The sequence below is a fragment of the Lissotriton helveticus genome, chromosome 3_1 (assembly GCF_964261635.1).
Source record: "Lissotriton helveticus chromosome 3_1, aLisHel1.1, whole genome shotgun sequence".
Taxonomy (NCBI): Eukaryota; Metazoa; Chordata; class Amphibia; order Caudata; family Salamandridae; genus Lissotriton; species Lissotriton helveticus.
Window position 1 is genome coordinate 901,478,518 of NC_136061.1, and position 72,089 is coordinate 901,550,606.

Below are 72,089 nucleotides of genomic sequence, written 5' to 3' on the forward strand. Positions count from 1 at the left end.
CCTGGGACCACTGCCTGCCCTTAAAAAATAATTGTGCATGCATTCCCAAAGCGGAAGGGGTCCCATGGGGTGGTAAACTGCAAGTGTTTTGCTACTGCGATTGCGGTCGCAAAACATTCATACATTGGTTTTGGAGTCACTATTAGGAAGGGATGCCCTTGAAACACCCCTTCCTAATAGCGAGTTGCGAACCCTATTTTGTGAGGCGCTGATGGATTAGCAACTCGCAAAATAGGGGTGGTACATGGGCAACAGGTTTTTTGCGGTAGCAAACAAGCCTAAAACCCCCTTGCAACCGCACACCAGACCCATATGATCAGTTATAGATCTAGTCTCCTATCTGTACTAGAACTCAGATACCTATTTCTAAAAGGATAGAGCAACTAATACAACTAGTCACCCAGTGACAGAGACACCTAAATATTCACTTAACACATACAGTTCTTATGTATCCAGCACTAACGGAGGCAGTTGCACACAGTTAAATATTCCAATAGTCACAAGGACAGCCAGCAAGCTATCCATGCAGCTCTTTAAAACAGTTTAAGAGTCTTATAGACTAAGAGACCCAAACATAGAGCAACATATATACGTACATATTCAATAACACACCTACGTAGGCACCGAGACATTCAATTACGTATGTACTACTGTCAATAACAAGTCATGCATCCATACAAGTAGGCCTCTAAACATGTTTCAGGTCTGCTACTGTAGAGTGTGTGGATGCAGTTTCCCTGCTAGGCCAAGTACATATTCAAAACATGTTGCTAAGCCTAAACCTCTCCTTCTACCAGATATAAGTCACTGCTGTAATAGGCTGTAGACAGGTCATAGGGCAGGGAGCTATCAGCTTAACAAATAAGACATGGTGTTTCAAGTCTGATTGAGTTACATGCATACTTGCAGACCCATATGTCCAGTTACAGATCCACTCTCCTACCCAGACTACAACTCACATACCTATGTGAAAAAGGATAGAGGCACTAATACACCCAGTGACAGAGGCACTTAAACATTCAATCACACACACACACAGCTCCTTGCTAGCCCGAGTTGACATTCAAAACATATTGCTAAGTCTTAAACTCCTCTTCTACGACATGTATGTCACCCCTAAGATAGGCTGTAGTTATGCCATAAGGTACGTAGGTATGTGCATAGAAGTTAACACATGTAGTTTGAGATGGACAACAGCTGTTATGTTTAACACCTGTGAAATAGAATAAAATGCTGATATAATGAATTATGTGGCATATAGTTAGTTACTGTAATATAATGTAGAATGTATACTACATTTTATTTCAGATATCTACTTGTCTTCAAAGAGAAGAATTTACAATGACAAGAAAGGATCAGAAGAAGAAACAACTAAAGAAACAATACACTTGCAAAAAAACAGAACAAAAAAAGAACATGACACACAGAATGTAGTCAAGAAAAAATCATCTGCTGGTAAGAGAACTAAGGAATTTTTTAAAACAGTATGAAGGAAAATGGAGAATGTGTAAAATGATGTGAACAGAAAGAAAATGTTACCAACCACTCAGAAATGAAAAACAGTGAATTATGTTCAAAGTGGAAAAGGTGGTAAAAAAAACAAGTCATCTGACAGCAAGGCAGAAACACTAAGAAAACAAAAGAAGAAGAATGTTTAGAAATAGTGTAATACAGAATTTGGTAACAAATATAAAGCAGTATAAGAGAAGATAAGCAGCTTACAAGCAAAAGCAACACTTAGAAACTATAGCAGATAAGCATTTGCTTTGAAGCAAAAACTATCTATCTTAAAATTAAATAGAATGAAAACACTGGATAAAAAAACAGTGTTGTGTATGAAGGGAAAAATTCAGGAAAAAACGACATGAATAAAAAAAAATTGTAAAATATTTAGAGGTGAATACATCTCGTACTAAACCTTTCTGTAACGAAAAAGCTAATTCCAAGAAAACGCATTAGTGCATGCAGCTGAAACAACTGGTCGATGTTATGAGATGAAGGATAGTACTCCCATTCCAAAAAGAGAAGATGGTTCCTAGGAATGTTGAGGAAATGATAACTGAAGAAGTACAAGGAAGACGCACACAGGCCCTTGTAAACAAATGGAACTGTAACAGTATTTTGCAGTGTTCGGCAGGGATCAATTGATATATTGAGAACTTTCCTACGAAAGTGAAACAGAAAAGTGTGGCTTTGCAAGGATTAGATCGATGCAAAGTAAGAAACTGTAGTAATTTACAAAGACATTCAGTAGCATGTCTTTCAAAGAAAGAGTGCCAAAGCACTTTCATCACTTAAGAATGCTAGCTGTTCACTACTCTAAAATTAAACATTTAGTTAGGAGGCTTTACTATGTCAAACCTCCTGCCCTGTGTTTAGGAGAAATGAATAGAGCTCTTCTGCATGGTACAGTAGCAGAGGTAGAAAAGTTTGTGAAGATGTTCAGTTTTGTTTCTTTGGTATGAACAGGAGTCTACGGAGAATGAGGAGTTGGTATGAGCAAGTGCATAGGAACAGGGCACAGGTATTAGTGTTGATAACTTTACGGAGGAGATTAGGAAGTTCAACACAGTCTCTTCTGAGAAACCAAATTGTGTTTGTATTTGTTGTCGAGGCACTCACTACATCAGATAAACTCGTAATGTAGTTGTATTCTCAAAAACTGAACAGAGATAAATGATAAGAATTTGCTGTACATTTATTTGTAGAGGAACACTTTTACTTGTCTACACTGGAAATGATATGTAAGTACTGCTACAATAAATTAGAGGAAAATAAGATGCCAGCAAGAGCACTACATACCAAATTAGAATTACTATATATTTCACAAGAACTACAAGATTTAAATGTTTAAGAATCAGTCAATATTTTAAAAATACATTCTCATACAATGTGTACACTCATTTCATGCTATAGGTCATACGGAGCATAAGACAGGAATGTTGCCACCAACTGACCTTCCGAAAGACCTTAAAGGAGGAGTAGTACACTTACCTTTAGGTTTTAAACAGAATAATGAAACTATTGGTGTGCACAGAGAGGATCAGGAACCAGTTGTCATTCTTGTAAAGGGTATGCCTACGAATAATTAAAAAAAATGGCAAGTTAGTGGACATTGGTAGAGTAAAAAAAGTGACAACATACCTAGTACAAAATAATGTTTATTATAAAAATGTTGATGCTGTTCAAGATGTGGCATATGTAGAGGATGAAACATTACAGTCAAGTGGACAAATTGAAAAAGTGGATCTATCCAGATAAGAAGGTATTTATGAACACTGCAGCATCCAATCCCTGCATTCTAAAGAAATTATTGATAATGCCATTGATGTCTTTCAAATCAAGCTAGCAAAAGGAGCTTCCATGAGTCTGTGGGAGATAGCTTTAGAAGCTTGCTGTTCTCCACAACTGTTTCCAGCTGGAGAAGGTGACCACTGTGATGACTACCTGTACAGATACCAGCAGCTGAATTCCAGTCAAACAGATTATACCCAGAGTATCCAACATTTTGGCAGTGTATTCCCTACATTTGTTTTACTTCTGTTTGAGAGTGCCTTGTCTGGACTTTCATATGGTATTAACCACATACTAAAATTCTTCAAAATCTCTCTGCAAAGGAATTTATTGACAAAGTTCACGGAAAGGATGAAAACCTAGAATACAGCCTAATTAATTTGATAGCATGCAATTCAGATTTATAATGACTATTTTTCTAAACTGGTGTGAACTCGTTTTGTAGATTTTTCACTGTGTTACTGTGTGTGTATGTACAAATGATTTGCACATTGCCTCTGAGATAAGCCTGACTGCTCATGCCAAACTACCAAGGGGATGCGCATGGGTTGTCTTAGCTGTATGATCCCCTTATCCTGACTAGAGTGAGGGTCCCTACTTGGACAGGGTGGATACCGAATGCTAACTAAAAATCCCATTTCTAACACGGGTAGGTGGGTCATCAATGTTTTAGACGTCATACGGCCTATCAGGAGTGATGGCTTCAAAAAGTTCTCCAAAATTCAAGAGTCCCCTTCTCGTCTACTAAGGATTAAGTATAACATGCAGATATTACGTGTTCTAATTAAAGACTAAAACTGAATGAGCACAATTGAATCACAGCAACCTTCAATTGAAACCAAAAGTACCTTTCATACTCTGAAATTGCCACCTTTTGTTTCTTGAATCAAAGTTCTATGTACTATTTCTGGGGGAAAAAAGTAATGTATTTTATTTCGTATACATTGATCATCAGCGTTTTTTACCTCATTCGGCTTACTAGGGGTGATATTTTCCAAAGGATCGCCAAAATTCAAGTGCGGTTTACGTTTATTAGTAGTTGTGCACCAGGTATAATAATAAAGTAAAATGTTTTAAGGTATTTTTTTACATTAGAGTAGTAAGTGTAGGATAAACAACTATTTAACAAATTGCAGTGAGTGCAATACATAGTTTTACTTACAGTGATGTACTGTGCGTTTTTTTCATTTTTTTTTACGATCCATACCAATTATTTTTACTCACTGTTCAAGGATGAAGGTTCATATAGTACATTGTTTATGGTGTAAAAGTATGAAAGCTGAGAACAGTACAAAGGAAAAAATGATTTTTTTTAATATTGTGATTTACTGTTACAGCATGAACACTGTATACTGTTCTGTTTCTGCAGTTTTATGAATCAAATACTAACTGATATTTGTATTCTTTTTCTTTCACATCAGGTTTTTACATTGATATGTGTTTAGATGTATCAAGATACATCTAGTGCTACAGACATATTTCTTTGACATCGTCATGCAGTGGGTCTTATTGTATAAAGAGAAGTTGATATCCCTTCCTCCTAATTTCTTTTACCAGGTAGGGATGCTAGAAAACTCCTGTGCAATTGATTGCCACTTTTGTGAGCTCTGACAACTGATCGTAACTAACCCATACAGGTACTCACTAACCCTGGGCAATGAACTACGCTCCGCTCTCGGAGTTTGCGGGGATTTGCTAACTACGCATTCCATGTAAAACACGTAGTCAGGAAAAAAAATACGCTCAACCACATACGCTCAACCACATAGCGGAGTCAGCTTCTAAACTGCACCCACAAATGCTTTGATAAAGCAACTTTAAATGTTAAAAAGCATGTAACCAATTCACAAAAGTGAACTTTGAAATTGAAAAATATCAGGCAATAAGAAAGGTGATGATTTTGGGGTCCCTCCTAACCTTGGGGGAGGACCAAGCAGATGCCTTTAACACAAAGAGCATATCATGCTGAACGATTCAGTGGTGGTCCCATCCTCTTAAGACCACCCCAAGCACAGTTATTATGGCAAAAATACAATCCCAACCAAAGGCCCTGCAAAGCATTATGGGTGAGAATAGCAGTGGGCAGTGAATATTATAGTATCAAATATCAAAATAATTCTCCAAAGAGCTGCAGTTCAACTCGTCGTTACTAGGTGTCCCTCACGAGTCAAATACAAAAGCATTGAATCAAGCTGCAGTTCCACTAGTCATTACTAGATGTTCCTCACAAGTCAAATACAAAAGCATTGAAACCCTTTAATAAAGCTGCAGTTCAGCTCTTTGAAGAATTTATAGTATTAGCTCTCAGATCAGGGTTTCAATGCTTTTGCAATTGACTCGTGAGGGACCTCTAGTAACGACTAGTGGAACTGCAGCTTGATGTAATAATTTCAATGCTTTTGCATTTGACTCGCGAGGGACATCTAGTAATGACTAGTGGAACTGCAGCTTGATTCAATGCTTTTGCAACTCACTCACCCATACAGGCACTTATGCAGCCTCTCACTCACTCAGATAGCTACTTATACAGCCTCACACTCTCTCATACAGTCACACACCTACTCCCTTGTTCATAAAGCCAGTCATACAGCCATTCCTTCACCCATTGAGTTACTCACACAGCTACTCATTTAACTAAACAGCCACTCATCCACCCTCTCACACATCCGTATAGCCACTCATACAGCCTTTCACTCACTCATGCAGCCACTCCTCCCCTCACCCTTCATCTATACAGCCAGTCATGCACCCTGTCACTCACTCGTGTACCTACTAACACACCCATTCACTCACCCTTCTCACCCTTACAACCACTCCACCCCCACTCACTCACCCATACAGGCACTCATGCACCCTCTCACTCAGCCATATAGTAGTCATGCAGTCACTCACTTACACATACATCCACTGACAGTCACTCACACATAGAGTTACTCACACATTCACTCACTCACCCATGTAGCCAGTCATGCACCCTCACCCATATAGTCACACATGCACACACACTCACTCACTCATACAGCCGCTTACATAGCCAATTACTCATTCATTCAGTTACTGACACACTCACTCACTGACTCATGCAGGCTGTTGCACACCCTCTAACTCATCTATATACCCACTAATGCACCATTCACTAATCCATACACCCACTCATGCACACTGTCAGTCACTCACATAACTACTTACACATCCACTCACTCACCCATTTAGACAGTGAACACCCACTCACTCACCTATAGAGTCACTCCCACGCTCACTCATCTAGGTAGCCAGTCATGCACCCTCTCACCTACCTATACAAACTACCTGATACAAACATACATATAACACTTAATTATTTCTTGAAACAGAATAGGTGGTTTTAATAAGAGATTTTCTTTTTCTTTTTAACTTTTTTTGTATTTTCAAAAATATATATTTTTTTATAGTTTCTTGAAAAAAGTCTGCAACATGTTGCATTGTAATAAACCAAGAAACTTTGCACAAGCAACTGAGGGGAAAAACTAACACTTATGAGTGTTTATACTTTGAACAATCGCAGGTATTGATCGCTCTCCTACGCACAAAATTGTCTTGCATTTTAGGCAATGCTGATCAATTGCGGCAAACACCAGAACAGTAAGAGGCAGTTCTGTCACCAACACTGGAGCAGATGAGGTGCTCAATTGTGGAGTATCACCATGAGCTGCATGCTCTCTGTCTCTTCTCTCACAAAATGGGTTGGGTGGATGGTGTGCAGATGCTTCATCATTGATGATGTCCCGCACAAATATTTCTTCACAGACCCTCTTAAGAGTACTTTCTGGCAAAGGTTGCAAGTTACTTACCTTGCATTAATCTTCTTCTCCCCTTCCAGTATTGCAAAGAAGGCTCATACAATACTTTCCCGCTTCGCATTTGGTGGGTCTTCATCTTGGGAGATGTTGTCATTCTCTTCTGGACTCTTCTAAACTAATAACCCCATCAAAAAAAAAGAATTGTCAGAGGCAATATAAGAGGTGTGAATTCCAAGAAGATGGAGGAAACGGATTGGGGTTTTCTCTATTAATGATAGAAAGGTGTTCAACCAATCAGATCCATTCATTCCTATGTCGCATGGGAGTCGCAACTCCATGGCGCTCATGTCGCGGTTACGTCGCGACTCAGCAAAATGTGTTAAAACCCCCTTTGAAATAGTTTTGGTCAATAAATACCATACTCTTATTATTATTTTTGCAAACCTCTTACTATGAAAAAAACCTTTAAAGTGTATGAGTACATCTATACTACTCTTAAAATCACGCCAGAATCACATCCCCGCCATGACTTTGGAAAAGCGTGCCGGCATGGATGCGCGATGTCGTCGCAACTCCCTAAAAAGTATTAAAATGTCCTTTAAAATATTTTTGCTCTATAATTATACCAGTTTAACACTTTATTACTAAACCAGTTACCTCAAACAAAACCTTTAAAGTGTGTAGATAACTCTTTCAGTCCTGTTAAAACCATGCCGGATTTGCAATCCCACCACAACAAGTTGCGGTGGGTGAGTAATTCCCACATCTGTTGAGAATTTTTTTTCTTTAATATAAGCAATATATTATTATACACACTCACAACCACACTAAGAAAACACACATACAATTGTCTTTCCACATTATGCCCCGAAAAAAAAAAGCTTACCAAAAGTTCCCCCCAACACTTTTTCCACCAATTTTCATGATGCATTCCGAATGTCGATGAATAAGAGGACATCACCACCAAACAAACAACTAGATACTTCATATACGTAGGAGGAAGATTCCTTGTTTGGTGGAGATCTGCCTCTTTCTATTCTTGGTGTTCTCTCTGTATGATTATTAATATTTTCACATATTTCTGCACAAAAAGACATGAGGAAGTTTCACATTGCCAAACACGCGTAACGTCCCTGGACACATTTCATCATGGCCCATTACGCAGCTACAGCACAAAATACTCATTAGACATTTACCGGACTAGGTACCACTTACTAATAGTATGAGAAAGTACTTGAGTTGGGTAAATATTTTAGGTAAAAGTGTTCAATAAACAGGCGGGTGAGCTTCTGGCCCTCATGCACATTTCACAGAAAATATACCCCAATAGAAAGCACTTAGAAATGTAAACTCTGGCTGGGCTGCAGTTTAAATGCAGTGCAGTGGCACATGGCACAGAAATGTATAATCATATGCACCCCTAATGTGTGCCTTTTTTCTCCCTAAGTACAGGGTGCTAAAATATAAAAAGAAGGCATGCTACATGCTGGGATTATTGTGCTCTGTTAGAAATTGGTTTTCTGGTTGGCAGAGGTATACACCCTGTTCAAGCAGGAACCACAATCCTAGTCAAGGTGAGTGAAGTACACACTGAAGGTTTACCTGTGCTCACCCTCTGGTAGCTTGGCACAGAGCAATCAGGTTAAACAAAAGAGGCCATGAGTAAAGTATTTTTACACACACACACACACACGCACGGATGCACGCACGCACACACACATACACTAACACAAAGAAAACACTACAAATGTACTCCACAGCAGTTTAGAACAATAGCCAATATTTATCTGAGTAAAACAAGACCGAAATGACAAAAATGTAACATACACAAGTCAAGATATGAATTTTACAAGTTTAAATCAAAATGCAGTGCTTAGAAATCAATGGCTCCAACTGGGGCTATCTGGTCGCACTGGACTGGGACAAATCAAAAGTTCAGTCCGACCTCGATGGAGTACGGACTAGGAACAGGAGTATGACAGTACCTTGATTGCGTCGCAGCTCAGCGACGATGCATTGAAAAAAGCAGTCAAAGGTGATGCGTTGGTTCCAAAGTCGGATAAAGTCATTGATGCACAGATTTGCAGAGCGCCGTGAGTCGGTTCAAAGATGTCGAACCGCTGGGCTGTAGACAATGCGTCGGAGTCCGGGACGGTGCGTCAAAGAGGTCGGTGATGTGGTGTCTGAGACTCACGCAGCAGTAGTGATTCGGAGGTGCTGCATCGGCAAAGTCAAAGCTGAGTTGTAAATCGAGGTCGTTGTGTTGCAGTCAGCAAGTCGTTTCCATGGCTTCGGTGTAGGAAGGGCCGATGCATCGATATCGCATGGAAATACGCCGGTTCCGAATGACACTTTCGATGGTTTCTTGGATTGCAGCACCAACCAATCACTTCCAAGGGCAAAGACTAGATTTGGCACCACTTGGCAGAGCAGGACTCACTGTAGAGGAGCCCAGGTGCTGCTAGCAAGATGTACGTGAAGTCTTTAATATCCATGAGATTTGAGAAACAGGAGGCAAGCCCAACAGGGCCTTGGAGAACATTAGAGATGAAGGATGTAGAGAGTCAAGTGCAGTCTTCTCACTCCCAGGCAAGAAGCAGCAGGCAGCAGGCCATCACAGCAAAGCAAGTAGCAAAGTGGCAGTCCCTTTTGGCAGCACAACAGCTCTTCTTTCTGGTAGAATGTCCTCAGTTCCAGAAGTGTTCTGAGTATATGTTGTCAGAGGTCCAGTACTTATACCGATTTCAGCCTTTGAAATAAGGAGACTTCAAAGAAAAGTCTTTGTGGTACACAAGACCCTGTCCTGGCTTCAGACACATTACAGGCGGGGTAACTTTTTGTGTGGAAACAGGCACAACCATATTCATGTGCAAGTGTCAGCTCCTCCCTCTCACTCTAGCCCAGATGTTATGAGTCTGAGGTAGGCTCACTCAGAACCAACACCATCTTTTGTGATGGAAATGTTTTTTTCAATTGCCTTCCCCTTTACACAATAACCTTTCACACACATTTGTGTGAGTGACAATGATGGATTCATTTCTCTGAAATTGCTTCGCAACTGCCTAACATTATCATGATTCCTTGAACATCAAATACAAGGTCTCGATACACATTGTGCAAATGTCATTCTATTTTTCATTCACGAGGCGACATGGCTATCTATAGACCAAAACAATGCTGGTTTGCACAGAACTTGCAAGGCTGGTTTTCTTTATAAACAAACAAACATTTCCGGGGTTGGGAAGATGAGCAATCCACACATATTGGTTAGGTCTCTATACGCTGATGCTTTGGCCCAGCAGCTTGCTGACTTCTTCTTGCGAGGGTGTCCAGCTCATGACTAAGACTGGGACTTACATTCTTTCCCATCAGGTAACCGGGGTTGGATAATCCAGTACAGGGATTCTTGGCTGTAGACACACATACACTTGGCATAGACCCTTAAGTTAGGGACTGCATAGTAAGAGTACCACAAATTTTTTATATCGTATTTTATGCCTGCAAATATACATTGTTTTACCACCCTCATTGAGCTTTTTATTCTGTTCACCGTTCTGATGCTTTAAGTAACTTTTAATTGCTTTTGTCTATTGGTTATTGCAGCACATATATTTTATACAAGAATCACACTGGTTCAATAAAATATTGAAAGAATTCCTCTGTATATTTCTTGTATGTTTCTCTGAGAGCACTAGAGCACTAGTGTTTGAGCAAAAGGGTTCTAAATATGTTACCACACTTCCCTGAGGACCAGGTTTGTCATGTTCAGTGGTTGCCAGAAAAGATTTGCTGTCCAACTAGGTTTAGGGGGCTTATGGTAGCACTGTGAGCTTGCTGGTATGTAGGACAACATATCCTGAGTGGGTGCATAGAATCAGCCTGGCACCATCCCAACGTTTATGCTACCCACAAACGTGCAATTCCTACCATGGGGTGGAAACTACACGACACTGGAAAACCCGTCAGCCTGGTGAGGGCCATCAGGATATGTAGGGACACCTCTGCTCCCTTTGTGTGTGACTGTCTAGAGGGAATGCACCAAGTCCACAGGCAGGGGCACAGAATGGTTAAAGTAAAAAGATGGCAACTTTCTAAAAGTGACATTTACAGACCTGCAATTTAAAAAACAACTTCACTAAAAGATGTATTTTTAAATTGTGAGTCCAAAGGTACCAAACTTACTCTTCCTTTCTTTTCCTAATTGGAAGTTACACCTCTAAAGTGTTACAAAGCAGCTCCAATGCTAAGCTATGAGAGAGATGGGCCTTGCTGTGGTGAAAGATGAATTTAGTAGTTAACACTGCCAGGACATATAAAATGCAAACGTACATGTCCTACTTTTTTCAATACACTGCACCCTGCCAAAGGGGCTAATTTGGGCCTGCCTTAGCGGTGACTTATTTGTAATAAAAGGGAAGGTGAACTTGCCAGGTCGAAATGGCTGTTTAAAACTGCACACACAACCTCTGCAGGGCAGCCCTGAGACAGGTTTGACGGGCTACTCATGTGGGTGGCACAATCAGTGCTGCAGGCCCACTGGTAGCATTTGATTTACAGGCCTTGGGCACATGTACAGCACTGTACTATTGACGTATCAGTAATTCATATATGCCAGTCATGGAAAAACCAAATGCTATCGCATTTTAGACACAGAATAAATGCACTTCAGCACTTGTCAGCAGTGAAAAAATGCACAGAATCCTAAAGCCAGCAAAAACGAAGGTCAGCACAGTCAAAACAGGATGTCAGAATACACAATGTCAGGGGAAACCACACCAAATGATGTCAGGTCTAACATGCTCTCACAGTGCAACAAAGCCCACATGCTATTTCACTCTGTAGGCCTTGATACAATGGTCCCTGAACAGGTCTATATAGGATTCAATTCCTTATTTCCTCTCTCCTCACGAGGAAATGCAAGAAAAATAAAATGGTGGAAAAAAATGTCTACTTAGCTTTGAAAGTCTGTTTTAATGGTAATATCAGATTTTTGATAACTTCAGTAGAAAAACAACTTAGTAAAAATGGGAATCACCATAGACAAATCAACATGAATACAGTTAAGGACAAATCTAATTTTCTGCTGGGTTGATATTTAAAAAGTAGTAACTATGGAAAGGCATGACTGCTGCTGTGTGTCTCTCTGACATGTAACTTAACAACAATTAAATCAGGGTTGTGTTGAGAAAGACCAAGGCTAGGAGTAATAAAAATATTGGTAATCAGTCAGGCTATTCCACACACAAAGTGAGCACGGTAACTTCAACATGGATATGGTATGTGGAAACTAAGAAGGTGTCAGTCGAGTGGCTGGTCACATGAAATATAAACTCTATGAAAACCAACAGAATTTTAACTTTTTGGGTGATCCACAAAATGTAGACATTCAGGGTAGGCCGGCTCCACGCATAGCAGTTTCACGGAGAGAGTCACAATCATACTTTGGTATACTTAAGGGCTATGTAACTTTGCTACTAGGGCGAGCCATTACATTTTTTCTCAATATGAGTGAATGGTGGTTAAGGGCTTCCAGGCCCTGTGGTCAGCACCAGTATCCTAAATAGTGTAGCAGGTCAACAGATCGTATTACTTTTTATTTAAAAATAGTATGCAACATCAGTTTCTGGTGTTTTCTTATTTGTGATTAGGCGGCTATGCGCTGCTTGTTTAGTTCTCATACAAGGACTACTGAGAAGAGAGGATGTTAGTAGTCTCATAATTTGCTGGTAATCTTCCTTTGTACACAAGAGTCTTTGGCCAGCCCCTAAACCTACTCTCCCGTACCCTAGCACCCTACTGGCTGCAGAACAAGTGAGGTACTGGCAGTAAACCCGAAACATTAAATCCAAGAAGAAATTGGGCTATATGTGTAACTGGTTGAACAGGGTATTTGCTTTTAAAAAGGAATTATTTATAATTGGACAGTAGTAGACGGAGACTGGCCTATATGACAATTTGAGAATATGAGGAAGAGTGGCCCAAAAGGCCCTGGTGGGATGTTTTATGGCCACGATGGCTGATTTCTTAGTGGGTAACACTGTTGTTATATTCCCGGGTTAGGCCCATTTAGTGAAGCAGCTTATTTCTTACATTGTCCTAATAATAACAATTCAGTTGTGAACTTTTGCACATATTTGCGTGCGCGACGATGTTGGATTAGTTTCCCTGAAACTAAACTTGTTTATACATCTAGCTGTGCACAACATTATCACAATGCCCTGAACATTTTGTAAAAGGTCTCTTTTCACACTATGTAAAATGTCATCTCAATTGTCATCCACGGAGCGACAGGGTTACCTACATATCCATGCCATCAGTAATCTATATACACATCGCAAGGCTGCCTTCTAGTATAAAACATGAGCTTCCCGATAGATTGGTAGAGGAGGCACTTCAGCTGACACCAGGGTCCCTGCTTGCTGAGACTTCACCAAGCAGTGGTCTGACATCTCCAGAAGGGTGTCCAGTTTGTGACCTAAACGGGGTCCTTCATTCTCTCCCATAAGGTAATGGGGTTGGATCGTCCCTTGGGGGGGATTTTTGTCTTCACACCTACACAAACTCTAGGTACACTTAGAGTAGGGTTTGCATAGTAGGAGTATGCCAGATTACTGCCTTGGTGTATGCCTTCATATATACACTGTTATAGAACCATAGTAGAACTAAATCTACTATTTATGCTTTAGGTGCTTGTAATCACTTTTATCTGCGCCTGTCCATTAACCATTGTAGCACACATACTTTGTACAAGGATAACATTGATTCAATAAACCTATTGAAAATGTCCCACTATGTATTCTCTGTATACTTCTCTGAGAATAAGTGAGCACGAGTGACGGAGTGAAAGGTTCTGTACTGTTTCCGCAATCCCTGACGAGTCAGAATTGTCATGTTCAGTGGTTGCCAGAATCCACTGGCTCCCTGATAAGGTTAGGGGGCTTACGGTGGAACTGTAAGCTAGCTGGTGTATTGGCCAACAAATGCTGCGTGGGTGCATGGAATCAGTCTAGGCACCAAGCCCTTAGTTTGTGAAATCCAACAAACGCAGAGATCCTATGGATTAGTAGGAACTACACCACTCAGTAAGAGCTGAATTAAATAATTAGACCAATTAATTTGCCAGAAAGTGTTTCATGCAGGTACCTCCAAAGAGTGTGATTCAAAATGTCTTGAGTTGTGATTTGTGAATGTGTTTTTTTGACACGTGCTTGTTTTTTGTCACTGTCTGAGTGGTACAAAATGCAATTTGTACATTTTCAGAGAGCAGGAAGGTCACTGGTCTTCTCATATGTGTAAGGACTGGGACAAGGAATATGAACAAGGTGGTAATGATGGTGTGCACTCACAAGTGAGCAAATTCAGAAGATGGTGTTTTGATTATCAAAAAAGAAGCACAAGATGTGCTCCTGTTTCTCCGGGTAGTAAAGTTTAAACGACCCACTCTCGTGAATAGCACCCAAATGTATGAAGACATTTTTTTCCATTTTTCATGGAAGATGAACTATTTCCATCTTGAACTGATTGCAGTTATGTGAGGTCATAAACAGAGGTTTTTATAGTTTGCATTTGTTCCCATGCTAAATCCCAATTCGAGACTTGCTGCAAAAGTCACTTCCTCCTATAAGCCGTGAGCAGGTTCTATAGACAAAAGGTCTTTGTTTCTGTAAATAGCACACATCTCAATTAGCTAGTCACTCCATTTGCAGTACTTAAACGAACTATATTCGAATTTGCAAAAAGGGAGTAAATTATTCCTAGACTGAGTTACTCATATTCCCTTAAACCTTTCTGAATAAGGCCCCTAAGAGTATTTGGCAGCAGATGTTCTGCAAATAATTGCTTAGCTTTACACATTAATTTCTTCCCAATCTTACAAAGGAAGCAGCGTGTGCTTCCAGCTTTGTTCCTTCCTGGTTACTGTTAAACTCAGGGTGAAAAGAGCAGGCACGTGACTCGGTCCTCCCCTATCACAAAGGCAATCAAAGCCCAGGAAGATGCAAGAGCATCTGTTTATCTTTGAATCTGAATTCTGGTGTCTCACCAGGAATTCCCCCAAAGAGAGAAAACACTGCCTCCAATTAGGACTGACTAACGCGTTAAATGTCAATCTGCAATCAGAATGGCTGCGATGTATTTACATAAGCGAATCAATTGATTGCATTGCCAAAGTAAGAGCGGGAGGATGGAGGAAGTCTGTGCTTGGTCGTGGGATGTGAGAGGGAGGGATAGGGGGGCCGGCACGTGACACCGGGGGGTCAGAAAGCTATAACGTGCTGCTAACGTGTGGCCGCAGCCCACATTGCCTCAGCAGAGACCCCCGAGACCGGTGGCTGTCAATCTCGTCTGTTGGGGGCCCGCTGCGCCGGATGCTTTGACCCGCCATGATTTATGTGCCATTGGAGCAATGGAGGTGCCGCGTGCCTGGGGATGGCTAAACAGGAGCCTGTCATTAGCTGAAGCAGAGGTTAAAGGTGATCAATAACAAGGGTTTCATGCCCAATTGATCATCCTTTGCTATTTATTTCTGGCTTTTCCTGTTTGTCCCGGGGCGCTTTTTAGAAATAGTAATTAAAGACACACAACAAGTGTTCTGCTTAGCAGATAAATACCCCAGTACAGACTCAAAACATGCCCTCCAAAGGATGTGTTAATCTCTATCAGACTTTCTATCGCTGCCTGTCATTGTAGCTATCTGTTTACGACTGCCTGTCTGTTTGCCTATCTGTGTAGGTCTGTCTCTTTATCTGCACTCTTTTTCTCTTTACCTATTTGCCTTTTTCCATTTCACTGTCTGGCTATGTTTCTGCATGCCCACGCCCACCTATTCAAGTGCCTGCCTCTATATCACACTACTGTTCTCTATTGGTCTGCATCCCAGTATCGCAGTATCGCTATCAGTCTATACTGCATATCTATCTATCTATCTATCTATCTATCTATCTATCTATCTATCTATCTATCTATCTATCTATCTATCTATCTATCTATCTATATCTATCTATATCTATCTATCTATCTATCTTCACTGAAAAAAACAAAGATTAAAGTAACATTATAGTTAGGTATGATAAAAAAATCTGTTTTGGTTAAAAGAAAAAAACCTTTTAAATTCACTGAAAAAACAAAAGGTTAAAGTAATGTTATGGGACCAGATGTACGCTGCATTATTACCCGTCAGGCCACTTGTGACTGGAAAAATGCATTTTCCTATGTACGATCCCATTGTCGCTATTGGGAAGGGGCATGTAAAGAGCATCCTTTCTTAATAGCCAGTCGCACTGGTATGTGTAAATGTTTTGTGACTTGGAATGCGATTGGAAAAATTTGCAGATTACCACCAAGCCATTCACAATCAGGAAGGGGTCCCGGAGGGACCCATCCCCTTTGAGAACGGGGGTGCCAACATTTTGTCAGAGCAATCAGTGGGTCCACAGGCTACAGCCCACTCAAAAAAATGAAATTTCCTTTTTATTTTTGAAATGCATCACATTTCCTTTTAAGGAAAACGGGCTTCATTAAAAAAAAAATGCTTCATTTAAAAAGTGGTCACAGACATGGTCTGCTGACCCCTGTGGGCCACCATCCCTAGTGCCCACTATTCCACATGAGTCGCCAATTGTGACCTGCCTCACTAATATTAATGAGGCAGGTCCTGTGCACCCCATTTGGAAATCGCAAACAGTGTCTGCAACACTGTTGTACATCAGGTTTTGCAACTCACAAAGAGTGAGTTGCTAAAAACAGCAATTTGTGAGTCGCAAAACCTGATGTTCGTACATGTAGCCCATAGTTAGGTGAATTTGTCAGTGACAACAATAAGGTTTTACGTAAAAAAAACACAGAAATTCACCAGTTGTTGCATGTGCTCCTAATGTATAATAGGAGTATAGAGGTATTGAACACTTTATAAATGTTTGCATTGAAGAGTAAGCCTGTATGCAGGTGACAGTTGAGAACTTGTTCCCAAAATGTTCCACACAAGGTTTTCAGCACTGCAGAAAAAGTTTGCAACAGGGCAAATACTCTACATACAACATACTAAATATTGTAAACAGCCTGGAGTTATTAAACAGAATTGTCTCAGCATGACGATTTCTACGTAACATAGAAGACTGCGTGCACCAAATATTAAGCTATGTATATGTGCTTGATTTGCTTCAGAAGATGGGCTTGCTGTAAATTTTTCACTATATGATGAAGGCTGAATTTAGCATAATGTGCAGCACCATCAAGTGATGCTTATTTTATGTGAATTGTGTCATTTTTCCAAGAGTTGCATACTGTGTACACAGTTCTCAATAGATACTGTCTAATAATCTGTAGTGGATTTCTCAGAATTTCACAGTCTGCAAACAGTGTGGTACAGAGTAAACTCTCTCCTTTGAGTGAATACTATTTACAGGACCCACTTGTCTACTCATATCAACTTCATTTCTAAATGTAGGTTTGGTGACTGTCAAGGGTTTTATACAGATGAAAGCTGTCTGTAGCAGGGCATTCATCTTAGAACAGGTGTTTAGTATTTTTAGGAACTTGGCTTTCTCTCAACAGTTTTATACAGATTGAACACTGTATGAAATGAGGGATTCCCTTATAGCTATGGTTGATTGTTAATGTGAACTACACTACCCGTAAAGTGTATGGCATAGAGTCAATGCAGCACATAACACATGCTTTCAACAACTAAGGTAGATGTTACTTTGATGGCATTAGTGATGCTCCATATTCTTTAAAGCTATTTTGTGCATACTTTCAGAGATCTAATGCTATACCTGTTAATAGATCAATGTGTACAAAAGAAGCTTGGATTAAGTCATCAGTGATTTCATCTGTGAGGTCATCAATGATGTAATTTGAGGTGTCATTAGTGATGTCATAAATTATGTCATAGAACATGTCATGAGTGATGTAATATGTGAGGTCATAAGTTATGCATGGTGGGGGCACAAGTAATAGTTAGCTTTGCTAGTTAACTCTGGGTCCCCCCCATGGAGCTTATGGTGTAATGGTTCTAACATCTTCTATAGCATGGACACCTACAAATAACTACGTCACACACACAACTTAGTATTACAAGTATTTATTTTTCTGTGTATAACTGCTAACTCAACATTTTAAATCAGCCTTCATTGCATTCCTCTCTAACACCTATTTCATAGCTCTACAGAGCCTATCAGGAGCCAAAAGGGTTCCGTTATTGCTAATGTGCAGGACACTACAAGGGTGTCCCTACTGTGCCCCTTTACATTTATATCATGTTGCTAGCAGCCAATCAGAGTACTCGGTCCTGCTGGAGTCTGACTCCTGCTGGAGCGAGATGGCCCAAGGGAAATGAAGCTCCCTGGTCCATTGAGGATGCTCTATTTTTAAATTGGCACTCTCGTGACAGTCTCTCAAGACTCTTGCAGACCCAACCATCGAGATTTCCAATTATTTTTTATTCTAAATTTCTCAAAAACTACTGAATGGATTTACACGAAATCACAGAGGCACAATCTGTGTAATTCCGTTCACCATTTTTTGCTGTAGCCCAACTTAAATCTGTTTATGGAAAATGCATGTGTTTTCTTAGGTTGCACCTGACAGATCCCCCGAAACATTAGATGCACTAATTAGTCAAAAGTAGCCCCTTTTTCAAAAGTTTCTTTGGGTTTCATCAAACCAAAGTTATTAGCAATACAAAAACGCTTTTCTTATGGAGCAGCTGAAAACTATAACTACCTAGTGGCGACCACCACTTGGTAATATATTTATTTTTTAACCTCATATTTACTTTCATATTTATTTACCCTATTTTCATATACATACATCTCCTGCATCATCCTTAACACTCTGGTGGAAGTTGTGGTTGAGCAGTCAAGCTTTAGCTCTTGGTGATGAAGTAAAAGCTTTTGTTGCCAGACTCCATAAAAAACATTTGTCAAATTCAAGAAAGAGCATTTTTCAGTCAGAAGTATTATTTTGCTAAAGATAATGGCTTTAATCCAAACAGATTAACAAAACAGTTATAACGAGCTTCCAATTTAAATGGTTCAAAAGTTACAAATGAAAACAATCTTTAAAACTAGTGTTAGGTCGCCTAGAGTCTGGGAGATTAATATCTAAGGATCTTGCCTCTAACCACTAGGCAGGTATTCACAAAGCCTTGGGAAAGGTCATGTCATCTTTTTCTTATTCCCCTAGCCTCGGGCTCCCATAGAGTTTAATAGACTGGTGTTAAAAGAGGGAGATTTCAGCACTACGGACCGCTCCAATGATATTGGCGAGCTCATGTTCTTTAGAGAGGAGCCTAAGAAGTAGGGAAGGAGTGATGGACTCTTGTACAATGCTGACACAGGCAGGGAAGGTGTGATGTTGAAGGGGGTAATGGAAGCTGTGCTTATTGGAACGAGCAGGGCCGTTCTAGGATTTTTGGGGGCCCCTAGCAGAAAGGGAATGTGCGAGGCCCCTCTAATTTACAAAAATGACACATTCAGGGCTCAGAAAGCTGCTTTGCGCAGACTACTCTTGGGCTGAGCTCCTTGTCTCAGCCACCGACAAGCACCTTTTTTTCAGCTCGTATCAGGCTGAAGGTGTGAGAATTGCTTGTGGGATGAAAGTTAACACTGTGGGGGTTCTAAAGTGCTGGACAAAGGGCCTCCCGCAGTGTCTCTGAATGGGCAGCCAGGCAGGAGGAGGACAAACCGGCAAAATGTGTCTCCTTGCAATTGAGACAAGAGGAGGTTTATTCCTCTCCTAGGCCTCCCCACACCATAACTGAGAGGCACAGAGAGAGGCCCCCTCCCATGGGCCCAATTGCAAGAAGTCATCTTTCTTTCAGTTGGATCGGCAGGAGTACGAGAGGACCAGTGTTGTGTTGCACTGGTGCTGGTCCCCATGAAGGTGGGCTGAGTGCGAGGCCCTGGGTAGCTGCCCACGCTGCCCAGGCCTTGCGCCGGCCAGGGAACGAGGGTCTGATGAACAGACTCCCTCAGGGAATGCCAGAAGAGTGGGATTTGAGAAACTTAGTTGGTGCAAGGAGAGTGCGCCTACGTGGCTTGTCACCAATAAGGTTCTTCTTCTGAGGATGCTGTTGCTGGCTGTCAAATAATTTCTTTCCCAGTGTTTACCCGGTCTGAGTCATATCATTGGCACTGGCAAAACTGGTTTTGTTCTGGACGCTGGTGTCTCCATTTGCTGGAAAAAACCACAGCATGGCCCAGCAATAGTGCTTTTTTCGTTTTTACTTTAAGCCATGTTGCACAGCAACTCGTGCTGCTGTGCAGCATGTCTTAAAAACACACTGGCAAAGCCAATAGATCTTACATATGCAAAACAAAATACTTGTTTTTCTTAAATCCTGCGGCAAGCAAAGAAGCGCATGTTGTAAATGTAGCAATCACTGTTCATGCACCAGGGACTATTCCATTAGGAGTCCAGGTAGCAGAAAATAAAGTACCATCAGTACTGCTGCTAAGTATTTTTCCAAGTTCTGGACACATTGGGGTGCAATGGCACTCGAGCTGCAGCGAAGTGTTGATGCCTCAAGGGCACATGCATCTCTGTTCTCACAGGAGTCCAGCACCAGGAAGATGGGTTTTTTGAAGGTGGGAAGTTTCAGAGTTTCACCATACTTAACATGGACTATTGGATTCACAAAGTTATGCTTGAAGTGACACTACTGTTAGATAACGGCATTTCCCTTAGGAGGTTTTACCACACTGTATTATAGAAGTGATTCAGCTGAGCCCACAAGGCCATGTGAAAGCTGTTCGCAACATGGCACCACACTTCACTACTGGGGTCTTCCTGCCATATTCCTTCTTTTACAGGTGGTGGATTAGATAGGGTTAGATGGAAAGACAGAGGGGGGCCAAGATTTTTTTGTTATACATATCTCCAGGGCTTTAAGGGGGCAGGTGCTGAGATGGGTCCCTATCGGGCTCTCCGTTTTTGCTCTCATCATCAGGGTGAATAACAAATCTTAACTCTGCAGCAGTGGCACTCTTGACAGCCTTTGATGTTACTTCCAAGAGACTCGTTATAGTACTTTCATATTCTTGTCATTTCAAAACTGAAGCATTTTCAATATTATATACAATGAAACCATAGTTGTTGCTTGTTTATATTGAACTAATAACCACTGTCAAAGCAAATAGTCCTAGCTTGTTGTAGGTGTAATGTTACTTGTTGTACTATATGTCTGGATGAAATGACAAAAGCAGCAAAATACTGGGCCTTCATTAGCCAGTCTAGCTTGAATCCAGTGGCAAAGTGAGCAAGGGACCCACGTCTGAGCATACCCTGCCAACTTAGGGCAAACAAAGCAAACACAAGGAAATGATGGACGGAGCGCTGAAACTTTTAAGACACTCACCCCCAGTCATAGATCTTGGTTGAACCCATCATCATTTTTTAGCTCACTTCACCACCTCAGTTCAGACCAAGCTATATGACTATATGAGTCTTGACCCTGTGCCTCATGGGAACAGTCCAGCCTGAACTGCCAAGCCGGTCTTCCCTGAACTGGAATCAAGCATCCTTGGATCGGTTTCTGGGTAACACCCTCCATCAGCCAGGCTAGCTTCAATCCAGTGGCAAAGTGGCAAGGGACCCACATCTGGGCATACCCTGCCAATGCCATAATGTTCTTAATGTATTTCATCACCTCCTCATTCTTATCAGGAATATAAGTTCGTCATTGCTAAACTTTCAACATCTTACAGACTGTGCCCTCCTTTGCGAAATGGATGTCTAACTCAAGGTAGTTCTGCATCACCATAGATCTTATAGCTATCATTTCAGTGTTCATGGCCAACAATGAGTTTGCTGTACTGGTACCTAACTTTTCAATTATAGTGGATAGCTTTCTAATTTTTCGATCATTCAAAACCACTCCAACAGAAGGAATCACTGCACCAAATATATATTCAACTATTTCAGAACCTCTGCTGTTTCATTTGGTTCTAACTGGTGATCCCCCCACTGGATCATCCAAATGTTCCACATGATTATTCTTCAGGAATATTTTGGCAAATAGCATGCACCACTCCTCTCTTGAGGCAATGTTTAATATGTGTGCTACCCACAAACATAGTAGACTCCAGGAATAAAGGACCCTGACCTCCCATGAATAAAGGCCAATTTCCTACATATTCAAAAATGGGATCACAATCTTTCCTTCCATCAATTTAGTGTGAATTTACATCTATAAACACATAGTTTTCCCTTGTGTTTCCAATCTAAAGTTAATGCGGGCATAACTCCTAACTCTTGATCCTCTAATTCTTCCTTAGCCCACTCATTCTTATACTTCGATTGTTTCCTGTTCTCAATCGTGCACCCATCACCCTTCTCTGGTTCTCCACCGAATCTAGACATTTCTTTTCAATCCTAGTTAAGGAACAAGTCAAATTATGCCTAATAGTATAAGCAGTGTCCAATGTTGCAACGGGTTTAAAGAAATAATTAGCTGTATCCATCTCTTTAGCATTGGGGTGATGAATCAAATGTGTAAAGATGGGGACTTCAGAAAAGACTAAATCATAATTCAAGAAATAATACTGGAAATTACCTTTTCCATATAAAAGGCTCAACAGAAGGCTACAAGTAATACCATATGTAAGAGAAATATGGTATATAGGTAATCCCTTCCACAGCTGACTCCAACTGCCCAATGGTACACCAAAGATTTAAAAACACAAAAACAACTAACAAGGAACAAGGAAAGACACTGGCGACGAGATTATGATAGTGAAAGTAAGGATGTATACAAACAGTCCCTAGCCACCTATAAATCCATGATAACAGCAGCAAAAAAGCTCTTTTTCTCTAAACATATAGAACTAGCCAAAAACTCCAGTAAACAGCTATACAATATAGCTAAAACATTATCAGGTAACACACCAGACCTAACACCACCACCCTCGCAATTACTATGCGATGCTCTATCTGAGTTTTTCTTTGAGAAGGTAAATAACATCTACCAAACTTTCACTTCAGAATCAAGCACCACTAGTACCCCCCCTCCTTCGATTACTCTGAGCAATCCTCTAACGAGCTTTACTCCCTTAACCACTGACCAAACTAGGATCATACTGAACTCAGTTAAATCAGGATCAGCCTTAGACCCTTGCCCCACCTCTGTGTTAACCTCGGTTGCAGACACCATTATTCCTGTCATCACCCATGTCTGCAACTCAATACTGAGCTCCGGGTTCTACCCGGTTGCCCTGAAAAACACATTAATCAAGCCTCTACTAAAAAAGGTTAATCTGGACAAACAAGAGCTGAAAAATTATCGGCCTATAGCCAGTCTCCCTTTTTTAGCTAAAATCACGGAGAAAGCTATGAACCAACAGCTATCGGACCACATAGAGAGAAATAACCTGCTTGATGACACCCAGTTTGGGTTCCGCAGATACCATGGGACGGAAACCGCTCTCATTAAGGCAGCGGATGATATTAGAACCATCCGGGACCAGGGAGGGACAGCCTTGCTGGTGCTCCTGGATCTTTCTGCAGCATTCGACACGGTTGACCACAAGATCTTGGTCAACCGTGTCGAAAGGATGGGCATCCAGTCCACCGCGAAAGATCTACTGACCTCCTTCCTGGCTAATAGAACCCAGGCGGTCACTCTCGGCCCATTCCAATCTGCCAGTCAGTCGTTGCCGTGTGGGGTTCCTCAAGGCTCATCCCTAAGTCCGACACTTTTTAATATCTATGTGTCGGACCTTGCTAGTGTCATCAAAGCACATGGGATGAGCCTAACCTCATACGCCGACGACACGCAGCTGGTTCTGGCCATCAAGGGTGATGGTCTGGAGGTGGCCGAACGGTTCCAAGCTGGTATGACGGCGATAGGTGAATGGATGGCAGGTAACTGCCTAAAGCTAAACTCCGACAAAACGGAGGTGGTCATCTTTGGCAAGCTTTTACCATCTTGGCCCACAGCTTGGTGGCCATCAACTTTTGGCACTCCACCTTGTCCCGCCTCCAAGATCAGAAATCTGGGAGTCTTGTTTGACGACCAACTCAACTTTATGGCACATGCCAACAAGGTAGCCTCCACGGCACATTATAAACTCAGGATGATAAGAAAAATCTTGCCTTTTTTACCTGATACGGCCGCCAAGACCCTGGTCACATCACTGGTACTTACCTCCCTTGATTACTGCAATGGCCTCCTTTTAAATGCACAAAAAAGAGTCACCAAAAAATTACAGATTGTACAAAACGCGGCCGCACGCCTGTTATCCAAAAAACCCAAATTCACTCCCATCTCAGATACTCTGAGAACCTATCACTGGCTGTCTATCCAAAACAGGATAAAGTTTAAAGCCATGTGTATAGTGTATAAGGTAATGCAGGACCAGGGGCCTCGCTTCCTCAAAGATCAACTAAAACCCTACAATCCAGCTAGAACACTCCGCTCCTCCACACTCAATCAACTAATCACTCCACGCAGCAGAACAGCTACTTGGGGCGACCGTCGCTTCCCTGCTGCAGCTTCTAAGATCTGGAATTCCCTACCTTACTATGTCAAAGCCAGCTCATCACTCCTACAGTTCAGGAAACAACTAAAAACCTGGTTGTTTGACCAGTAATTTCACATCCTCAGCCCACCGTACCTACTTCTTAGGATAGACATTACTGCAGTCTAGCGCCGAGACGCCCACGGGTATTTGGTTGCGCTCTAAAAATGCCAGTAAATAAATAAATAAATAAAGTAACTGCATACACACATAGTAGTCCTTAGTGTCCATAGTATCAACATATTTATAAAGCAACATAATATAAGCTTTTAAGGAAAAATCTCCTCTCAATTAATCTAAATGTAGTGCCTTAAAATTAAATGTATGCACACAATTGTCAGTGGAAAATGGAACTCTAGAATTAGTCTTATGTTTAAGTTTAACTGATTTCGGAAGAGTAGGTAAGTATAATCCTAAAAGCAAAGCAATTAGTCCTACAACAATGGATACTAATACACCAGTTAATATCAACCTACATCTATTATGATTACTAGTTTCCATGACCTCACTAGAATCAGACCATTAAGTAGAAAACAGCAGCAAACAGAATTCTTCTGTGTGTTTCTACCTGTGCAAATGGATCGTTAAATTAAATTATTTTCAAAGTCTTCATGAGTCTTCCCTAACCCTAATCCCTCTTCTTCTAAATGACACCCTTACACTCCTTCTGTAGCCTCGGGCCTAGGGAATCTTCTTGTTTTAAAAAAGGTTCATCCAGTTGCCTCTAATGAAAATAAAAAACACTGCTCAGGTCAAAGACCATGCCAGCTGCAGCTCGGTCAGTTCATTCATTAGTTGAAGTAAATTCAAAACAACGCTCAGTGATAAACTGAGATTCACGGAGGTTCAACTGGGATCTCACTACTATCCTCCAAATCACAAGATCCCCTGTCGCAGTCATTTGCCCGTGTCCATTCAGGGGTGGAGTACCTCCAACAAGGTACTCTGGCTCTCCTTGATCTCTTGAGCATAGATTGTTTATCCACACTGTCACTCAGACCAGAATCCAGAGTATCCTCTGGGATAGTGCAAAGTACCCGTTCTGTCGTCAGACTTAGCCTCCCCCACTTGCTTTCTCAGCAAGTCGCCTCCAGCTTCCACTCAGCTTGGCAGAGCACTGGGCTGTTTATCAGGCTCTAAATCTGGCTCACTCAGTGCCACAGGCCAAGACTCACCTTCTGTCTTGACCCCAGACACCGACACATCAAGATCCCCCTCAAGCTGAGGATGTGCTCGTTCAGGTTCTGAGAACACCACGAGTTCTGAGTTTTTATCTGGATTTCTGCAGCTCGTTCAACCTCTTCTTGCTGCCCTTCATTTGCAGTTTGCACTTCTGGGAGAGGTACTGTCACATCATCACAGGGACACACCACTTTACACGTGTGGCCAACATGTAGCCGGTTGGGGGACCCCGACATTTAACAACAGTGTTCGTCACAAGGATCAAATGGAAGGGACCCCCTCCATCGAAGTTCCAGACAGGTCTTTCTAAAGTGTTTCTTCACCAAGACCAAGTCTCCCGGGCAGAGGTCATGGCACTCCTCCTGATGCGGCGGGGTGGTAACAGCTTAAACCTGGTGGAACACAGAAAGCACCACATCAGCTAGTCCCTTGCAATAATCAAGAATCATGTAATCTGTAATGTTCATAGGCATATTTGCAAGCACTGCTGACAATCATATTGCTCGCACCACGATGATTTCATATGGAGACAGTCCTGTTTTCTGATCAGGAAAGCTACAAGGACTCATTAATACAAGGGGCAAAGCATCAGGCTACTTCAGAGACGCTGACGCACACACTTTGGTCAACCTGGATATTAACGTGCCATTCACCTGTTTCACAATGCCTGAAGCCTCAGGCTTATCACTGCAGTGCAATCTTTGCTCCAGTTGTGATGCTGCACACAACATTTTAAGGACCTTATTAAAATGAGCTCATGGATCTGACTAAAGAAAATTCGGGAAACCTAACATGGAGATCATTTCCCTCAACAACAACTTTACTATCGTGCGGTTATTTATTTCTCCTGGTTGGGTATGCTTCAACAAAATGCTAGAAAATACAGACTATCACCAGGTCATATCTCAGCCTGTTGCACACTGGCATCTCGATGAAGTCCAGCAGCATTCTGTTGAATGGCCCTCCTGATCTCCTTGTATAGTATAATGTCACTGTGTTCCTTTTTCCTATATTGATCTGCTGACACACAGCACATCTACGAGACAATCCTCCAGCCATCAATCAGAATCAGGGGTTAAACTAATTCTGTTAAAACAACCTAAGCGTGGCTTCCCTCCCAAAATGCGCGGGACTGAGAAAATGTCATTGGGGACGGCAAGCTATCCCGCAATACGGGTCTTCCATCCACTGAAACGCAGATGCAATCCTCTTTTTAATACACCCTGCTCTAATTCAACCCCGTTTTGCCTCTAAGTATTTTTCTCCATTGAATGCTTAGGACCCATAAACACAATATTCTACAACCTCCTCAGCATATTAGATGTCGCCCGAAATGTAATTATCTCCGCTTCTGTGTGCCGAACACTTTACAGCTGCAACTTTGGAAGGCAACTTCAATGCCTCCAGGTATCTCAGGACATGTGTGTGAGAAGTTGGCCTGGCATATGCTGTCCACTTTTCTAGTGGGCACCTTGCACCAGTCCAAACGACCTTTTTTTGATGATGGGTTTAAAGACAACCTATATAGCAAGCTATCCTAGTGGTAGCTGAGGAGAGCAGCCTTCAGGCTAAGTCTTGAAGGAATGTAAAGCAGTTTATTTTACCATTCTATAATCTCATGAATGACCAAATAAAAGGAGAACCACACCAGGTATATATATATAAATATGAAATATATGTATTTATTCTAAACACATCCCTCTAGTCTCTTTATGAGGCTAGAGGCAGAAGTACATTCAGTAAACTTAATTAGCACACAGTAAATTAGCACAATATACTTTGAGCCCTGGGGGTGAACCAAACAATATATTAAGAAAGTGGTATAAGAACCACGACTGACATAGATACAAGGCCTAGAGCCTTTAGAACCGCTGGGGCCACCAGGAACCACCCAAGGTAGTGACACAGAGGACCCACGGGGGACAAATGCAGTGTCTAAACACTGCCGTGAATCACCATTAACTTCTACGAGGAAAGTCGCGGTTGGAAATTTAAAGATTAAGGACACTTAGAAGAGGACTTGGAGCAAACCCCTTTAGAACTAGGAGGTTCTAGAGTCAACACCCACGGGAGCACTGGAGTATTTGAGTTATCTCACCCAGGGAAGCCGGGTGCATAGGTGTCTTTTCGTGTCGGGTTTCGTCGTCGATTTCAATGGCGAGCTGTGCAAAAATGCTGCAGGCGACCAAGTAGAAAGTGTTCGGGTGGATCCAAGGGTGGATCAGAGATCTGAAGAACCTGAAAGCAGAGGGGACACAGTCTGGGTCTCTTGCCAGTGACCAGGAAGGCGATGAGAAGATGCCAACCGATGTTGGGAGATTTCAGGTGAAGAAGGTGTAGCTTGACTCTTCAGCCACAAAGACCAGGAGGCATTGAGGACAACCAGGAGCTGGATTTGAGCTGTCCCACAAAGGATGTTGAGTGCTGCGGTGTCGGTTTCCAGATTGGACCTAACAAGCCTTGGCAACAGCAACCCACGCAGAAAGCAGAGATTGGCTTCGGTGTAGACCAGCACGGTCTGAGGGACTCACCCTTTAGAGGGGAGTCAGGGCATGTCTGGAGCAACCAGGGAAGCCAAATGAAAGAAGAGTTACCTTTGTGGGGACCCACCAGTCGAGGGACCAGGGATCGCGAAAGGGCCTTAAGCAGAAATGCTAGAAGCAGGCTCACTGAACACTCGTGGAGTGTAGACCCACAATCTTCAGTGCAGATGGGGGCTTGGACTACAAGTAGTCCAATGCACAACTTCAGGAAATCTCGGGAAGTGGATGCACTAGCAAATGTGCACGGTGTCCAGGAGTTCCGGTACCATGTCACTCATGATGGCTGCGGGTCTCAGCTTTGCTGGGATCTCGTGTCACCCTTCGGGGTCCGGTGGGAGCCTAGAAAATGCAGACCAGCAAGATGCTTCTTTGGTGCCTGTTTGAACAGGGGAGTCACTCCTTGACCCCAAGGGAGATTCTTCCGTCTTCTAGTCGATATAGAATGTCGAAGTTCCAGGATATATGTTGCAGAGCTTCATCCAGGTGTCAACTGAAGTCCTAAGGACTTGGGTCCCATACTTATACTAAGTTAGGGGGTTGGACATACTCTGGGGACCCACCTATGGGAGGATCCAGGGAGGGGGTGGCTACACCCCTTTCCCTTTGTCCAGTTTTGCACCAGAGCAAGAGCTGAGTGCCCCTGCAACTGGTTTGAACTGGGATATGCACAGGGACACCAAGTGTGCCCCAGCACTGTCTGAAAAGCATTCTATGAAAGCACCCACCGAGCCCCAGTACACTAAAGCCTGTTTGGGAGATGGTTACACCTCTCTGTGACAGGAAACCTATTGTTCAGGCCTCCCCTGCCAGAGTTTCGTCCAGCATCAGAAGGCCAGGCTCATGTCTGTGGCTGCAGCATCCATTTTGTGATGCTGGGGCTCTTTTAAACTATTACTGGTTAGTTTAGTGTGTACATGTCTCTCCCTCTAGAAGGGTGGAATTCTACCCCCGCTGCAAGGACTGGCCAGGGGTAGAATTCCAAAGTGTTTGACACCAGACACGACATGTCTCCATGCAGCCATTCCAAAGTTAGCATTTACCTCAAGGTTATAATGCATTTAAGAATATATGGTCTGGCTGCAGCTTCAAAGAATAGATTCCGAAAATTGCAGAGGGGTGCTGCTCATGCATGGGCACCCTCACACACACAACCAAGCACACTGCCTTCAGGATTGATAAGGCCTGCCACAGGAGTGACTTATAGGTTTATATGTGTCAGTGATGAAAGTTAGATATAGGTAACCTATATCTTAGTAAGGGGTGAATGCACCACCTTACCCAGGCTGCAGTAGCAGACCTGTGGTGCCATTATGGAAGGCTTCCCAGGGGTGGCATAATACATGCTTCAGCCCCTGGTAGGCCTCTGGGGTACCTATGTCCTTAGTACCTAAGGTACCATATACTCGGGACTCACAAGGGTAACCCAGTAGCCAATCTGGAGTGTATTTAATGTACATGCAATCATTTTAGAGAGGAAGCAGCTAGGCTGGGGTCCTGGTTAGCAGGGCCCCAGCCAGACTAAAGTCGAAAAACAGTGAAACACCAGTAAAAAGTGGGGGTAACCATAGTAAGCAGATCCTACTCTCCTACACTGTGCTCCATTATGGATGGAGGATCCTGATGATGTCATAAATCCCCTCTGTGGCCATAACTGTCTAAAGTCATGAACCACACCAAAGTCATATTGCTCGTCAGCAAAAATAGTCACTCTCTGCTTCTCGGAAACACAGCAAGCTCTAGTAAGAGTAATCAGTTCAACCACCTGTGGAGAAGACACACCTCAGAGTCAGGAGGCTTCCACTACCCCCTTGACTATAAAACTGCGAAGGCAGCTCTCAGTGTCCCCCCTTCATCTCTTTGGCAAGACCCACTAGCAAACAGTGTGTTATTGGACTCTGCCTGTGACACCTCTAGTATATCCAATCTTCACTTGTTGAATACCTCCGTGACATTGAGACAATCGTGCTCTACTTTCCCATCATCATTTTCATTCTCAGGCAAGATTAACACAGTAGGAGGGTTCCAGGAAGCAAAGTGCTTCGGTGTTATATTCTCGGTCGCAAATATGATCTGCTCATATTCAGCCAATTAGCTGTTGGTTAAGTGCTGAGCGCGTGTGAGCATCAGCAGGCTCACCACTGAGCAGCACCATTACAGTAAGAGTGTGTCCCATGACAATGCTTTTACATCTTTCAATGCTGACACCTACTGCCACTATAGCTTTAAGGCATCTGGGTAGTAATGCGGCTACAGGATTAAGAGTAGCAGAGAAATAAACCACAGGTCTTTGTGCATCCCTATGCATCTGTGTAAGCATTGAGAGAGGACAGCCCTCTATCTCACTGCAGAAAAGCATAAAGCTTTATTATAAACAGGCATGCCGTGCATCTAAGCATGACAGAGACTTTCTCCCAAATCTAGGAAGGTAATCAATCAATTGTCATCCCATGGAACCGGAGCCGACACATCTTTGTGTGTCAGCTTCTGTAAGGACTTGGCCACTAGGAAAAAGTTGCATATCCACTGTCGACAGTAACCCACTATTCCCAGAAACATCATGATTTCTCGTTGAGGTGCTGATGGGTTCATTTTTAGAATCTCCAAGATTCATTCTTGAGACACCTTCCTTGCTCCCTTCTCAATGTGATGTCCGATATATAAAAATTCTCTTGGGCAGTACTGCAACTTACTCTGGGACACTTTATGTCCATTCCCAGCTGTAGGAAGTTGGCTCTGCATGTGATATTGCTACTACGTGGTAATACCATGCACAGAGTCTAGGGGTTCCCCAAAAGTGTTCTATTTGTGGCAGTGTGGTCGAGCAGCCTTAGGCCTAACACAGAGTAGTGCAAGACTTTTATTGCACACACAAGATCAATAATCAACATACGACTCAAGGAGGAAATCCAATCCAATTAGATAAAATTATACTTTGTGGTTTAATTTTTAAGACCAAAACTTTGTAAGAAGGTAAGTGCGTTTCACGTAAAGCTGAGAAGGAAATCAGGTGAGTATGTAACTTACAGTTCCAGTCCTTGGGTGGTCAGACCCATACTGAGCGAAGAGTCGGTAGCGGGTGACTAGGGCACCAGTACGGTGCGGTTTTGGATACCTGCGCCGAGGTGGTTGACACTGGCAGTTTTCGGCACCCTCGTGGTCCGCGGGGCAATGGATCGGGATAGGGTTCAGCAGGTGCCCGCACAGTTACCGTCACAGTCATTGGTGGTCGATGGTTGTAGTTTGGATGGAAGTCAGACATTGTCGGATCGTCTTGGAGAGATCGCGGTCAGGTCGGGAGTGTCAGAGGTCTCCTACAGGACTACTAGCAGGAGGGCCCGGAGAGGTGGGCAACTCGGGTTGTGGGCTCAAGAGGATCACCTCAGGTCATGGAGGTTGTCCATTCACTGGGCGTGTCGTGGGCAGGGCAGAGTCCCGTTGGCACAAGTGCCGGTCCTCTACCACTGCTGTCTTTGGGAGACCTTGGGTCACGGTGACTTGCATCAACAGCAGTGTCGGTCCTCAGCCGCGTTGGTTCTCGGAGTTCTTTGTGCAGCAGGGAGTCGCATCCACCGGGGTCGGTCCTCCCTGTGGCGGTTCTTGGTGGTTGATTCTTCTTGGACAGGTATGCTGTCCTCAGGAGATTGGAGTCTTGTTGAAGGCAACAGTACTCCAAGGGGTTTTGGAGGTCGTCACTGCAAGATAGGTCGCAGGTTTCATTGAAGTGGGAGACAGGCCAGTAAGGCTGGGGCAAGGCAGTTTTCGTCTCCGAGCTTCAGCTGCAAGGTGTCTTCTTGTTTCTTAGGTCGTCACGGATCGGGGTCCATGTCTGAGGGAGCCCCCATAAATACTAAATGTAGGAGGCGCTTGTAGGGGAATAGCAGGTAGGGCCAATGGGCACCGTTCCTTGGATGGCTACACGCTCTATCATGCAACCCTCCTGTGGGAGTGGGCATAGACCTAGCCCTGATTGAAGGAGTCCCGATCCTAAAGGTGGTGGGGATTGAAAGGTGTGCTTCACCTACCTTACCCCCACCTGAGGATTGGGGTTGGCAGAGGTGGGCACACCTCCTATCTTTTTGGATTTTCCTGCCAGTTTTCTAGCCCAAAGAAGCGGTTTACCCGGGGCCTGCCATCTATAGCTAGCAGCAAACAAAGGTAGCTAGCCACTTTATAAAGGTGGCAGGTCTTTGAAGCTTCCCTTCTTTGAGCACTGGCCCATCTTGGGAGAGGAGGCTCTCTACCCAGGGGATAAGAAACATGTATGGTGGTGGCTGGCTGCCTACAGCCGATCAGATACCACACCAGGGTTGGTAGGGATTCAGGGGACACTTCTGAGGTGCCCTCCGTGTACATGGTACAATAAATCCCACACTGGCTTCGGTGTGGGTTTATTGAAAGGAGTGGTTCGGTACCAAACACTCCTGTATTCAGAGATGCCATCAGGATGCAGTGGAACTCGAATTGTCGAGTTCTCAGCCCATCTATTCTCTATGGCTTCACTGTCACTTACAATATCAGGAGAAGGCACCCAATATTGTAGGGGCATATTTGTTCAGGCCAATAGGGCCTCAACTGTAGCATAGTGCATCCTGCCTTAGAGCTGTGAGGCCTGCTAGAGTGGTGACTTACCTATGCTGCCAGGCATTGTTAGCTGGCAAAGCACCCAGACAGTGTGCCATGTCGACTTTGTAGTTTTCTTCCTCATAAGGGTAAGCAAGATGCAAGGGAAGTGACATGGTCCCAGTCCAGGTGTCCCAAGGGACCCTCTTCAGCTCTCAGGCCCTAGGTATCTGGGGCACCAGTTACTAGGGGCGTACAGGAGGCAGAGACCACTGGCACAGGGCACTCGGATGGCAGGGGCCCTGTGCACTACATCAAAACCACATCAGGACCAGGCAAAAAATGGCAGCTAACCATGCAAAAGATTCACTTTCTCACACCAGCCAAGTGATTTGACAACTCAATCGTGCCTTGTCTACAGTTCTTCTTAAGGATTTCATTTAAGGTCGAAGGACTCTCTGTATACCCTTGCGGAACACGGCACGATGCCAGAACACAGGTCTGAAACCAGAAGGCAAAAAGGTACTGACTTTCCTCATGCAGGGGTATGGAGAAGAAAGTCTGGTGCAAAGCGACGACAATAAACAACTCAGCCTCACATGAAATCTGAAATTAAATCATAGCTAGATTTGGCACTACCAGACAACAGGAAACAACAATTTTATTAATCGTTCTCAGGTATTGCACCATGTGGTACTTACCACTAGGTTTCTGCAAGCACATGATGGGTGAGTTACATGGACTCCCCAATAGTTCCTTCAAAATGCCTCGTTGCTTCATTGACACAATCACTGTTAGTTTCCGGAGCCAACTTGTACTGTGGAGTTCTTGGATATTCAGCATTAGGCTTAATATTTAAACGGACTGGCTCAACTCCCTTCATGAGACCAATGCCCTTTCCTGAGAAGTCCCAGACTTCAGCCATCACTGTAAATCATCAGTTGTCATCAAAGGGTATAGTCTAAAGTCAGGACCTTGACCTACCAGTTTGAAAAAAATATCCTTGCCATAGATCAGCAGGGTGAAGGGTGAAGGGTGGCAGGGCTCTCATCAAATACATCTTGGGAGAAAAGGCTAGGGGGTCATTATGGACAAGCGGAAATCTGAAGAATTCCATGGAGTTTTTTTGCAACTACGCAGGATTCCACATAGTGCAACTCTGCAAGCTTACCCCACCACTACCCCACATCTTTAGTGTGCAATAAATTGTGCAATTTAGCTTGCACAGCAGATCGCGTAGTGCAACTCTGCGAGCTCCGCCCACCCCTACTCCACACCTTTTGGTGTGCAATAAATGGTGCAATTTAGCTTGCACAGAAGACTGAGTTACATAAAATTCACCGGACTAGAATGACACACCACAAACTGTTAGCTTTCTTCAAACGGCCCTATTCTAATAGGCACATCTTGTGTTACAAGGTTTGCCATTTGTTTATTTGCCACTCCTACAACTTGGAGCCTTTTTTCCCCACTAGGGGTAGCATTTGAACTTCTACTGTTCTAAGAGTGGAAAGGGTAGCACTAGTGTCGGATCAAAAATGACAACGGGTGACCATTCACTTTTCCTTCCACAAATGGACCACTCAGGTCAACCTCTTAGAATGTGCTAAGTACACAACCTTTCTCCCCCCCTCAGGCACCGTCATTGTGATGGGGTCAGAACCATAGCCCTCAAGTGAGTCAAACACAGGAATTTCTGGAATGGATTTTTGTAATGGAAGGACTTCTGATTACATTTCGGGACCTCGTTGAGATTAAATCTAGGACTTTTTACATTTTTCTTTGGCATTGGGCTAGAGGAACATGCTTCACTGGAATGCATAGTATGCTAGGGTCTTCTTTGGCCCCAGTACATTTGTGTCTCTAGGGGGTTGCAAACCTGTGACCGCACAAACCTTGAATTTTTAATCTGATTTTCGTCATTCCCCTGTTGGGGGAATGACCTAACTTGTTACAATAATGACATGGATTAGATTTCTTCAGAGTTGCCACATCGATCCCAGTAGTCATTTTGATTGGTACACAACGTTGTCTTTCCTCTGAGTAACCATTTACACCCTAAATCACAGATACTCACTGTTGTTGCACACCACCTTGCATAGCACCAATATTCTCTACATAAAGTTGGTTCTGACCTCCTCTCTGTGCTGCTTTCATCTGTGAGAGCATGAACTTTTCCTTCTACTGCTTCTGTTTCATGTCCAATTCATCACTATAATACTATGCATACCTCAAGATCGCATCAATTTACTTGTTTTGCCAACAAATGAAATGCTGTTGAATCATTAAACTAATATCAGTTCTCAATCCTTTCCATAAACTTAAGCACATGCCTTTTCTTCAGGATTTTTCACCCCACTACGCTGTTTAAACACTTGCAACAATCATTCATAAAAAGTGTGCACTGTCTCTCTAGGCTCCTGAGTTATTCTGTCAATCTTAACCCAATCAATGTCCTTCACAGCACCTTTCCTTTCAAAAAGGTAATCACCCGTTGATACTTTTTCATCACCAAAGGCGACGGGGCACAAGTTATTGGATTTCTCCGAGGTTCCTTCTCTGGCCACTGCATAGCCACTTTACACTCTGCCCATAAGTCATTCTGTACTACAATGTCCAAAAGGGTATTCAAATCTACCCACAGTACCAAGGAAATGTTTATGCATCGATTAACCTGGGTATACCACTCCGCTGGCATCTCTCTCAATTTAGGGAATTTGTTTGTTAACGAAGCAAGATCACTTCTACGCCACTGTACATGAATGTAACCTCCACCAGGCACCTCTTTCGGCAGGAAAGTTGAAGCTCCTTCGCCATCTATCAAAGAGGGAGGTGGGTATCCCTTGCTCTCTATGGCAGATGCCACCTTCAATTTCTTCTGGGTTTATTTTCCTGGCCCTTCTGCCTACCCACTGCTACCAGTTAACTCCCTAATTTGCAATTTCATTCTGACCTCCTCATACTAGTTATATAATTTTCATCAAAACATATGCAATCAATTTTCTGTAAGGATTGAAACCTACTAAAATCTACATCATGCATTCAAGGTAATTCAGACAGCCTATCATGAGCTTGGACCGCACGCCTATCTTGCACACATTGTATATATAAGTTCATTTTCTTGAGGGGTATCTAAGCTGGAAAGATGAAGAGTTCCCAACATCATCTCAACCAGTTCTAATTTTATTTTGACCATATTCACTGCAGTCTCCCTCCCTGGACACTGGAGTTCCCTGATCAAATCAGTACCCTCAAATTCTCACGGGGATCCATTGAACAACCTAATAAAATCACCCAACTCCAGTGAATTAACAGCATTTTGGACTCCTGAGGTATAAGGCATTTTCACTTCCTGGGGACTATGGCTTGAAATACACTGAGATGAATTCCAAATAGACATGTGAGAACTTTGTGACCTCCAAGCGGGTTCTTCTAAAGGGGTGAGTCCTTACTTATTAATTGCTATTGGTCCAGGAGCAACATCTGGTGGAGTTACTTTATTCGGGACCAAAGGAGTTCTTCCCACTCCCCCTATTCAGGGGCAACAGGAACAGTAGTTGATGTGTTCACTCCAGTAGGAACCCTCAAAGCATTTGTCATGGTTCCAAACGACTCAGGTTTATATAAGGGAACTGCAGGGCCAATAGTTACCAGAACAGTTACTGCGTCTGAAGCATTAGAAACAGAGTTAATAGGGACACGAATCCCTGAATAATCTCCCAAAGGGTTCTGACTTGTATTCATTGGGGCAGTGGCTCTCTGAGTTTCCACCAGTACCATCACCACTCATCCCTTCCAACAGGGTCACATTATAAGGCAGTGGATAGGGTGACAATAACACATCCAGACAGACATTACTAGGCTCACTGTCACGATTTTAGCTTGAGCTGTATTTTATCCTCTTTTTTCTTCTTCCTCTTCTACTTCTGAGGATCCTCACTCGTCAATGCAAAGTGTAGCTTAGTTCCTAAAATTATGTCACCTCACCATTTCTGTTGTTCCGCATCCCACCTACCTTCAGCACAACTTATGGCAAGTCAAGAGCTTCTAGTAATAGGATAAAAATAAAAGAGAGAGAGAGAAGGGAACTCGTCCGTCTTCCCTGAACTAAATCAACAAAACAAAAATGAACAAGCTTGCTATCTACCTAACCCAAAGTCTTGGGGCCAGGTGAGGGTTTTGTTTTTTTAAATAACCCTCACTCACCAACCTAGGTGATGACATGCTTCATCATTGGGTTCCCACCCTGGTTGACAAATGCTTCCAGGGTGTGCTTCATTGCCTGATTACAGCAGAGCTGGGGTTGTTTGTGTATACTGTGCAGGTGTAAGTGGTTTCAAATTGACTCAGTATGTTTGATAAAGATGTTGATCAAGCAGTAGAGGAAAAAGAGGGGCAAAGGGTAACGGAGTTGGCAATGCTGTGGTGTTGTGGTGCTTATTTTGATAGTGGGAAAGGGACTATACATCATTGTAATGCACTCTTCTGTCTATGATGACCCAGCAAAATTTAGATGCAAATCAGCATATCGTAAATGGAAGTTATTGGTAAAGAGCCTACTGTTTTTTTTTAAAAACATGGGGGAGAAAATGTTCTCTGTTAAAACGTGTTACCACGCCCTATTGTTCCAAGATTAGTTGGTGTAAGTATCCCAAATATGGGAAAGGTTGATCATTATGGAATGCTACTGTTGAGTGTGTCAACTATTCCTGATCTGTAGAAGTTGGAGGGGCAGGTTAGCATTGCTGTAGTGCAGTGCACCACGGTATGTTATCATTCAACCCTGTTTTAAGGGTTATCATCGATAAATCCATTGTTGTTCTTTTTCAAAGAGTTGACCTTCTGTCTTCCAAGTGGTCTGTTCAATCTGTTCTATGAAATCCAGACCTTCTACCTGGGTATTCTAGCTCAATTCATCAAACAATCAACATGGATTTATACAGTGAGGCAAATCACCCATGAGGGTATCTAGGCTCTGGTTTATTGCTGGGATCAGTAGAAAAGCCTGAGGTGGGGGGTAATGTGTGTTCATTTGGGGAGGTTGAGGGAAAGTCTGGTGGCTGAGTTTTGTATCATCTGGAGTCCCTTCAGGAGTTGGGTGGTGAGTCCTGCATAGAGAATGTTGCAGTAGTCCAGCCAGCTGAGTAGGGCTTGAGTGACGCTTTCTTGGTGTTGACAGGAAGCCATCTGAAGATTTTTTGGAGCATGCAGAGGCTATGGAAGCAGGCGGAGGAGACTGCTTTGATCTGGAGTTTTATGGTGAGTTTGCTGTTCAGGATAATGCTCAGGTTGTAGGAGTGGTCTGTCGGTGTGGGTCTGCGTTTAGAGGGCAAGCAGGTCTCATTTCGCAGGAAGGTATTGTCACCCAAAATCAGCACTTCCGTCTTGTCCATGTTGAGCTTGAGGCAGTTGGTCTTCAACCAGTCAGAAACGCTCATCATGCTGTGTGGAAGTTGGTCCTGTGGGTAGAGGGGTCTTCTTAGTTCGAGAGGATGAGCTTGGTGTCATCTGCGTAGGAAATGATGTTGAGATCATGGGTTCTGATGATGTCGACCAGGGACGTGATGTACGTGTTGAACAGAGTGGATCTGAGGGATGAGCCTTGAGGGGATGCCACAGATGATGCTCTAGGGTGCCGAAGTGAAGGGTGAAAGGCGGATCTTTTGGGTTCATCCTGTAAGGAAGGACATCATGCATTTGAGGGTGTCTCCGTGGACTGAGATGTTGTAGAGTCTTTTGATCAGGGTGTTGTGGGATATGATGTTGAACGCTGCTCAGAGGTTGAGGAGGATCAGGGCCGCTGTCTACCCATGGTTGAGGAGGGACTGGATGTTATCAGAGGCATTGATTAGGCGGGTCTTGCTGCTGTGGTTGGCATGGAAGCTGGTTTGGAAGGTGTCCAGCTAATTGTTGTTCTTCAGGTGTTCAGTGGGTTGGTGGTTGATAGCCTTCTTGAGGACTTAGAAAGGGAGGGGAACAGAGAAATGGGGCAGTAGTTCTTATGTTCGCTGGGGGTGGTGGACTTCCCTTTGTTTCAGCAACCATCCGACGTGCTACGATCTAACCACTCGTTGGTTCTGACCCCGTAATCTTTATATTTCTGGCTTGTGAAGCCAATCTGACTCCACAATAAGGACAAAGAATCACCCAATATGGTTAAATAGATTTTATGTTGCGATACTAATCAATTTAGTATATGAGCAGGATAAAAAAAGTGCAAGAGATACAATAATACAACAGGTAAGCTGAAATATCTCAGTAGCCTGAGCCAAAATAAGATGAGATACAGAATAGTAACCGCCACAACAATAATGAAACAAATTAAGGCAAACAGGCGTTCAATCAGGAAACTTCACTCGTCTAAGCATGGATCAACTACAAGACCATCTATCCAGGAATTCTATTTATGGAGCATAGAATGTTTCAGCATGATACAGACTTTGCTAGAAGTCTTAGAAAGGAAATAAGTGTTTAGCCTAAAGCTTCACACTTGCAAGAAAATTAGGCAAGCAGAGAGATCTTTCCCTCTCTAAGCCTAAAGGGAATCTGCCTTCTAATGAAAATAACAAGAGTTTCAGAAAAATCCTTATCTCCTTTTAGTCCACCAGGAACCAATCAATTTGCTGCGCTATAGGAGCATTTGCAAAATCCCTTAAGTTTCCCATGACTTTGAAACTTGGACTGTACTCCGCAATATTGAAAATCCTTCCGCCCTGGTACATGATGAACATAGGCCTCTATTGACCATTAATCGTCCACGTTCCCTGCTAAGTTCTTCCCTTCAGGCCTCACTATCTGAAGCCTAATACAAACAATACACCTTTCTCTAACTAACAAAAAGCATGATAATGCACCTGCAAAATAAGAAGTAAGATTCTGGCAAGGCTGAATACATTTCACTTGAGGCCTTTAGTCAGGCTAAGTTAGATCAGCAATCAATATGGACTTCGAATACATAAATATACATACACAGGTATACTTTCAAGAATAAGTGTAAATGTGAATAAAAGAGGACACAATTACATGTTTCAACTGAACATCAGTGTACTTGTATGTTAACCCCTTAACTCTATGGTAATTACCTTTCATTAATACATTTAAATCCTTCACGCACATCAATGAAGTTTAAGGCACACAGTGAATATAATGTCAGTTATGAGTACAGAATTGAATAATTGTGACACATAAATTGTGGAGCTGACACTAAGCTACTCCAACACCAAGACCATTACCATATTTACAGAACCTTGAAGATGCAGGCATGAGTATGTCAAAGGCCAGTGCTGTGTCCTAGTGCCCTAGTGCCCACTGGCAATCAAGATGTAGTCTTTGAAGCACAAAATTATTTAAATTGTGAGGGAAGGGTGGACCATGAATCTGCAAGATCAGAGTAATATGAAAAACCAAGCATTCGCAAAGCCAATACGTTTCGCCTATGCAAGATCTATTGGTTGTGTCAACGTTTTTTTACATGCTGCACAGCCGCACGAGCTGCTGTACAACATGATTTAAAGTTTTTAAACAGCACTATAACTCAGCCAGCATGGACCGCCACATATCGCTTTTTTTATTTTATTTAAAGCCATGTTGCTCAGCAGCTCACCAGGGGTGGGGTCAATGGATGTGGGAGAAGGGGATACAGGGGACAATGAGTAACAAACAGTGGGGGGAGGGCAGGGGTGGGGAAACTGCAGGTTGGGGAAACTGCGGGAAGAGTGTTGGCAGGTGAGAAACTGTGGGTGGAGGCTAGGGAGGTGGGGAAATAACGGACAGTGGGAGAAGGGCATAGGTGAGGGAGAGGGACTGCAGACATATTCACTCTTTAAGAGTGCATGTGCAAAAGTAAAAAATAAAGAGTTCCTGCAGGAGCCTATGAGCAGTTGAAGGACACTGGCCACAGACAGGACTCTGTACTTGGTCCATGCTCCATAGCAAGGACACACGGGTAACCCCCTGAAGGAAGCTGAGGCGAGGAGGAGGCAGCAGCCGATAGGGAGCATGGGAATGAGAGTGACATCAGAGCCAACCAATGGTAAGTAATGGTGAGTAAGGGGTTGGCTTTAAGCAAATTGTAATTTTTTTTGTTTTGTTTACATGAGATTTTGTAGTCACAATGCAAGTGCTGTGAAGGCAAAGTCTAAAAATGGGCATACAGCAAAAAATGTATTTCATCACAATCTACGCATCTGGAATCACGTTCTTTCATTGTAAGGTTTTACCACGTTTTTGTTAGAAGTGCAAAGTAATTTTAATGGAACTACTATGGGTTTATGCCAGGGAGAGTATGGGTTACCTCAGGGAATAATATAAAAAAAGACTATACCTCTACATACATGATAAATTTCCATCAATCTGGTAGACTACCCATAACAACCAGGCCTGGACTGACTGTGGGCTGGCAAGGTGGGTGCTTCTTTTATTGTTGGTGGGCCAGGATTTATTGCCAGGGATGAGATGGTTGCATTTAGAAATAATACAAAACAAATGGTTTTTAAGTGTGCCACTCAGACTAAGCTCACTTGAAAATAATTTGTTATTGCATTTGGGTAGTACCGGTCTCCTGCAAACTGGCCACAAGCAAGTCTGACTTTCAGAGAGAAGTGGGTGAGAGGTTTGCTGTTGCTTGACCCAGAAAGATGAGAAGATATAAAGACACTAAATTTAAAACAGTGTATTTCATTACTATGTGACCATTGTAACATTTCATTTTATAATGTTAAATACTGCATAGAGAGAAGTGATTCCAATTGTGATGTATTCCTATAGGTTCTGTATAGATCCCCCTATTCCTGACCCTGTTCTGGTTAATAATTAACTAGCAGCCATCCCACGGTGCAAAAACCGTTATCTTATTAAGCCACACCACGGCACAGAAACGTGTTATCTGATTAGGTCATAACGCATGCCATCTAATTAGACAAGCACTATTCCTCCAGCCCCTGATAAGGCATACGGAGTTCTCAAAACAAATCAAACCTATGACAACCTGGGAAAATCCCTGCGGCCATTGTTTAGATTTCACCGAGAACTTCAGCAAAAGAATGTGCGAACGAGCCCGTTCATATGACATCCTTATTGACGTATCCATGTCCATCCTTACGTCAATCTCGGCACCTTACAGGTATAAATATTACCGACATTGCCTTAAGCAAACACACGCGGTGGTGACGAGATCGGAGCAGCGAGACTTGCTGAAGAGGCCAGCACAGAGCGGACCCCACTGGCGCTGCCCCGCCTTCCTGACGCGCTGAGAACGAGACGCTGCTTTTCTCCTGCCGAGAAATCCATCTCCGGCGCTTCCAAGCAGCCCTCGCAGGCAGCTGGAATATCAAGACCAGAGACGAGAGATACCAGCCCTCAACCATTCTAGATCTCAGGTACAGAACTGAATAACCCCTTGCAGAGAATTCTTGAGTCAGTCACTTGGCAAAACAAACTTAACTTAAACTGCTACTTATCTACTCCCGCCCACGTATTAGGCTTCGGTCAGGTACACTGGGGTAGGCGTGGTTAGAAGCACCAGTTGAGTACGATTAGTCAAATGTATATATGTATGTATCTATTTTATCAGTTTTAAATATCATATGGCTTAGAAACCATATCAATGCTTCTGCAGTATTATTTTATACTTCTGCTTTTATTGTATGCACTTTACTTAACCATAAGTATCGCAATAATATCGATTCATTTCTCTTGTATGAGAAAAGAGACTGATCAATAAATAACATCTTTTATTAAACACGCCCGTCTCTTCCTTTTCTCTACAATCTGGTGAAACTATGAATGCACTGAACTGACTGAGTAAAATAAGTTGTCTTTTGTTTTCACACGACTCTAGAGATACACTCTTGATTAGGGGAGAGCAAAGTTGTCATGTTCTATGATTGTCAGAAACTAAATCCCTTCTTGTCTATCCAGGCAGGTTAAACTCCTCCTTGCCTATTCGAGAAAGTTTCTAGTGAACTCGGAACTAGCTGGCAAAACCAAAAACTTTAAGTCTAATATCGTCAGTAGAAGACCTAGTTAACCTCTGTCCTAGGTCTATACTATTGAAGGTATTATTCCAATGCGCAGAGCCTATTGGGATAATAGGAACTACACTACATGGCGCCCAAACGTTTGGATAGGCGATAAAACTAACGCAAGACATTAGAGTAACTCAGTCGTGCTTTTTCACACAGAACCCCTTTTTTTCCCATAATACTCCAAAGACGTCTGGAGTGGGTGAAAGGTCATATCCGCCAAACCTCGCAGGAGGAGACTCCTATGTATGGTTCTTGGTTTAGTCAACGTTGAAGGATACACTGTTCCAAAATATTGTGCATCTAATCTTTGTTTCCATAGAAACCTGATCTGCAAATAAATAAAATAATCTTCTTGACAATAGTATGTCAGAAACTGAAGAAGAAAGGGAGACAGCTAGAATAGCAGCTGAACTCCTAGTAGCAGACAATACTCTGCTGGAAAATGACCCAAATGCAATACTCATCCCGGTCAACATAAGGAAATCTATAACCTTAAAACTTATAGAAAATGGACTGACACCAAGAGGTGGTACAGTCATATTCGTAATTGAGGCACACGAATATCGGCAGACAGAGGTATTCTATTCATGGATAAACTTTCCAGCAGCAAACGCTGTAATAAAAGAGTTCCACTATTATAAAATAGAGGAACCACCGGATATCTACACTCCTTTCGAGGAGGTGGAAATACCACTCAAATTCCAAGAGCACCTGCTCTTGTTTCATGGCGCCCTAAAACATAATAATCACATCACCAGGCTCGGTCCACTAGGTAGACCAGGAGCAACGTGGCCGGTCCTAGCCGGATATACACCACATCCAGACATTGAAGAAATGCCTGCAGCAGAGCTTTTAATACAGCTAAAACAACTAATCAAAATACATAGACAATTAGTCCAATATGTAATGCGGACTTCAACAGTCCAACCAGCAGTTAAAATTCCACAGCTGAACCCTCATCAGGGTAACACAAATAAAATTACACCACAGAACATACAGTCCTGTCTGGGTAAAGTACCCGCAAAACGGGAACAAATACCCTTCTGGCTAGCACAAAAAATCACTCAAATAGAGGCGGTGTTTCCAGACACCACCCCGGTAGAAAAACACAGGATTCTGACTATCTGTCTTCCAATGGGAATCGCACCACACGTGGAAGACTGTGACACTTGGGGTACAGTCTTTGCTTCCATATACACAAAAACACATGGTGTACCATCCATGTCAGTAATACCAGATGTGCTAAAACAAATTCAAGATGAATACGGTCCAGAACCCGCTTTAACTCTCGGTATGAAATTACTGAAGGACTTCAAGCAGGTCTTGGCTATATTATTAGCCAACATAAAGGGAGAAGCAGCAAACGTGGCGATCCGCCAAAGGTTAAAAGAGACAGATAGAGCAGACCAACCAACTGAAATTGCCAGAATCATAGAGAAATCCTATGAAGAAGTAGGAAGAGATAGTCTGGGTGGAATACCAGTGAAACCCCAACTGGTTGAAAGTCCTGAAAAGATATTTATTAAAAATAATTTAAACACTCAAAAAAAGAGCTGGGATGGAAACAAACAATCCAATCCTAAAGAAAAAAGATTCCAGTCCAGAGGAAGGTCTCCTCGGCGGAGAGAAAGATCTCCGAACCAAGGACGCAGGTCTCCCCAAAGTGAGCCCTCTGGGAAAAAATACAACCTTAGAAATAGGGATAATATAAAGAAACCTGATAGATATCAAGATATTGATACACGTCCCTCTCAATCTTTTCAGACTTCCTCGCAGAAATCGGAAAGAAGAGGACGATCAGAACACAGGGAAGAGCACGTCAAGTCCAAAGACAAGGAACCTGCTCATCCAAATAAAAAGTTACAATTTCCAAAAAAGAAGGTAGCCAGTATTAAAGTAATCAAAGATGCCGAGAATACTGAGAACACAGCTGAAAAACGGAGAATGGGCTCAGACAATGCTAGACAGCGCAGCAGAAGTGAGCATAGCTCGCAAAGTCCTTATGAATCATCTGCAGACAGTGGACACGAATGAATACATTCAAGTGGAAACTGCAGACACCAGAGTTAGCAAACCTCACAAAATATATGAAATAACATTACGTATAGAGGGGGATAAGACTAGAAAAATAAGGGGACTATTTTGGGATAATCTGTCCAAGGGCTATGACATCCTTCTAGCTGAACGAGACTGGCCACCAGAGTTTGTCAGGGAGTGTCCTCATGACGAAGAAATAATTATGCCTGCCTTCTCAAATCACATTCCAGTTCATAAAAAATATACACTTGCTAGAAAGTGGGCAGTAGCTCAAGCTCCTGCTTTATATAAAAATCATGTAGGATGGGATGAGGACTCTCCTCCCCACAAAATCCAGTTAAAATCACAACCTACTGCACAGAGGCAGTACCCAATTAAGCAAGAAGCTAAAAAACAGGTAAAAGAGATCCTAGATCAACTTGAATACCAGGGGGTGATTGAAACTTGCACCTCACAAATGAACAATCCTTTGTTTCCTGTCTCCAAAGCAGACAACTCATATCGTCTAGTTTTGGATTACAGACACCTTAACTCATGTTGCAAAACCTTTGCAGTGCAAAACTCGCATAGTGCTGCACTAATGAATAACATAGTGCGCAAAAAATACAAAACAACATTAGACATCTCTAATGGATTCTTTTGTCAAAATATAGCACCAGAGAGCAGATATTTGACTGCGTTCTCGGTAAATGGCTCGCAAAAAAGCTTCTGCCGTTTACCCCAGGGGCACAAGAACAGCCCAGGATTATTCTCAAAGAGAGTAACAGAATTACTACAAACATACGATGACGAGGCATTATCATATGTCGACGACATTTACCTAACAGATGATGACTTGGATACTCACTTGAAGAGAGTGAACACCATAATACTTGGGTTCGCAGCATCGGGTTACTTCATCAACTTCAATGATTCATCTGAAAACCTGAGTGAATCAAAGGAACAAACATCAACAAAAACCTTTAAAGACAAAGCTAAGGAACTTTTTCAACATCTGAAAGAAACCTATCTGATTTCTCCGTGGATTGAATTCTGGGTGGCCTTAGGTGCACTTATCCTCATACTTCGGCTTATCATGGTACTTTGGGGCCGATTAGGATGGCGGTTTTTCCGCATCCTCCGGGCCGGCGGAAGTGTCCGCCGGCCTGGAGGATGCGGAAAAACCGCTGCGGAGCCTCCAAAGACCCACCGCCAAATTAGGATGGCTGGTGGGTCTGGAATTCCGTCCGCCGCTTTTCCGCCGCGGTCGGCTTCCGACCGTGGCGGAAAAGCTATAACATGGCAGGCGGTGTCTATGAGACACCGTCCGCCATATTAGGATGTTCGTGAATACATGCTTTTCCACGGCGGCTTTTCCGCCATGGAAAAGCATACGGACATTCACTTTGGGGGCCCGTTGCGGGCCCCCTGGGTGAATGGGGGGTGGGGGGTGCACATGGGGGGTACCTATGGTACCCCCCTGCATTTGCGTGCACAAAGCAGCAGGCACCGTGCGGTGCCGGCCGCTTTGTGCATGTAAATGTAAAACATGCTTTTTTAACATTGCGGCGGGTGCAGCTTGAAGCTGCACCCGCCGCAATGTTAAATATAGAGGATGTGACCGCCACCCTGGCGGTCACATCCTAATCAGCACGGAGGGAACGCCGCAGCCCCTGCGGACGTTCCCTCCTCCTCAAGGGTGGCGGACGGACGCAAGTCCGTCCGCCATCCTAATCGGCCCCTATGTTTGGGACACTTCATTGAGGGAAAATATGCTAAAATGGACACAGCAAGCCAGAAAATCAACTTGGTCCTCAAACCACACACGTCTTCACACGTCGAGAAAAGAGAACTTTCTTCAGTCAACTTCACAGCCAATCCTATACCCGGTGGGGTAGCATGGGACAATACTGATTATGAAATCTATGGTCCGGTTGAAATCCTGAAGTATCCACATCAAATCAAGATCTCATTGAGTGACTTTGTAAAACCAAGCTCAGTTGCTGATGATTGGGACGTTGAAAGCATTAATAATATGATGTCTGACCTAGTGATATCTGCTAAATTTACAAAACATGATTATTTGCAGGGTTCGTCTAATTATGATAAAATGTTCTGCTATAATCACTATAGTAATCATTATCTGCATAAATCTGCACAACCTAGAAATGTTTTAAATTATAATCAATGGGAACACTGTGCAACCCCTCCAAAAGGTAGCTCAAGAACTTTTTATGACAAATATTCATATTTTTCAGGGTTCAACACAAGTAATGCAGAAACATTTTATTTCAAATTATCAAATAAGACAGGTACAAAGACCATGCTTACAAACACTAAATTGATATATTCAGACTCATTTTTTGAGCAAATGAGTACATTTGGTTTTGATTACTGGGACAAAAATGTTGAAGTAAAAAGTGTTTGGGGTACAAAGGAATGGCAAGTACAAGGTATAGAATCATTATTTAGAGCCTGCATGATCCCAGAACAAATTATATTTTTGAATGACACTGTTCAACAAACTACCTGTCTTGGCCTAGCCAAAATCAAAGACTTAAACAAACCGTCTATTCCAAAGCCATCAATGAACGGTAATATATCTCTAGATGAGGAGATAGACGTAAACCATATATTAAGCCAAAACAGAACACATCCTGATTGGAAATAGTGGTTGATCTGGCCCACAGATACTAATAACTGTCAAGACAGATTCCTGAACAAAATCCAGGGGTTCAAATTGACAAGGCCAGACCCTAGATATTCCCAAAGACAACACCCAGGGATAATTACCACGTACAGTGTGGGTAAGCTCTGCCTTCAATGGCTACAAACATCCACACTGGCAGAAATTAAGCAACACCTGACTTTACTTACTGATGGTGCTGACTTGCGTGATTTCATTATGGGACCGCGCAAACAGCGTCAAAAGCGCTTCATAGCAGCCTCTGTATATGCAGCTTATAACGAAGCCTGGAAAATAACTCAAATTGAAACATCAGAGAGAATACGGGAAATTGACCGTATAAATTTGGAAAAATCACTTTCTGTAGTGGACAATGGGTTAATGACTCTGTCCTCCAGAATATACTCTTTGGACAGCATTGTGTCTTCAGCAATCGACATAATATCGCAAGACTTACTGTTGTTACAACACGGTCAGTCCCAATTGCGTTCTATTGTGCAACTTGGCTGGACGTTACAAAATCTGCGTTCAGGCTATGTGCCTTGGCGTTTAATCAACACAACGTCACTATTCAATATCTTTAACCTTACTGATAAACAAATCAGTATGGCACAGAAGGGTGCTGATTATACAATCCTGAGCATTGAGAAACTCGAGAGATTACCATTGACAATGTCAGAACGACCTGTCAGTGAATGGATAATACATGGAATAAGTAATTTTCCAATATCTACTTTCAGGTTTCAATACTGCCAAAAATATATACAGGCTGGCATGTACGAAAAATTGGGTAAAGGGTACATTAAGTCAACATGGAACTTGCCCTATTCACATGCTTGTATCAGTAATAAAGGCCGGAAAGTGTTTCTTAGTGGCAATAATTGTGCCATGTCACTAAGCGGTACACTTCTGTGTAATGGTATTAGTTTACACGGAGCCTGTGAAGGGTCCTCGAATAACCTTTCATGTCACCAGCTAGGCACACCTGCGACACAAATAGAACCATTCTTTAGGAGACTATCGAACGGGAGTTACATTATAATTGTAGACCGCAGATGTTGTAGCTTGGTGCCCGGAATACCTTATCTCATAAGTACGACTGCGAAGGTCATGTGCTGTGAACGAGTATTGTTCCCCAGCGCAATGCCAGACAGGGAGGCAAGGTTATGGCCGAATTTGAAAATTGCTTCCATTCGAGTTGATACTTTAAGCAGAATGAAAACAGTGCTCCTTCAGACGCCGACCAGGCTCACGTCATCAAAAGAAACGTATGATCTCCAAGTTGCAAGGACAACGGCAGAGATTCATTCATTGTTATCAACTAATTCCCCCATACATTTCGCAGAAATCCTGAACGAAATCTTAAATATTTCTGATACCAGTGGAGTCTCAAATGTATTTAAGACAGTGTTTTCGGGGGCTTTAACACCATTTAAAGCCATTCTGGGTATTTTTCCGGACTTTGTCCATTCCATCTTTGGTGGACTTCCTCTCCTTTTGGGACTAGTGGCAGGAATCCTATTTTTGATTCTGTTATTTCGCTATGGCAAACCGTGTCACAGACAAAACACCTGCGACAAGGGAAGAAACAATCCTAGCCATTGGATACCGGGACCGGATATCTAAAATCCTTGGACTGTCCCGGCTTAGAGACCTGAACATGACTTGGTTTCTTTCATTTAGACCAATGTGGCAAAGCTGTGTTTTACCTGTATTAAGGTGCTTGCTATGCGGAGAAGAATGCGTGTTGGACACCTGTCTGACGCTACAATCGGATGCGCCAATGGATGCAGAAACTTTGTTGGGTCCGGTCACGGCTCATGCATTGTGCTGTCCCCAGCGGCTACCAATCCTGATGACGGCATTCGTGGAGACTTCACCACTACGATTGAGGGGTAGTGCGGTTCAAGATGAAAGCAGCATCGATCAGGTACGACCTTCTGTCAGCTATGCTGATCAAAACATCAATGGAGGCAATCATGCTCATGAATGCATGGTAACATCTTTTTCCGAGTTAGTGGAACTCTCACAGGAAGCTGTTGACAGCTTTTTCGACAGTCTAAATAATATGATGTTCTCACCAGAGCAGAAATAATGACTATTGAGCAAGCTAGCACACGGCGTTCCCATCACCCTGAATTTGGCCTTCAACTTTAATGATAAAGTAACATGAACAATTTTTCTCTCCAGCATGGACAGCAGATTTTTTCACAATCCCCAAAATATTTTTTTTACAATTTTTCGGGACACTTATCTTCTGCTTAAAGTAGAAACTATTCTTAGAGAACTGAATTTCTATTTTAGGAACTTTAGAGACATTAGCTGCTCTCTGACATGTTCATGGATATTTATTTTGTGATGAAATGGTCTCGCATTTTTTCTTCTGTATTAAGAGCCATTTCATGTGTTATTTTTCACATTTTATTAATAATGATGTATGAATATGCGTGATTAGTTTAGCATTTCTCTACTGCTTGAGTGCATATGGTGCATATGATTATTTTTTTCTCGTATATTACATAATTTCGAAATGCATATAAATGTATTTTGGGGTGGTACGGTATACACATACACTACTGTATAGTTACTATGCCTAGATCTTGTAAATATGGACATAGTCTGCGTGGAGTGGGTGTGATGTATTCCTATAGGTTCTGTATCGATCCCCCTATTCCTGACCCTGTTCTGGTTAATAATTAACTAGCAGCCATCCCACGGTGCAAAAACCGTTATCTTATTAAGCCACACCACGGCACAGAAACGTGTTATCTGATTAGGTCATAACGCATGCCATCTAATTAGACAAGCACTATTCCTCCAGCCCCTGATAAGGCATACGGAGTTCTCAAAACAAATCAAACCTATGACAACCTGGGAAAATCCCTGCGGCCATTGTTTTGATTTCACCGAGAACTTCAGCAAAAGAATGTGCGAACGAGCCCGTTCATATGACATCCTTATTGACGTATCCATGTCCATCCTTACGTCAATCTCGGCACCTTACAGGTATAAATATTACCGACATTGCCTTAAGCAAACACACGCGGTGGTGACGAGATCGGAGCAGCGAGACTTGCCGAAGAGGCCAGCACAGAGCGGACCCCACTGGCGCTGCCCCGCCTTCCTGACGCGCTGAGAACGAGACGCTGCTTTTCTCCTGCCGAGAAATCCAGCTCCGGCGCTTCCAAGCAGCCCTCGCAGGCAGCTGTAATATCAAGACCAGAGACGAGAGATACCAGCCCTCAACCATTCTAGATCTCAGGTACAGAACTGAATAACCCCTTGCAGAGAATTCTTGAGTCAGTCACTTGGCAAAACAAACTTAACTTAAACTGCTACTTATCTACTCCCGCCCACGTATTAGGCTTCGGTCAGGTACACTGGGGTAGGCGTGGTTAGAAGCACCAGTTGAGTACGATTAGTCAAATGTATATATGTATGTATCTATTTTATCAGTTTTAAATATCATATGGCTTAAAAACCATATCAATGCTTCTGCAGTATTATTTTATACTTCTGCTTTTATTGTATGCACTTTACTTAACCATAAGTATCGCAATAATATCGATTCATTTCTCTTGTACGAGAAAAGAGACTGATCAATAAATAACATCTTTTATTGAACACGCCCGTCTCTTCCTTTTCTCTACAATCTGGTGAAACTAAGAATGCACTGAACTGACTGAGTAAAATAAGTTGTCTTTTGTTTTCACACGACTCTAGAGATACACTCTTGATTAGGGGAGAGCAAAGTTGTCATGTTCTATGGTTGTCAGAAACGAAATCCCTTCTTGTCTATCCAGGGAGGTTAAACTCCTCCTTGCCTATTCGAGAAAGTTTCTAGTGAACTCTGAGCTAGCTGGCAAAACCAAAAACTTTAAGTCTAATATCGTCAGTAGAAGACCTAGTTAACCTCTGTCCTAGGTCTATACTATTGAAGGTATTATTCCAATGCGCAGAGCCTATTGGGATAATAGGAACTACACTACACAATGCTGTGCCCACAGCTCCGATCAGATGCCCACTGCTGGTGCATTTAAATGTCAGCATGCTAGTGCCAAGGCTGTGAGTCATAAACAGTTACGGATTACCAAACAGGCAAAGTAGGCACCGGCCTATGGGCTCCATTCCTTTTAGAGACCCCACTACAACGTATCAAAATGCAACTTAAAGTACATAAACCAGAAACATCATATTTACATAACAGTTTGCCTCTTAAAAGCTCATCTTCTGGCAGCTGTCAGTTTATAAAACAAATCCGGTGCATTGGGTATAAGGAGATAATTTGCGAGGGGGGGGGGCAAAATTTCAACTGCCTGGGGCTCCGCAGGTTTTCATCCGGCACTGGTCATAAATTCACTTAATACCTCTTTAATCTAATAACAAGCACATCCTTACCCTTCATCTAACTCGTGCATGTACCTGCATTCTCCCTTTGTCATGGTTTTCCATATTTCTCTTCCGCTATCTTTTTGATCTGTGTGTTGTTCCCTCTCTTGTGCTTTGTAAGTATCTGATACAGGAAAATAAGTGCCTGCCCCCAAAAAGAAGTGCAAGTGCCCCCCATCGGCATTCACGGGCTCAAATTAAGCACTGTGATGTTTCTCCTCTACTGTCCTGATGATGAGGGTATTAGTTAAACACGAGGAAGCCATTTTGCCTTTGGCTCCCAATTGTGACCTAGGGTGTTACTATAGACTGAGTAGCATTATAGTCTTTTTTTCTATAGCACACTGTTATATCTAGGTTGCCTTCAATGCATCTTCCCAGTTTATCTGCCTCTGCTGCTCAGTCAGTGTCAATGTGTTGGGTAGGATGCTGGTGTGGATGGTGATGTAATGGAATTTGTGGGTATACAACCTTTTCAACGCAACTTTTACAACAAACTTCTTTTACAACGCAACTTTTACAACTCAGGATCCATTACAACGAATGTCTTTACAACGCATGTTTTTACATCGCAGGTACCTTTACAACGCATGCCATTACAACGTAAGTATTGGTAAGTATATAATTATATTAAAAAAAGTATTTAATTATTTTTATAAAAATACATAAATATTAATTAATTATTATATTTAAAAATAAAATATTATTTATTAAAAAAATTATTTATGTAATTCTATTATTAATTAATATTTGTACCCCTATACTATCCAACCCATACCCTACTATTACACCCCCTGGAGTTAGAATAGTAATTTTAACCCCTACACTATCCAGCACTTACCCTACTATTTCACCCCCCGGAGTTAGAATAGTAATTTTTACCCCTACACTATCCAACACTTACCCTGCTATTACACCCCCCCGGAGTTAGAATAGTAATTTTTACCCCTACACTATCCAACACTTACCCTACTATTACACCGCCCCGGAGTTAGAATAGTAATTTTTACCCCTACACTATCCAACACTTACCCTACTATTACACCCCCCGGAGTTAGAATAGTAATTTTTACCCCTACACTATCCAACACTTACCCTACTATTACACCCCCCCCGGAGTTAGAATAGTAATTTTTACCCCTACACTATCCAACACTTACCCTACTATTACACCCCCCCGGAGTTAGAATAGTAATTTTTACCCCTACACTATCCAACACTTACCCTACTATTACACCCCCCCGGAGTTAGAATAGTAATTTTTACCCCTTCATTATACTACACTTACCCTACTATTATACACACTAGGAGTTAACATTATTAATTAAAAAATATATTTAAAAAATTAAAATTAATTACAATTATTTATCGAATAATTTTTGTAATTTAAATAAAATGTAATTAATTTTATAAAATATAAATACTTACCTATACTTACGTTGTAATGGCATGCGTTGTAATAGCACCTGCGTTGTAATGCCATGCGTTGTAATGGCACATGCGTTGTAAAAGTTGCGTTGTGATGACATGCGTTGTGAATGCATGCGTTATAACGTCATACATCCGGAATTTGTGGACTTTTGTGTGAGAGAGTGTCAGTTGGATCATGGGCTGAGCAGCAGGGAGGCTGCTCTTGGTGGGGCTGATCACATCTGTACTACTAAACTTACTGGAAGACCATTCTTACGTCCAAGAACAATACATCTTATTCATCTATAACCTAACTACGTCAACTGGAACTCCTACTTTCATCATAACATAAACTGGCGACGAGTTGGATAATCTTCTTCAGAAACTAAGCGTGAGGATCTACTTAAAGCTTCTACCAAAAAAATGTCAACTTAAGATGAGAGCCTACCTAAGGATTTTTCGCTCTGCTGTCCCACCAGTGTCCAGCTTCATCAGACAGCCCATAGAAAGGGCATATCATTCCTGCTACTGCTCACATCCACTACAAGTCAAGAGGCAAACATTTTACAATAAGTGCAGCAGCGAATTCTGATAGGCTAGCAGAGTTACTTTTTGTGCTGTGCACCTGGCACCTCTCATGGATTTCTACCGCTTTGACACTGTGCACTCGCTTTGGATCTGGCATATGTTTTGTACTTGAGGACCCCCTGTCTGCAGCATATGTCTTATGGATTTGGATTCAAACCGTGTGCCGCTGGCTCAAGAGAGGGAGAGAGGCGCTACAATTCTATTGCGGTCAAGGCAAATTTGTGAGTTACATCTTTATTAGCGTGAATTTACTAGTTTGGTTTCAATATGCAGCATTTAAATTAAGTTGCTCAGCGTGCGCACACTTACCGTTACTAACGTGCCCCATACCAACGGTACGCGAGGAATCTACAGCTGCCATGCGCACTCTCCTTCTCGTGAGAGCCCTATCTGATATTCCTCACTTCTCTCTGCTGCCAATCTGGAACTGCACATTTTCGGCTGCTCAAAAATGCTTTTCAACATTGACGCGCCCAGAGCCATCCGGCGTTCGCTATCCCTACATGCCACCATCTTGGTTAGAGCAATCTGCTCAGCTCCAGTCGGTATTCTTCCCTACAATTCTTCTCCTTTCTCTAAATTTGGCGAAGCAGGACATTTCTGGAGCGTGAGGAGAGTCAAGTGTGTTGGGGAATGTACTATTAAATATCAGCCTTTTTCTGATTCGTCCATCTGCCATCAGGGAGACTCCGGGAGGCTATGGTCTGCACGTTGTTGTTTTCTATTACCCCATGCTAACTTCGTGAACTGCCCCTTTTAGTGGGTTTAGTATAACATCTTGACTTTGATGATGGTGCTGGATATTTCTCCTTGGATATTCAGTCTCATGGAGCGTGTACTGTCACCACCTGTCTCCAGGGCAAGGTTTTGGGATTGTAGCGATGGAGTCTTGCCATTATCATTTGGCTCCCCGCTAGTAACGGTGCAACACCTTTTGTTTGTAGTGTCGTAAGATATATACATTTATTCATTGGTGACATTTCCCCATTTCAGGTCACCGCACCATTCAGAGATATCATCGTGGGAGAGTTTTCCTTAAATCCTATACTCAGTCAGATGCTTTTCATCATTTTAACTTACGTTATTCATCATCTCATGTTACCTGGATATTTATCTCCAATTTTGGCATGCCACCGGGATGAGGCACCAGTCTCCTGTATGTTTAGATTGTTTTAATGCTGATTTATTTTTGTTCTGTACTATCATGATATTCAAGATGTTACTTGTGATTTTTGCTGCCTTGTTTTATGTATAATATGCATGCTATTTCCATATTGTCATTACATGCAGTAACCTTCCGGTGTTTTCTTACCTAGAAATTATTTTATTTATTTCATGTGAATTCTGCTGTGTTATTTGAGTTTTGTATACACCAGTGGGGTGTGGTTCACCGGTTTCTTGCTTTCTTTTTCTTTTTGTTGATTTACTGGTGGAGTGTATGATTGCCCGTTCTTTGTGTTTGCTGCTTGGCGACTCACTAGTGGGTTGTAGTTCTTTTTTTACATTTTACTGCATATATACACCCGTTTGGGGTTTAGTTCTGGTCTACTTTAGTGGGGTGTAGATTGCCCGTTCTTTGTGTTTGCTGCTTGGCGACTCACTAGTGGGTTGTAGTTCTTTCTTTCATTTTACTGCATATATACACCCTTTTTGGGTGTAGTTCTGGTCTAATTTAGTGGCGGTGCAGATTGCCCAATTCTTCGAGTTTGCTGTTTGGGGACTCACTAGTGAGGTGTGGTTCTTCCGTTCATTTTTACTGCTTACATACACCCTATGGGGAGTAGTTCAGGTTTACTCTATTGCTTGGTGTTTCACCAGTGGGGTATAGTACACCCATTCTTTACTTTTCACTATGTGCTCTCCTCTAGGGATGATGTGTTGGGTGTACGCCACCCTTTGCTTGCTTTTTGGTTGGGTGTAAGCCACCCGTTGCTTGTTTTCTGGTTTAGTTGGTTTTTTTACACATGTGAGAGTTGGTGAGTTGTGTGTGTGCTTTGTTATGGGAGTGCTTAGCTTGTTTTAGGCTGTGTCCCCTTCTCGGTGTCCTGGTTTGTTCTTAGGTTGCGTCCTTCTTCCTTGTTGTGTTCCGTGTTTCCCTCATTTGTCTTCACCAGTCTTGCCAGCTGCTGTGGTGGTAACTTGGAGCATTTTGCTTTTGGGCTGTGTACGTGTGGAGGACTTATACTTATCTTGTTCCTTATTTTATGTCGTTTTTGGACAGCGTCCTTCTTCTTGCAATTTCTTGTTTATTTTGCTCTGCAAAGGAAGGAGATGTGTGTCTCATCTGTTATATATATTCGATATTTCCATTTTCGTGTTTTTACTTAGTTATATGCATCTTTTATGTATTATATTTCCTTCTTGCATATTTCAGCATGTTTATCCATAGTCACTATTTAAGTGTGTTGTGTTTTCTTATGAAATGCTGTATACAATTTGCATTTGCAATATTTTCTCCTGCAAGTCTCTTCTGTGTAAGTGCGATGTTCCTACTTATTTTCTCTATTGTTTTTCGTATGTATTTTATTGCTGCCTTGCATATTTCAGCAAGTTTATGCATACTAACTATTCAAGTGCTTTGTGTTTCTTATGAAATGCTGTCTACAATTTACCCAGTCGCTCCTTGTCCTGACCAGACTTTGCATGGGGGTAGGTGCTGATGGCAGAGACCGCACGTCGCTTGGGTACCTTACTCAAAGGTGCAGGTCTCACGGGAGCAAACTGCGGGGCACCATAGGGATTGTCTTAGGGTCGCTCGTCTAAGGGCAGGACCATTCGGCCTGCTTTTCTACTGACCTCAAGACATAAGGTTGTATTTGAAAGATTCACTGTGTAGTACTGAGCACTTAGGTCCTGAAGAATTGCATTGAATGCAAGAAACATGTTGACCTGACCAGAGGGTTGTAGATATCTCACTGTGAACCTTATCACAGCACCTATCTCCCCTCCCACCTTTTAACCAAGGGAGTCAACCACACTAATAAAGTTCCCGGTGGATTGCCTAACCTTTTTTAAATCACTCTCACTTCACGACTACCCATTCACTTGCCCTCTCACACGCACACACCATATGGCTGGAACGGAAGATCTCCGATAAAGAGCCCCTTCGCGGGTGCCCGTCAGACATTGCAGCGCCAGTCTGACGAGGAGCAGAACCCATATGATGAAGCATGACACCTAGCTTGCTAGGTGTGTGAGGGTTTTAGTTCCAAAAAGGGAAATTCCCCGCCCTTTTTTCCTTTTCCTTCTCTATGCTACATTCACACTCTCACCTCACTCGGGGAACTTTGTACCCTCCTTGTGTTACTGTTCTCCCGGACATGTACACTGGACCCCGCTAAATATAGTCCGTTTCTGGTTCCTCCCTTTTGTTGATACAATTTGCATTTGCAATATTTTCTCTTGCAAGTTTCTTCTGTATAACTATGATGTTCCTAATTATATTCACTTTTGTTTTTGTGTATTTAGTAAAGGGGGAAATCTAAGTATCCTTCTTTGCATCTTTCCTGTTTCTCTGCCTCTACTGCTCAGTCAGTGTGAATGTGTTGGGTAGAATGTTGGTGTGGATGGTGATGTAATGGAATTTGTGGATTGTTGTGTAAGATAGTGTCAGTTGGATCGTGGGCTGAAAAGCAGGGTGGCTGCTCCTGGTGGGGTTAATTACATCTGTACTACTGAACTTACTGGAAGACCATCCTTACTTCTAAGAACAATAAATCTTATTCATCTATAAAATAACTATGAACTCCTGGTACTCCTACTTTCATCATAACACACACAGTCTGAAATTATGTATTTTTTAATGAAGGAAAGAGGGTCACTGTGGAAAATGTAATTACCTAGGATCACACAATGTGGTCAAGTGGAAGCTGGGATTGATGGAAAGTTTCCTGGTTTTACGCTATGCAATTTTGCCACTGAATCATTATCCTTTTCTTTCTTCCATTTTGGATCAAAGCTTAATGCTTTCTACTTAATTATTTGTGGTGCTTAATCACCGCACTGTGTTCAATACATCCAGGTGCTGCATGGTTCACAAATGATTGTTGACTATAGTGTCTGGGGATGGTGATGCTGTAATATAAAAGTTAAAATGGAAACAAGAGCACCCACCCTTGCAGTGAGACCATTTTCTCCTTGTAGCTAAAAGTCCTTATTCATGGTCATCCATTCTTGAATCTAGTCATGCACCACTCCTCACCCATCCTACTATTCATTCTTTCTTTGAGCCACATATCCACGTCTCCAGTCACCATCCCTCCAGTGAACAATTTGACAAGATTCAATAATGCATACTGTGTTGTAAATATGCCATTTATGCATTTTTGTCAAAACGTTCTTGAGGAGATCACATCCCCCACGCCCTCTTGCAGTGGTCATGCTTGCTTGCCAGGTTCAATCACTAAGTGCACTATGAGGGTTGGTTTGACAAAACTTGCCAGGGAAACTTTTGTTCCATGCTGTGACGGGGATAACAATATGAAACAGACTATTTCTTTTGTGGGAAAAACAGATAACCATTTGTGAAGTGCTTAACTACCAAAGTACAACCTAGGGCGCTATTGGGAGCATCACAGTTGGTTTAATTTAAGTTCATGAAATATAAAAACCAATGGGTCAATAAGATAAGCAGTGGACCGTTCAGGGCAAAAAGGATGAGGTTGGAAGGCTTACACATAGCCGAAAGCATTCAGTCTTACAGCTTCCATACCTGTAGCTCTCCTAACCACCATCTTTCTGCTCCTTTCTGTGTACCTTCAGCTGTCTATAAATACATTTTGGTTGCTATTTACCAGTATCGCTCGCTCTGCTGCTGAAGATCGTTCTCCCACTATTCCTTACATGATGCTATATTGATCTGCTCAGAAGGCGTTGGGTTGTATTGCCAGCGTTTTGAGCTAATGTCCCATTACTTACTGGTAATCTTCATAACCCTGATTAAGGTCCTCCTCGTCCCAGTCATGTCCCCTTCCTGCCTCTTTTGTTCTGCCTGGTCATGTTACTAGGAGGCATGGTGGTGGGTGGGAGTGGCCTTTATTTTATGGAAATAAAAAAAATACTAGCGTGCTAGAGTGCTTGTCGGGAGGTGGGATAGCCTCGTAATGTAATCACTGGGGCAAGGAGGACCTATGAGGAATTAATCCCACTTTGGAGATGAAGCCATTTGAACGTGTGAATGGACTGATAAACTCATAAAGGCTGGAGGCATAAGTATTCTATGACAAAGAGTTTGACAGGAAACACGACTTTAGGCAGGAGCGGGCTATGCCATTCTGACTGTCAGGTTTTTTCTCTTTGCTGGCCACGTTGGATCCGTGGTCTTCGGAAGAGGGTATACATACAAGTCAGACTCTGAAGACAGCATTGACCACATTCAAAACAATTGTGTTTTATTCTTAAGTGTTGCAATCATGTTTGGCATTACACAGAACTTCTATATTATAATGGAAGCATCCTGAACACGATAATATATATGCTATGTGAGCAGAAACAACGCAACAAATTTGCTTATTGGAAAACTCCCAGTACACTGAAAAAGGCAATGTTGTGCCTTTTGTAGTAATTTGTCAACACAACTATGTGGTGCTTCCACCTCAACTCACCCTAGGATATAGTCACCCTGACCGGTGTGGTCCATTTGAATCCAAACTGTAGAAACCAGGATATGATTTGGAGGCAAGATAGGAACCTGCAATTGACAAGGTAACAAAAAGCACATTGTTTAGTTTATAAAATATATGTGCACGTCAATATAGTCAGTAGAGGAGAACCTCATGGTTATAAGTAGATTAAGTAGATCTCAACCATAAAATTTCTCAATGTTTGTTTTTTCAGTGGCTCTTTGGGGTATTAATCATGTTTTATAAATCATGTTTGAAGTCCACAGACCTTCTGTGAAACTCTAAAGATCACAATCAGTGGTGTAAATGATCCACATCATTCACAGTCTGGGTGTGCATCCACAGCCTTTGCACACGACTGAAATCGCCTACGAATTATGTATGACTAAAATCATCCTGTGATCCATGGCTGTCCGCAAACACAGAAAATAAGAGGGTAGGACGTCACTTTATAAAATCCTCCATTTTTGAGGTATTATCAGTAGTTACCAAATTCAGAAATGTGCCCTCTTTACTCCAGGGGATCCTGTGTGTCTGTTTTTTGCCATGCAACTCAAAGTAAATTTTATCCTGGTGGCATCCATGGTCTCCGTCCAAGGATCATGGACCCAACATGGCCACCATACAGAAAAAAAACAACAGATAGATACCGGTAAACAGAAGCATGTGGGTCCATTGATTGAGAAACCCATCTAGTTGGTTAAGCATCAGAATCTTGGGATAGAGGAGTGGCGGTACAGATATACATTAAAATAGCATTCACATTTCTGCATTTATTATTTTTGTAAACTGCTAATATCACCCAAAATGAAAAACATATTCAAAATAAACTCAGAAAACAACATATTCTGGTAAATGATCAGTCAGTGCCAAGTTTAGTGTAAGTCTGCCAAGTTCCTATGTGATGTTCATGTCTGTGTTGCTGCGCTGTTGTTTTGCTGTGAAAGTGTGTCACTGTGACGTGTTGTTTAGTCAAGCCATTTTTTTTCTTTCATTAGTTATTTTAAAAAAGTGATCGGACTCAACAGCACTCTGGGTCATATCAATTTTTTTTAGGTCTCGCGACCTATCAATACGCATGCGCATTGAGCGGAGCGAGATATAAAGGGGCTTAAACAGAGCTTACCGAGATCGGGCAATTCCATGCAGTGCCCGTGAAAAGCTCGCTCAATGCGCATGTGCATTGCCATAAAAAGCGCGTGCACAGACACCAGCCTCCCTCCCACAGTCATCCCCCAGCGTGCGCTGTGCCAACAAGCCTTTGAAGTGAAGCTTAGCTTCACTTCAAAGGTATCCGCTACCCCCGCCCCCTGCTTCACACGTTTCTCGCATTTCTCCTCCCTCCCTCGCCTCCCTCGCCCTTCAGCGTGCCCTGTTCACCCTGCTCCCTTTCTTCCTTCGTTCTTTCCTTTCCTTCTTTTGGCCCGTCAGCCTCCATCCTTTCTTTCCCTCTTCCTGGTTTTTATTGCTCCCACCACTGTGTAACTCCCCCAAAACCCAGAGCTACCCCCTTCTATGGTTATCTCCCAGCTTCCACAAAATAAATATAAACGCTTACATATGTAGATGGCAAACTGAATGTTCATGCATGCGTTTCTTTTCTCGTTCATTTTTTTGGCGCCATGTACTATTTTTACCTATCCGGTTGTCTAACAGCCGCCCTCCAACCACTCCTCTCCCTTCTTCATTCTACCTACCCCATCTGATTGGCAAAGCCAATAGCTGCTCACGAGACCGATTTCCTTTGCCAATGCATTTCCGTAAGTATATCTGTCGTGTTACTGTAGCACACCAAACAGCTGAGGGCTATTGTTGCAGGTCTAATTTCTGAATATCTGCCCAGTTTTAAGCGTCCAAATCCTAGTTAAGTATGTACAAGACCAAACCCCTCCTTCAATCCCCCTCCCCGAACCACCCCCCCACCCATAGCTGCAGGGACATGACCATTGTGGGACAGTGTGATAATGGCCGTCAGTGGAACAGGGAAAATATACAGAAGGTTAAATTGGGTGCTAAAACGCCTGCTTACAAAACTTATTCAGAAACTGCCAATGTCTGAATGCATTAAAAAAACGCCATCTTCGCGCCTACATGAAGGCGCCGCATTTATTTCGCATTACAAAAGGAGCCATCACCTTAATCCCTGCAACCGCCCATGCTTAAAATGGTTGAGGGGGCCGTGATTTCTACACTCAGCAACATCATGCATAACTAACTAAGGGGCTTTGTTTTAGCCCCAGGATCGCTGCTCATCTCTACTTTCAAGCAAACACCCAACCTGCTCAGGGAGCTGGAGATGTCTTTTTGACCGAGTGTTGCACACCAAACCTGCAGCTTCACAGATAGCAGGGAGACCACCTTTTGGTGCTTGGCATTTGGGGCACCCAACAGCGCCGCACCAGTGCTGTCACCCCATCATATATCCATGTTTTTAGTTTGCTTATGTGTGACATTTTAGCATTTTAAGTGCATTTAAAAGTGACGACTTTTTAGTGCTTTGACTGCGGCTCTTTGAGTGACTTTCACACGAAATAACAAGCATCTGCAATGCAATAGGTCTTGCATTAATGCAAGTTTGAGCTATCGGCATTGTAAATGACAATGCCTTTTATTTATGTTTTGGTTTTAAAAACATAAATAAAAGGCATTGTGATTTACAATGGCAATAGCTTAAACTCTTGCTAATGAGAGACCTATTGCACTGCAAATGCTTGTTTTAAACTTGCAGCCATGCCGCATAGCAGCTGCGGTACAACAGGGCTGAAAGGTTTGTAAAAAGCGCTGTGACTGAGTGTTAGCTCTTATATTTTCTTAACTTTTACCCACGTTGCACAGTGGCTGTACTGCTGTGCAATATGACTACAAACATTGACAAAGCGAATAAACCTTCCAAAGGTGAGAACTGTTAGTTTTGCCAATGCTTGGTGATTAATGCCAGAGCACTCATGGAAAGGTTTGGTGTTGTGCACTTCAGGGAAAGGGCATTTTCAGAAAGAAATATAATTGTACTGTCGTTCACTCTTCTTTTTTACACTGTAATGAATAATTTTAGCAACAACACCACAAAAAGAATTAGGGATAGGATAGCACAGGTGACGGATGCACAAAAAAATAGAAGGGGGCAGTATATTACAACATGTATCGGAAGGATAGAAGAAACCCTGGAAAGTGGAGCAGTCCAACAGAAAGTGCCGCAAACCAAAAAGCAGCAGCAAGAACAAATGCAAATGGCACATTTCTGTTCTGCACTGCAAAAGACACACACATCTGTATGAATTTGCGATAACGTACAGGATTTATTCATACAACATTTACCGCGGGGCAAGCCGTACGGAAACAAACCAGTGAGGCTGTGAACTCATTTAGATTCCAAGTCGAGGCAGATGTGGGGCAGGAAGGAGGGAGCACTAGACGGGGTTGGCGGGAATAGGAATGGCGAAGAAGAAATAGGACCTCAATCACAGCATGTGCTGCGGACGGACACTAATTAAGTTTACTCAATCTTGGTCCTTGCTTCACTCACGTGACGTTTGGCCTGTGCTGGCCAATTAGGGGGGCAGCAAAGATGAGTGACACTGAAGAAAAACAAATGGTACACAATGGGCTGGTTCCAAGCCCCTTATTGTAACCAATAGTCTAGCAAGAAAGAATGCATGCAGCTTATGCTTTGTCACAGGCTCGACCTAAACATTTCCTTCCGACTGAATGGCATCCTGGATAAATCCAGATAAGAGACAACTCTACTGCTAAATCTTCAGTTTATTTATGTTTGACATTATTTGTAAAATATATATGTATTACCTCTGACATTTTATTTGTCACTTTCTCACGACCTCATTAGAACTTTAAAGTATGTGAAGTAGTGTTAATTTTAGAAAGTAGTCATATTTTACAATTGACTGTGTGACTGTGCTAGTACCAATCAGGGTCTAATACTGCTACTGGTTAAGCATTAAAAGCAGGTAGATTCCCTACTTTCCATGTGCAATAAGAGGATGAGAAACTCGGCAATCTCAACATTTCCGCATCTTCCTGCCCTGGATTTGAAAAGGGCGTAATGCGGCAAAATGGCTTTCAAAATGGGAATTCTGCATTCCTGGAACTGAAGAATGTAAGGAACAAGGAACTCCGTGCCACATTGTCAGAGGAGACCAAAGTAATTAACTTCATGGTAATTACATTAGGTTAATTACAATACCTGGTCCCTGATAGTTTTCCTCATTGAATATTTCACAGCAAAGATGAACGACTGTGCCACCGCTTGTTTTGAGGACCCAGCGGGCAGGAGCTGCACACAGACATCCTTGCTTTGAAGTGCACTATGTGATCCAGGCAATATATATACTTTAATGCAGTTAACATTAAGGTAAAAGAATGTCCGTCGTTACTTCAAATAACATTACATCTGGATTTAAAAGGTAAAAATATATCATAAGTATGCATTTGAATGAACATAAATGACACAAATGACAATAGCAGTAGTGTAGTTCTGATTGAGTCAGTTTCCATAGAAAATACATGTTTTGTTGTGTTAAAAACTTTGGCACTGTCCACTAATCAGCATGAAACTTTTTTCAAAAAAGTTCATCCACTTTGGGTCCTTAATGGCACGTTTCATGGCTTCATGCATATCTGGCAGGAAAAAGGAGCAGTGGTCCCAAAAGTGTAATCGTTCCTTTTTAAATCCCACAAGAAGGCTTGCTCTTCAATACAGAAAAATGTGACAAAATGGAATTACACTAAATGTGGCACAAAGTTAAAACTTTACACAAGGAAGTTCCTTTTTTAGTTTGGTGTAAATCAAGTGAGTAGTTTTCAAGAAATTAAAATTTAAAGAGGACTTCAGGTTGAGCATTAAGGGTTAAATGTTAAAATAAGACAGGGTACACTATGATAGGTTATGATCCAAGGATGTCTAAAGAGCTAAGAATACAAAAATACTCATATCCTATTGACTAAGGGAGATTTCTTTCCTTGGCAATTTCGGATCTGATTACCTGCAACAACTTTCAATCCCTGAATCCTGAAAACAAATTTGCACATCCTGACCCCCAGGAACATGTTGGGGCCCATGTGTTGAAAATAAAAAGAAATGTAGATTTTCTCACATCTACAGAACTTTGAAGGATCCTCAATTCCCAGGTAGTCTCTCCCATGTGGCTTTGAAGATCCTCCATGGACTCAAGAATCTGCAGTGGAACCTCAAATCTGGCACCAGACAGAGAAGCTTGCATGGGTCCATGACACCATAGCAGGGAAGCTTGCCCTAGACTAAAGGGTAATATGTTTAGACCCATGCGGTTAAAAAAAAAAAAAAGGGGGAAGAAGGATCTGGTCGTAGAGCAGTCCCTGCAACCAACCGCCATTGTGCAAGCCATGCGCAGAAGAGGTTGCCCACCAGTGGAAGGTTGGGGATAGGGATTGGGCAGAAATCAGGACTTGTCACACACCCCTGCAGCACATGATGACAGGTAGTGTACAGCAGGGGTTGGCTGCCCACAGAGTGTTGGACACCGTGCCTGGTCGGATCCAGATTTGTGGATCAAACACCTGCAAGTGAAACTTGTACAGCTCAACAGGCTCAGCCAGGGAAGCTTGCACAAAATTTGAAGATCCCCCAAAAATATTTTACAAAAAGAAAGAACGGTGTTGTCTTTGACCTGACCTTATGGCCAACCACCATTGTGCAGGCCTGTAGTTGGCTGTCTGCAGTGGGTTGAGCGAAGGGCAAAACCAGAGATCAGGTCCTGAGGCCAACCTCTGCAGTGAACAGCCAACAACTTGTGACTAAGGGAAAAGCTGGCAGAGGACAGATAGGCACAGAGCCAGTGTACTGATATGCATTTGGTGTTCCAATTATGGTTTGTATCACTATTTTGTGAATTAAGGATTGTGGTCCTAACCATGACTTGCACATTTTAAGGGTTTATTGGTTTTAATTTGTATAGCTGGATTTTATATTTTCAAGTGAATATATAAATATATGTGTGTAGGTTTTTATTTTCTAAACTAATTTTAAAATTAATGTAATTTTATTCTAAAAGTAATTCTAAAAAGTAGTATCTTAAATTAAAATTATAATATATAATATTTAAAGTAATATTACTTAAATAAATAGCACAAAAATATTAACAAGACTAATCTGAATAACAAAATAATAAAATGTAACTAGTTTTTCATTATTTTTAAGTAATAATATAAGCTATCTCCGAAACTGATAAAGCCCATCAACCAATAACCAGAAAAACCTAAACCCTAAAATAAACCTTGTACCAAAACACTTTACAAAACACTCCAACTCGCCCTTAGTCCTGAATCCATACCCACGTATGAACCCTAAAAGCCTGTTACCCTCAAAATACTATCCCTGAACTCCAAAAATCCCATTAACCCTAGAAACCTTGTCAAACATTCCCCAAACCCCTAAAGTGTCTCCTTAACCAATTCCCATACAAGCCCTAAATAGCTGATTCAGTCATACTTACATGTGCACTAAACCCAAATATATATATATATATATATATATATATATATATATATATATATATATATATATATATATATATATCACTGCTCCGTTCCGCGCTCAGGACAATTCCACTGCCCACACGGTAAAAAAGCACTCTCGGGGGACAGTTTGGGTTAATTTATTAGAACTCCAAACAACACTGCATAACAGACGCGTTTCGGTAATAAACCTTAATCCTTGTTTACCGAAGCGCCATTTTGGTCCAACTTAAAAACACAGGGTATGTAGAAAGCAACATAGGACATGTGAAAATCAAATGAAAAATAGACTTTCTCACTCTTAAAATTGTATTCAGAAAGAGGCTCACTGTACTAATAGTAAGGCAATCATATAAGGACCTAAGTTTATTATAAGCGTCTCTTGAATTCCTTAGGCCCCAAGTGAGCAAAAGGGGTTTTAAAATTTGTTGTCTCGAATGGCTATATAAAGTGCAGAACAGAGTACAGTGTATGTTTGATTGAAATGATTTTTCATCACAAGGGCACTGCCTTTTTCCCCTCGCCCAATCATTGCAGGTCGGGAATGATATGAGTCTATAAAAGGTTTCCAGACGAAAATAAGTCAGGAGCCTACGGTGATGTAGGGGGTGTTCTAATGCAAGATACAGCTGGAGACCCCTCTGAGATGTCACTTCATCGTGGCTCATGACAGATTTTTTAGACCTTTCGCCCTTCCACCTTTGTAATTCCAAATGTTCCAGCAGCATCTTTTTCAGCATAGATCGCAAGAGAGATTCCAATGCGGCTGGGTCAGTAAAGTATTCAGGATGACCAATCTCACTGAGAAAGTTCTTAATGTAAATAAGCCATTTGATGTTTTTCAGCCCGTCACAGTTTAAGCAATCCTCTATGATGGATCTATTCAATTCTGTGGCAGGGTTGGTCCAAACATTGTGCCAAAGTAAAACTGGGGCGAGTTTTATAATGTCCGTAATAAAAATTAGAGCAACTTCGGCATGTAATACATATATAGGGGTGCTCCTTGGTGTAGCAGTTATAAATCGGAGGAACCTGTTCTCAATTCGCTGGATCTCCTCCACATGCTGTCAGCCCCAGATACCAGCCCCATATGTCCCAATAGCCACACATTTCGATTTGAATAATCGGAGGAGCTCCATTACTGGCCTGTTTCCTATTTTATTTGCAAAATTCATGAGGGCCCCAACTGCTCTGTTAAATGCCACGGCCCGTGCATTCACGGCCGACTTCCAAGTGCCTTGTCTATTGAAGTGGACCCCCAAATAGCAGAAAATATCGGCTAACTCTACCTTCCTGTTATTTAAAACAATTGGGCATGGTAGTCTATGTTTATTTGAGCCGCACGACATAGTAAACGTCTTCGAGACGTTTACACGTAACCCTCTAGTGTTCATAAAGTTAGTGAAGGTGTGTAAGGCTTTCTGGAGACCTACCTTGGTCTGTGAGAGGATGGCCGCATCGTCAGCGTAAAGTAAAATGGGAATGGGTTTGCCCTTGATTACGGGGTAATCATAGTACTGCTGTGTTAGGCAAGAACCCACTCCATTAATGTATAGATTAAATAGCAGAGGGGCCAAAATGCAGCCCTGCCTTACCCCTCTGCTAATCTTAAAAAGCTCTGTACATTCCCCCCTCTGACCGTATCTAACTCGGGCACCTGCCTCCACATAGAGTTCTCTGATGTATACAATTATTTTATTGTCCAGCCCAATGTCCCTCAACGTCTGCCAGAGACTGTCGTGCAAAACGCAGTCAAATGCAGAGCTGAGGTCCACATAGGTCACATACAGATTCGATTTCCTTGCATGAATGTATTTAGAAATGATTAGTGAAAGATTCAGCCCCTGCTCAATTGTCCCCCGCCCTCCCCTAAACCCATACTGAAAGGGAGACAACACTTCCTGTCCCTCCACCCAGTCCTGAATGCGAGCAAGAATGACCCTGCCCGCCATCTTCATGAAGCCATCTAACAAAGAGATGGGCCGATAGCAGGCAGGGTCATTCCTGTCCCCCTTCTTGTATATCGGGACCAAGATAGCCTCCTTCCAGGTTGGGATAAAACCTCTTTTCGTCATGCAATTCAAAACTCTAGTGAGTAGAGGAGCCCACAGGTCTGGATACAATTTAAAAACATCGATAGGGACAGAGTCTGGGCCTGGTGCTTTCGCGGCTGAACTCTCCCTTAAGGCTTTATGTACCTCCTCTAGTTTGAATTGAATGTCTAGTGGGAACGGGAAATCCTCATCTTCTGAAGGTATTGGTGTTTCGGAGGCTAATACAGGGATAACCTTAGTGCTATACAGGGCCTGGAAGTGGGACACCCACTCCTGGGCCGTGATAGCATTGTCTAGGCGAGGACCTTGGCTATCTTGGTAGAAAGGCGCATTCACAGCCTTCCAGAAAGCTGCAGTGTCCTTTTGTGTTGCTGCTGCATGGAGGGCTTCCCAGGCTTCAACTTTTAAATCTTTCTTCCTTCTAATCAAAGCGGCACTGTACTTACGCCTTGCCCTTTGAACGTGAGCTCTATCTAATGGGGTAGCATGCAGTGCATTTTTAAGTTCCCGCAAAGCCCTGGAGCAGTTTGGATCAAACCACCCTGGGGTTCTCTTAACTATATTACGTGGATCTCTAGTCAGAAGGTGTTTAATTAAACAACAAATTTTATTAAAAGAGACCAGAACTTGTTCTTCGTTCTCTTCTAACGTCAAACACTTAATGATTTCTTTATGGGAAATATTCACTAGGTTTTTTTGGAAGCTCTCTGGTATTACCTTCTCCCATTTGATGCAGAATCCGTTACGCTGGCCAAGAATAGGGTTAAAATCATAATTACATTGAGTATTAAGAGGCTGCGTATCCAGGTTTAGCTTGAAAGAAACTGAGATGGGGTAATGGTCACTAATGCCACTTGTGAGTGTCTCCCAGCTGTTAACTAATGAGGTATAACGTAACGATAGTAAGGCAAAATCAATAATTGACTTTGCCCCTCTTGCATTAAATGTGGGTGCAAATGTTTTTGGCACGGAACAAGCCTCATTAATAAATGCCATGGAGTGGTCCACCATTAAGTTGTTGAGTAAGTCCCCTAGTTTTGTATGGGCAAAGTGGCTTGTTGGTCCTGTAAATTCGTCTTCCCAACCACACACTCCCTGTAGACTCTTTGGGCACAATGGACAATTAAAGTCCCCTACCCACAGGAGGGCCATATCCCCTGAGCAACTATCTGCAATCGTCTTGAGGATACTTGACAATTTCTTAATTGTGATTTCCACTTGTGCTATCGGGATGTTAATGTAGAAATTAATGATAGCTCGATTTTCCAGAGATCCCCAGGATACCCTTAAGATCTGAAAAAAAGGGGAATCCAGGAAGCTCCCTAGGACCGTGGGACCTGAGCAAATAGACAGATACATAGACAAACCTCCCTTATGTCTACCCATTTTAGTGGGAACTGCCGGGGTAAAGAACGTTTTAAAACCCAGCAAATGGGACTTCTACCTAGCCCATGTTTCTGGAGAGCTATAATTGAGTGGGACATAGTTACTGACCGCCAGTCTGCATCATTAATTTTTGGGGCCAAGCCAGCTATGTTCCATGTTATTATACTACCGGGAACTTCCGTGTTTATTGGTGATGTTACTTCCATAGATATCCCAGGGGCTGGCTCGATTATGTCACAGGGTGTAGTCCCAAATGGGGACATTACAACCATAGGTATCTCAGAGGCTGGTTCCATTGTGTCCATTGTTTCACAGGATGTGGTCCCAGACAGGTTATCTAACTGGGGAGATAACATCGTTTTACCCCAGAAGCTTGTGTTTTGAAATGAGGGACTATCACAAGGCAAGGATCTGACACGGTCATGATATGTACAGGAGCAGGGGTATAACTTTGGGCAGTAACTTTACATTTATTGTCTTTTGTCCTGTAAGTTGGTGACATATTAGGAGGGGGCACCAACCGTCATTCGCAGTCATCAAGGCCTGAGAATGCTGCGAATCTATTGGTAAGCTCAAAGGGAGTGAATGGCAGCAAATGGTCCATTCCCCTGGTTCCTTGTGAGTGGTCTGGGCCACTGTAGTTATTTCTATGTCCCCTATATGGGATGTTGTTCCACCCATAAGGATTTTTTGGGATCATAGGGTTGGCAACCTGCCACAAATATTGATTGTTAAATGTTGTGGGGAGATTGTTCCATAGGCCAGGGGGGGGCCCTAGAGACATTAAGGAAGTTACCTGAGCTCTTGGGTAGAAATAAGTTAGGTCATAAGGAGTAATGGTTGTACCATTGGTTCTTGAGTTCCAGTTTAAGATGTGGTTGACCGCGGCCAGATCTCTAAAGTTTATAATTATGAGATCACCCTCGATGTCTTTCTCTCTACTCCCCAGCCAGGAGAGTCGTCGTACATGGACAATCTCATCATTGATGTTACTTGGGAGTGGTCTGTACTGGCTAAGCCAGTGCATGGCTTTATTTTTTAATTGACTGAAGCCTTCCCTCCTGCCAACTTGTAGAGTGGGGAGGCTCGTGAGTACAACCACGTAGGGGACCGCGTCCGGTGGTAATTCAACTTGGCGGCCCCTAATGTGTCCTAATCTATCTGGATGTGCCCGCCCCCCATGCTCATACCTATTTCCTCCATAATCTGTACTTGCCTTTTTTGGAAATTCCTTAGGGATGTGTGGAGCGAGTAGTTGGGCTGCTTTAGGCGGATTCGCTCCTTGGTGATTACCTACCACAGTTTTGCTAGGTGAGTTTGCATTCCTTTGGGCTGCAGGGATAGAGGATGGAGCTACGGCTGCGGGGAGTAGAGCTTGCTTAGGTGCAACTTTGGAAAGACTTGCTTTGTTAGTGATGGCATGTTCTAAATCCCCCAGCCGCTGCTCTAACCTCTTCAACCTCTCCAATATAGGAGAGGTAAATGACTTAAGTAGGTGTTCGATACTATCAAGGGAGACAGGAGATAGTTGTTCCTTGATCGTACAGTCCCTGGTAGATGTTACGCTGGTACTGGGTGCACTCAGTGTGGGGCTATTTGTGGGCGGTATTATTTTATGTACAGCCTCCTCACCTGACTCGGGAGGTAGTCTAGCCTTTGTAATAGGAGCAGATGTAACAAGCACCTTGTTGCCCTTCCCAAAGTCAGTGTGGCTGATCTTCGCTCTTTGTGGCGCACCTCCCCTCCTCCTTCTCTTATTTGGTGGTGGTCCAAAGACTTTAGCGGCTTCCCGTTTCCCTGCTTTCTTTTGTGTATTCCCTACTGCTACTCGAGGGGTATCAGGTATGATTTCTATAAGAACATTAGTGTCGCTACTATTTAAAGTGCTATTTTGTTCCACGCTATTAAGGGCAGTCGTTGAGGGTGGCGTATCTCGCAGGAGTATAGGGATGCCTTGCGTAGATAGCGCATCCTCAATTCCTGATGTTGAGCCTGCGCCTGCTGGGTTAATCTGTGTTGGTACATCCACAGGAAGTCTGTTTTTGATAGCTTCAATTGAGCGGCGCCGCTCAGCCCTGCGTTCAGCCAGTAAACAATCCCTTTCTATATCCGGGGGAGGTTTCCTAAAGTAGTCATCCAGGGTATCCTTGCAATTTCCCGCAGCTTCGGCTTGCATGATTTTTTCGGCGTTAGAAGCCATAAGTGCTGATAATAGTCTTTTGTTAAAGACAGACCCCAAAAGGGTTCCCCTCCAACGTTGTTAGCCACTGGTTAGGTATTGTTAGAGGCGTAACCAGATCGAGGGCCCTATAGATGGTCGCTGTCAAAGTGGAACTTGATGATAAGTGGCAATAAGAAAAGCAGTTACTTAGCGTGAATGTAGTGAAGACACATAGCAGGAGTGCTCAATGTCAGAAAGGTGGCAGACTTACTACATAGGTTGGTGGCATTCCAGCGTCATTTAGAGAATGGGCCCAGCCCAGCCTCCTTCAGCCACCGAACGGCCACAAAACGGCCCGCCCTTTGCCCGGGC

General features: G+C 42.6%; 1 long non-coding RNA gene across 1 annotated transcript; it reads right to left on the reverse strand.

The window, feature by feature from the left end:
* Window positions 1–25,941: 25,941 nt before the first annotated feature.
* LOC144824783 (uncharacterized) lies at window positions 25,942–59,631 on the reverse strand. The gene is made up of 3 exons (XR_013609113.1): window positions 59,592–59,631; window positions 45,784–45,861; window positions 25,942–26,163 (listed from the first exon to the last, which is right to left on the reverse strand). It is a non-coding gene; the product is annotated as an uncharacterized LOC144824783 (long non-coding RNA).
* Between the last annotated feature and the right edge of the window lie 12,458 nt (window positions 59,632–72,089).